Below are 60,948 nucleotides of genomic sequence, written 5' to 3'. Positions count from 1 at the left end.
ATCTGATAAAAGTTTTCATGAGGCCGGCAAACTTCTTCAGTGATTGTGATGGATGTTCATCATGTTGGCAACCTTCAGTCTCGAGAGACTATGGTATCGCGCTCTGAAAGGTGGTTCTGGAACAGCGTCTAGTGTGGCTGAAAAGGCCGATTTGGGAGTGACAATCCCTTCCACACCGGGAGCAAGTGCAGTCTGTCCCTGGTCTGTCTCCCTGGCTATGGGCCTTCCTTCTTTGCCTCTTAGCCTCAGACTGTTGGCCAAGTGTCTCTTCAAACTGGGAAAGGCCATGCTGCACAGCCTGCCTCCAAGCGGGTCGCTCAGAGGCCAGGGTTTCCCACCTGTTGAGGTCCACTTCTAAGGCCTTCAGATCCCTCTTGCAGATGTCCTTGTATCACAGCTGTGGTCTACCTGTAGGGCGCTTTCCTTGCACAAGTTCACCATAGAGGAGATCCTTTGGGATCCGGCCATCATCCATTCTCACGACATGACCGAGCCAACACAGGCGTCTCTGTTTCAGCAGTGCATACATGCTAGGGATTCCAGCTCGTTCCAGGACTGTGTTGTTTGGAACTGTGATGGATGAACTCCCCCAATCTTGACTTGGAATGAGCTCACGCATTCTGAGATATATCTGAACATTCCCAAGAAAAGCTTTGCCCAGGAAATCTTAGAAATATCCAACTCTTTCCAAATCTTTTCCAGCCAACTCTTCACTGCCACCACTTCCCTGCAACCACTTCCCACCGTCCTCTTTATGAGCCCCCAGTCCACCCCCTCTCCTTTTCTCAAAACATGATTTTCAGCAGCAGTGAGGGGGCGATGTGAAGGGAAAGCTGCCCTATAGGCCTTTGTCCAAGCCTGGTGGCCTCACCACCAGGAAATGCAGAGTTCTCAGGAAACTGTGGATTGCCAGGCTTCTGGTCCATCAGCAACAGTGTCCAAACCCAAAAACAGAGCTGGAACCAGTTCCGCCCCCCTGAAAGTCTTTCTCAATATGCTCCTCTGCTAACTTTGATGTTCAATATTCTCCAAACATGCTCTGTATGTCAAAGCATCCAGCATTTATTTGATATTCAGTGTCAGTTAAGGTTGCCGCTTGGTCAAAAATGTCACCCAGTGGCATAGCTAGAGATGATGCAAAGTACTAAGTTTTGCAGGTGCCTGAATGTGCCATGCATGCGGACCCTCCCCCTCCCCTTTGGAGTCATTCTGGGTGGTGGGAGAGTTGTACGCCTTCGTTTTGCTCCCATCACCCAGAATGGCTCCAAAGGGGAGGGGCTGCTTGCATGGCACATAGTTCTTTGCACCCCCTCTAGCTATGCCACTGACGGCACCATTTCTTCAACTTTTTCCTTTTTTTCTCTGGTGGGTGGTCAGCAAGGTGAATCTCCAGCCATTCTGGGGCTGTTCCTGGCCTCCCCCTTTTCTGCTGGACTCTGCCCTGGCATTAGATTTTTGCCCATTATTCAGGGCCTGGCAGGGTTCTGACTCTGCAGATCCTGCCTCAGAAACTTCAAGTTTTAGAGATGCACCCAGTCAAGCATCCTGGTCCATATCTGAGATCGGATGGAATTAGATGTTTGGCTCCACTGTCAAATGATTCCTGCTGTTTGATAGTTGATATCATGATGGTATTTAGCATTTAGCAGTTGAAATGGTGCATTGAAGATTGGAAAGCATTTGCTGTTTGGTCGCCAGTACAGTAAATGCCAAGTCTAGGTGCTGTTAGCATGCTGTGCATAACACATCTTCAGGACACATCAAAAATCTGGGAACATAAGATAACCGATGCAGCTGGAAGAGTTGTTAAAATTGGGGAAAGTGAAGGGAGTTGCTGTAGTTTATTCCCCAACTTGTTTATACAGTCTGTAAGTCTTGAGTGGCTTAAATACTGTGTGCTCTCGGCCTCAAAACCTGGTGATGACCAGTAGCTTATAAGAAATTTAAAAGGGTTGGATAAATTCATGGAAGACCTCTGCCCCAAACAGGACAGAGAGTTCTTTGGTTTGATCCAAGAAACCTTTTTCTTTTCTCTCTCTCTCTCTCTCTCTCTCTCTCTCTCTCTCTCTCTCAATTTTCAAAACCAGTTTCTTGTACAAGAGAAATCATATTTAATTTTTTAAATTTCTACTTCCCCAGTGCTAATTCTTTGCTTTTGAATTTGTGCCCTTTCCTATCACAAGCAATAAGAAAATACTGAATATACTATAACTATGTATGTTTGGTCCCTGGGGTGCTGGAGTGGCTGAGAAAAGGAAGTCCCCCTCCTCCTCTCCGCCTCTCCTTAGTGGAGTTCAAATGTACTCTGGTTTGGGCACCAAGACTATAATAATTCTACACATTTTTAGCATGGAAGTACGTTCGGTGGAAATCATCAGGAGTGTGGTTAGACTCCGGGACAAACAAGATGTGACATGGAGTTTTGTCTCCTGCCCCTGACAATTTGTTGGGTCTTTCTTCCCTATAATTGAAAAGCAGCTTCAGCTGCCGTAATTGAGAGCAGGAGAGGAGTGGAGAGACGTGGGCTCCTTTCCTATGTCCTCCTTTCCTGCCCCACCTCCCCTTTCTTTTTAAAGTCAGGGAGCCTGGTGAAGCAAATGGCAATGGCCACCTGGCCAAGTTGCCCCCCTTGGTACCCCCACTTCCAATTAGGGGAGCTCCTGCTTTTGATCACATTAAACAAAATATCTGAGCCATATAGTTGTCTGGGGTGTTCAAAGTGCTTCATGTACATTATCATCTTGTAATCCTTGTAAACCTGGGAAGGTAAATCAGAGTTGTCCTCTCATATTGCAGTTGGGGATGAAGCTCCTGCTGGCTTAATGGCCTGATCTATTAATGGCCAGTCTATTAATGCAGGCTGCAGCTGGAACTAGTGTTCTGGTGGCGCAATGCGCTTACTGGCTGTTGTAAATGGTAATCTGGAAGCACTCATAGCTGTGTGCTTCTGAACCACCGATGGAGATGCTGTGGCAGCCCTGCCTGTGATGGCTGAAAGCAGATGGATGGAACCGAGGAGGTGGTGGCACCTGACTCAGGTAGCTTGCGCCAGATGCTGTTCTCCCCAGTGGCAGCTGACCTGACCCCTTGATCTCCCTGGTACCAGCTGAAGAGCTGATGCAGGTCTGTGGAGACCCATTGGTGACTGAGAGGCTTATGGGGAGGTAAAGGAAAATATTTTTCCATCAGCCCCCACCACTACCACTAAAGCATGCAGTGCAGCTCCTTTTGGGGTGGCTACACGATATGGTGGGAACAACCATAGGACTGGGCTATAAGGCCTTCTAGCAAGGTCGTGTAAGATGGAAGATTCAAATGGGGGATTTCCTGATCTATAGTCCAAACAACACAGTCCTGGAACGTGCTGGAATCCCCAGCATGTATGCACTGCTGAAACAGAGACGCCTGCGTTGGCTCGGTCATGTCGTGAGAATGGATGATGGCCGGATCCCAAAGGATCTCCTCTATGGAGAACTCGTGCAAGGAAAGCGCCCTACAGGTAGACCACAGCTGCGATACAAGGACTTCTGCAAGAGGGATCTGAAGGCCTTAGGAGTGGACCTCAACAGGTGGGAAACCCTGGCCTCTGAGCGGCCCGCTTGGAGGCAGGCTGCGCAGCATGGCCTTTCCCAGTTTGAAGAGACACTTGGCCAACAGTCTGAGGCAAAGAGGCAAAGAAGGAAGGCCCATAGCCAGGGAGACAGACCAGGGACAGACTGCACTTGCTCCCAGCGTGGAAGGAATGGTCACTCCCGGATTGGCCTTTTCAGCCACACTAGACGCTGTTCCAGAACCACCATTCAGAGCGCGATACCAGAGTCTCTCGAGACTGAAGGTTGCCAACAACAAAGTTCATTCTCATAAGCCATACATCACACTTGTTCTTCTGGAACTCCAGGCCACACTGAATTTGGTTCTTTGGAGTAAGCCAATAAAATCAATCAACTTTAGGTTTATTTAAATCCAGTAAAAACTAATCTGCTACAGGTTTGCTTGTTTACTGGATTGTTGTGAGATTGGATGGTGGCCGGATCCCAAAAAGTCTCCTCTATGGAGAACTCGTGCAAGAAAAGCGCCCTACAGGTAGACCACAGCTGCGATACAAGGACATCTGCAAGAGGGATCTGAAGGCCTTAGGAGTGGACCTCAACAGGTGGGAAACCCTGGCCTCTGAGCGGCCCGTTTGGAGGCAGGCTGTGCAGCATGGCCTTTCCCAGTTTGAAGAGACACTTTGCCAGCAGTCTGAGGCAAAGAGGCAAAGAAGAAAGGCCCATAGCCAGGGAGACAGACCAGGGACAGACTGCACTTGCTCCCGGTGTGGAAGGGATTGTCACTCCCGAACCGGCCTTTTCAGCCACACTAGACGCTGTGCCAGAACCACCTTTCAGAGCGCGATACCATAGTCTCTCGAGACTGAAGGTTGCCAACAACAAAGTTCATTCTCATAAGCCATACATCACACTTGTTCTTCTGGAACTCCAGGCCACACTGAATTTGGTTCTTTGGAGTAAGCCAATAAAACCAATCAACTTTAGGTTTATTTAAATCCAGTAAAAACTAATCTGCTACAGGTTTGCTTGTTTACTGGATTGAGATACTTGGCCAACAGTCTGAGGCTAAGAGGCAAAGAAGGAAGGCCCATAGCCAGGGAGGCAGACCAGGGACAGACTGCACTTGCTCCCAGTGTGGAAGGGATTGTCACTCCCAAATCGGCCTTTTCAGCCACACTAGACGCTGTTCCAGAACCCCCTTTCAGAGCGCGATACCAGAGTCTTCCGAGACTGAAGGTTGCCAACAACAGCAGGATTGTTATCCAGCTTTTCTCCCCATCAGGGGATAATGTAGCTTAGTTTGTCTGGAGACTGGTGAGGGCTTTTGCCTAATTCCCCTGCAATCCTGCTTGAGCCTTGACAAGTTGATGGCCAGAGTGGATTTCCCCAGAGTGCTCTGCATTCCATTTGCCTGCAGAAAGCAGTCTTTATTTCTTCACCTGCCTGCATGGTCTGCTGAAAACAATTCACCTTGTACAAAGGTGACTAGCTTTGCAAACAGGTACCTTTGAAAGCCTCTTCCAGGAACATCGGTGTTGATGTTGAGGTCAGACGTGGAGGAGAAAGAGCGGTCCTCCAGATGCCACTTGAGTTCCTGTTCCTTTTTTCTCCCGCGTTGGAGGTGCATTAAAGAGATGCAGGTGCTGTCCGGGGCTAAGCTGTAGGCAGCTGTTAAGTTGGAAGTGGGAACCAGGAGCAATGCCAGAAGGCAGAGAGAGGAGTTTGAACCAGGAGTTGGTGCTGAGAGGGCTGAGCAACAGATTGCACCATGGCCAGGAAGACCACAGTGGCAAAGGCCTGTCTTTCCAGGCATTCCTGCTGAGGAGTTCCAAAGGCCTTTCTGAATGAGCAAAAATGGAGGGAGCATTTAAAGCTAACAGCGGGAAGGAAGCTTGCTCATTTTTTCAGAAGCGTATATTTATATTCCATTTGTGCATCTGGACAGTCTACCACAGTGATGGTTTTCACCATTTTTCTTCTCATGGCACACTGACTTCTATGGTCTTTGCCTTTTGCGATGTCACTTCCGGCTTCTGGGTTCTGTGGCTCTGTTTCCAGAGCAACTGTTTGTAGTCATGAATTGTCTGTCTCTCTTCCTCCATGGAGTACTTTGTGACTACAGACAGTTGCCCTAGAAACAGAGCCACAGAACCCAGAAGAGTTTTTTCAGTGATTTTCAACCGCTGTGCTCAAAAAACCTGTGGCTCACCTGCAGACCTTTCGTGGCACACTGTTTGAAAATCACTGTCTACTAAAACAGCTTACAATTTAAATAATAATTAAAAAGGAATGTATCTGAGGTTGAAGTGTTTCTGGGAATCTGGAAGGCCATGAGAAAAGTCCTTTGGATCAGGCCAGAGGTAACCTGCTTCCTACAGTGGTCCATCAGCTGCCTCAGGGAGAGAAGGCATCCTTCTCTCCTGCCATTGCCCCTCTGCAAGTGGTACTCAGAGCATTTGTACAGGGGCATTAGAGTGCAGGAAAACTGCAAAAATCTGGTGTTCGCTTGTCCAGCAATCCTCATTGTCTGGCCCCAAAATTCTGGGCCTGCAGTTGCACCTGTCAGTCCACAGGAGGTGTTCAGGGACAACCCAAACAGCTGGAAAGTGTAGTAAATATAGCAACAGAGTGAAAGGGATGCTTGATCGGGGATCAGTGAGGATGGCGGAGTACTGACTGATTGCCCAGCATTTATGACAATCCATCACCACCAAGGTTGTGATGGTGCCGGACTGTTGGAAGTCCATTCCATTAGCAGTCTGATTCTTGAACCCGTTCCGAATTGTGGCTACCAAGGAATCAATTTTCTTTACACCTGGGTTGAGGTTTTCATTGAACCGTTTGCCATAACTTCATCTCTCTCTCCTGGTTTCATCACCGGCCGCTCAGATCTCATCAGTGCACATGTGGGTCGTTTTGTTTTTGGACGCCCCATCACACATCATCTTACACTCATTGACACCGAACTGCCTTTGCTGTTTGGTTCTCCTTGTGCATTGACTCAGGGCTCAGCTGATGTTGAAGACTGCGGCTCACAGTCTTTGCTCTGCAGAGTCCTTGGGTCCCTGGTAATTGGTGATGCAGCCCATGGGGCAAAATCAAAGTGATCACAGTGCAGTTGCTTCTCTTTGGCTTGATGCAGCAAATACGATTTTGTTATTTGCCCCCCCCCCAGCGCCTAATAGACTGACATATTATAGTTCCCACTTCAAACTTGTCATTTTGGTAATGTGGTAAACTCCTACCCTTTCTCTGGAGTCTATTTTTTTAGCATATGCAATATGTGCCATTGATAACATTTAAAGAACTGATGGAACAGCTTGATCTTTGCTAAGTTGCAGGGGAGGTAGAGGCTTTACAGGCCAGGACAGGTGAATTGCCCTTCTTGTGTTACCCGACAAGTACAGAATTGTCAGCTGCAGAACTCCCTTCTGGCTCTTTGTTTTGGTGGCCCCCAAGTGCAGTGAAGAGCAGACCAGCACCTCCCCCTCCTGGCTGACTAATCTGATGGGGCAGGGGGCGAGACACTGGGATCTAGTCACTGGCCTCCAGCTTGACTGTCCTGATATCCGGGCCTGGGCATGTGCCAAGGGCAGTAGGTTCACCACTAATAGATTTTCCACCCTTGGGTCACCACTCGCACTGCCATTCAGATTCATTCGTTGGTGGTAGTTGTGGTTTTTGTAATGTGGCCACCCAATGGTGGCTTCACACATGGAGCTTATTTCAAAGAGACTGCCAAATTAGCAGTTCAGGTCTTTTTTTTTTTTTTTTTTTTTTTTTTTTTTTTTGACATTGTTGCCAGAAGCATTTGAATTCTAACTCTGTGACATTTTGGGAGAATTGCCATCAGGTTTGGATTCAGGCCCCGGCCTCATGCCTCCATCTGAGTCAAGTGCTACAGTCTGTTTGGATTGGAGGCCTGACACGGTAGCATAGCTATAGGGGGGCAGTGCAGGGAGGACAGTGCAGGCATCTCAACAAACTGTGTAAGCGGCCCCTCCTGATTACTCACTGCTGGAGCCATCTTAGGCACACCTTCCCCACATACATAGATGGAAAACGGAGGTGGCCAGTATCAGACGCAGAGAACAGGCTCGGTTTCTGGTATTAGGATTTTTTGTAAGAACCTTTCTATGTCAGGGAACATTCAACAACGGCTGTGGACTCTGTTCTTAGCCCTGAATGACCACCACCTCAGCCCCGATCCAGTTCCTGGCAGCATCTTCAGGTAGGGCTGAGCAATGAAACTCTGGAGAGCTTCTGCCAGTCAGTGTCAACAATTCTGGGCTGGATAGACTGAGGGTCTGGCTCAGCAGAAGGCCACTTCTATGTTCATCCACTTGGGGTGCAGTTACCATCTCCTTTTGGTGGCTGTTTGCTATATAAGCTTTACCTGGCATCTTTTTCATCCTCCACAGTCAATTTCACTGCCATTCCCCCCCCCCTCCCAGAACCTGCCTGGTTCTGGTTGATAGAGATGATTCTGGAAGTGATAAAGTTCTCATGCTTGGGAGCTTGTGATTGATGACATCACTCATTGATCATTTTGCAGCCTGGCACTGGCCCATCCAATCCTCCCGGAACAAGCAACTACAGAACATTTCCAGAGCCTCTTCGCTGTTCGGTGATTCAGAACATGCTCTCTAAGTGGGAAACTATGTTCCCCCTTCCACAAACCAACTGGCCATTATATAAGCCTCCGGGTGGTTTTATTGGCCACTTGGCTCTGGGGAAAGAGTAGGCAGGCACGGTGAGGAATTGCCTGGCAGTACCCAAGAGAAGCATCAAGGAACACTTTGTTTGTTACATAAGAAGGGAAGAAGAGCCCTGCAGGGCCAAACCAACGGTCTACCTCACCCAGCATCCTGTCTCCAGGAGTGGTCAACCAGATGCCACTATGAGTCTTACAAACAGAGTGCAAAGGAAAAAAACCAGCTTTGCAGGCGGATTTATCTCTGCCTTACCTGGAAAGGTTGAGGATTGAACATCAAACTTTCTGCAGACAAAGCAAATGCTTGGCACTGAGCTACAGTCCCTCTCTTGCTTTATGTTATGTTGTTTTAATGTCTCTTTGTAGGCTACCCTGAATAATGGGCGATTGAGAGGGGTCATCATGTACTCCTGCCTGCCAGGATGCAAGTGTCTTATTGTCTCTAGTGCTCCCTGAGGTGTCTGGTGGGCCACCGTGACATCTTGGAAGCTGGACTAGATAGGCCTTTGGTCTGATCCAGTGGGGCTCTTCTTGTGTTCATTTGTAAAATAAATAGACTAACTGCTGCCAATTTTTTCCAGATCCACACAGTATGATACTACATGTTGTGTGATGAGGAGAGTGTGAGGGATAAATTGTGGCCGCCAGGCACAGCACTAACTGGGTATAGTGATTTTTGGTGCATTCACCCCAATTCTGCACACTCTGCCTGCCCCCTAACAATGGAACAACCACCTCATTTTCACCAGCCTGTGACTGGGTGACGAAAATGAATGGGGTTTTTTGAGACAGAGATGTCAAATTTGTTCCAAACAGAGGGCCAAAGTTAGCTTTCATGTTGCCTGCTGAGGGCCAGAAGTGACATCATTAAGCAGACGATGGCCAAAAGTTAGCACTTTGTTCTCACACAGAAACTCATTAACTGCAAATGACAGAAGAGAACATATGCAAATCTTGTTCATATTTTTAAGATATGAGAGAGCCCAATTATCAAGCTGGGAGAGCCTGACTATAATGGGGACGGAATAAATTGCTCCTGGGGGCCACATTCGGCCCGTGGGCCTTCTGTTGGACACCCCTGCTCTAGACAACCCAGCTGTCCAGAATTGCTCCAGGGTCCACACACATGCACAGATCCACGCTGCCCTGCTGGTTCATTTTCCATGTTAACACACTGCTTTATGTTAGGACTTGATTTCACAGTGCAGCAAAGGAATTTGATCCAAGTCCCATTTCTTTCCAAAAATCCACCCGGGATATCATATGGCTTCATTAAATCCTGCTCTCTCCAAAACACTGGCTGTCAGCAAAAAATAAATATGTCTGGAATGCATTTAGATTGTGCCACATCAGGGCATGACTTAATTTAGGGAAATGAAGGAAAGGTGGGGGGGGGGAGAATGAATGAGACCATCGAAACCTGCTCAACACAATGTTGAGCGACTGAGTGCGATTGCTCGGAGGCACGTGTGAGTTTGTGATGTTTTAATTAAACCCAGCTGGTGCTATTTATACGTAGAACTCATTGTGATTGGGGGGGGGCATTCTTTTCAAAGCAAGTGCAATTGAAGGAAGGTTTCTAAATAAAGAAGTATGAGACTTTCTGTGCCGAGGAGTAATACAAAGGGAAAAGGGCCACCCAGGGTACAGACAGTTCCTTAAGCTCACCAGAATGCAAAGGTCACTTGGCTAGATCAGGCCAAAGCTCCGTCTTGTCCAGCATTCTGATTCCAGCAAGGGCAATCAAAGCCTCTAAACTGGCGGTGGGTAGAAAGGGGCCTGAGATCCACTGGTAGGTCTCTGGGTGTTTTGTGGTAAAACAGTAAGACCTTCTGACTACCAGTAGCTCAACAACAGCAAGAAAGATGGCAAGGAAAGGAACATTCTCCACCATCGTTGCCACCTGCAAATTTCTTCTCCCAGTCTTGTAAAACTGGAGTATCAGTTGGTGACCTTTGGCAACATCTTGTGGAGCTCTGCTGGTCAGTTTCATATACATATTTCTGTGCTTCTCTGTCCTGCCAGCCCTCTTCCTGCCCTATAGGAAACTGGAGGACATGGCTTTGTACCTAAAAAGTGCCCTACCCATTCTCCAATGGGAGAGGCATTCGTAGCTGCATTCAGTTGGGAAGTGGAATGGAAATTGGTAGAAAGGAGTGGACTGTACGAGAGTTTATATTTGAAGTTGGGGCTCGAACTCTGCTCCTCATGTGGTTTAAAATCCTGAATGTGAGGAACTTGTATCCCAAACTCCCCGTGTCTGAATCCTTCTCTATGAATCGTAGCTAATCCTTACCATGTCACAAATCTTTTGTGCGTTTGTGAGTGCCGTGCACTTTTTGATGAGGCGAGTCTTTGGTTCATTATTCTTCCCAACTCCCTGCATCTGCTCTCAAAAAATAAGGGAAAAAAAAATGATTTTTTGTTGTTGTTGTGGGGCCTCACTACAAAAAAAAATGGTAGAATTCGTTTTTTACCTGGCACATCTAGGACTCCAAATTTGGAAATGCAGCCTGGATCTGGGGATTTCACTGTGGATTTTTGGAAGCCGTGTAAATCTGCCAGAGGAAGCTAGAGATAGTATCTGTCCAGATTGGTCTTTAAGGCAGTGATCACCAACCCAGTTAATCCAGAATCCTCTGACTTAGGAAGGTTTTGTTCTGTTCCCTGGAGCAAGATGGAATTGGCTTCAGAGCACATTCCCGGACTTAGCTGGTGGATGGAGCAGGCTGCTTGCGGACAAGACTTCAGCTCATAAGCATTGTTCTAAGCTCTCGCTGGAATATTAGATTACCGCTCTCGAAAGTCTGCCTGGATTTCCCAGCCAGCCCTGGAATTCCACTGAATGCAAAAGGAAAGAGGGTGTATTTTGAGAAGTGGCATTACTGTACATGCATGACATCACGGGAGAAGATTCTGTCTCCGGGTGCCAAGCGCTGGTGGAAAGTTTCTCTTTAATAAGGCATCAAATGTGTCCATGCTGCCAGCTTGCACAACTGGCTGCAAAATAATGCGTTCATCGTGAATAAATGCTATGATAAGAAATGCTCCAGCGATTCAGTACATCATTGCTAAGAATAGAGCCTCCCTGTTTGGAGGCAGTGTACCTCTGAATGTCAGGTGCTGCTGAGAGCTGATATGGTGCTGATAGACACCGTAGGGGGTGTCTACCTCTAAGTGTATATAGGATTTAGCTGATTAAGATCATACCATTATAACATGTTTCTGATTAACATGTAGGCAGAAGGCTGAACCCTGCCATTCTCCCTACACACTAAAAGTGATTCCCTCCTGCTCACCCTGGGTGACCCTGAATGGATGATGGCCAGATCAAAGAGGAATAGGATCATAGAGGAAAGGATCTCCTCTATGGAGAACTTGTGCAAGGAAAGCGCCCTACAGGTAGACCACAGCTGCGATACAAGGACATCTGCAAGAGGGATCTGAAGGCCTTAGGAGTGGACCTCAACAGGTGGGAAACCCTGGCCTCTGAGCGGCCCGCTTGGAGGCAGGCTGTGCAGCATGGCCTTTCCCAGTCTGAAGAGACACTTGGCCAACAGTCTGAGGCTAAGAGGCAAAGAAGGAAGGCCCATAGCCAGGGAGACAGACCAGGGACAGACTGCACTTGCTCCCGGTGTGGAAGGGACTGTCACTCCCGAATCGGCCTTTTCAGCCACACTAGACGCTGTGCCAGAACCACCTTTCAGAGCGCGATACCAGAGTCTTTCGAGACTGAAGGTTGCCAACATTCACATTCCTGCTCACCCTTCAATTCCAGCAGATGCAGCCACTTCTCCATGTCTTGTGGCAAGATGATCTTTGATGGGGGCTTCCTTCCAATCCAGGGTCCATCTTCAAAGCATCCCTAGATGGCTTGTGAGCTCCCCTTATTGCAAATGATATCACTTTTGGCAGAGATGTGCTGCAATAGGATGTCATTTGAATGTGCCCTAGAGGGACTCACATCATTCTCAGATGAACTTTATATTATTTTTGGTCCAAGTTTTCCCAAGCCTTGTGCTGAAGGAACTTGCGATGGCGTAAATGGCTGGCACCCCCAGTATGTGCCAACAGAGAGTACAGATCCTATCGGAGCAGGTAAATCAGTGAAGGGGGCGTTTTGGGGGAGGGTTAGGGTGGGGATTGGTGCTGGCCAGTGATTTCAAGCATGGGCTGGGGCACATAGCAGTAGCAGCTCTGCCAACTTCCTATGCCCCTGGCCCGGCCTTGACATGCCCCACTGGAACTACTTAGGTTTTCTCCAGCCAAAGAGCTGCAGTTCCAAGTAGACCCATCGGGACTAGTGTGCAGCCAAATAGGTAAGTCAAAAACTAATTTTTTTACTTACCTCTTGGTCACTTCCTGGTTTTTGGCCAGTCCATACCTTGCAGTGGAGGCTGCACCAGCACCCCTGCCCACTCTGGGTCAGCTCAGGATTGAGTTGGGCTGTCAGCTTCAGATTGTACTGGAGCAGGTGCCTCTGTTTGTAGAAGCTCTGGCAGGAACAAACACAGAGAGGAAGACCTGAGATTCTGACCGGACATGTGTAGGCACTGGGCATGTGGCAGAAGTCACCTGAGCTGGCCATTAGTTTTGACAGTAGGAGCCAGTCTTCTGCATGAACAGAAAGAGTCCTGGGCAGTGGTGTAGCTGGGGGGGTGAGGAGCAGCCAGTCCGGTGGGGAGGCTCAGCAGGGCGGGCAAGCAGCCCCTCCATTCGGAGCCATTCCTGGCAGGGGGAGCAAAACGGAGCTGTACGTCCACCACACCCCACAGGCTGTCACTTATATGCTCCACATTTCAGTCTCCTGCAGGCACATTACAGTAGGCGTTCTCCAGTTATTGCTTGGATGTGGAAATGCTCTGCAAACATTCGACACCCTGAATTCTACATCTGAAAGATTTCACTGTCAATATTTGGCAGAGATAATAACAATCAACATTTAACTGTCTCCAAAAGCTGACATTTAGGAGTGGTCAATATTTGACAGTTCGCTGCCTGAACACTTGCAAAAGAATTCCGCGCATGTAGTATGAATGTCGCCCAGTTAAAGCAGTTACCTTTCAAATGTCAGGTTTGTAATCTGAAAGTCCAATTCTGAGGTCAAACTCTGAACTCTGAAAGTATAGTTCAAAAGTTCATCCAGTCCTAAAACAAAACCACTCCAAGTTCTCCATCCTATCAGCTCCTGCACTGCTCACAGTAAGAACTGAGAAGGAATGCACCTTCCAAAACGTGGATATGTGTTACTCATATGTAGAGCAGTGTCTTGCCAGCCACGCTGTTGATGCACGTGTTTTAAAAGGAGTTGGTCCAGCAGCTGGTGGGCAGTGGCGTCACTGGGGGGGGGTGGGCCGCACTGGTGATGTGCATGGGGGGGAGGAACATCACTGGCCAAAATAATGGCCAAACTTTTAAAAAGCTTGGTATTTTCAAAAAAAACCCATCATGTAGTATATCAATTGATGTGTAATTTCATGCAGAATGCAATGGAAGAAACCAGGTCAAAGTGTATCTATTCTATCAAAAGTTATAGCCCAAAAAGGCAGCATGGGCAGGACAATGGCACATCGCCACGCCCACTGCCCATGGTGTTGCCCCGCCCACAGCATGGGAGTAGGGGTGACATGCTGGCCTCCCACACTGGGTGACGCAAACCCTAGTGTCGCCACTGCCGGTGTGGGTTGGGGATGTGGAAAACCAGCCCACAGACTCAGAGCTCAGCTCTGGGCAACAGTGATCTGAAACCCACCTCAGCAAGTGGCTTAAAGTGGGGAATAGACTGGAAATGGCCCCTTCAAGTCCCCAATTGCCCACTGGGGAGGCAATTTGATGTGGAAGCGCTGATTTGGCAGTAATTTAACAATTTCCTCCTCCACTGTTACCCTGCACATGCCTGATCTTAAGAACATAATAACATAAGAACAGCCCCACTGGATCAGGCCATAGGCCCATCTAGTCCAGCTTCCTGTATCTCACAGCGGCCCACCAAATGCCCCAGGGAGCACACCAGATAACAAGAGACCTCATCCTGGTGCCCTCCCCTGCATCTGGCATTCTGACATAACGCATTTCTAAAATCAGGAGGTTGCGCATACACATCATGGCTTGTACCCCATAATGGATTTTTCCTCCAGAAACTTGTCCAATCCCCTTTTAAAGGCGTCTAGGCTAGACGCCAGCACCACATCCTGTGGCAAGGAGTTCCACAGACCGACCACACGCTGAGTAAAGAAATATTTTCTTTTGTCTGTCCTAACCCGCCCAACACTCAATCTTAGTGGATGTCCCCTGGTTCTGGTATTATGTGAGAGTGTAAAGAGCATCTCCCTATCCACTCTGTCCATTCCCTGCATAATTTTGTATGTCTAAATCATGTCCCCCCTCAGGCGTCTCTTTTCTAGGCTGAAGAGGCCCAAACGCCGTAGCCTTTCCTCATAAGGAAGGTGCCCCAGCCCCGTAATCATCTTAGTCGCTCTCTTTTGCACCTTTTCCACTTCCACTATGTCTTTTTTGAGATGCGGCGACCAGAACTGGACACAATACTCCAGATGTGGCCTTACCATAGATTTGTACAACGGCATTATAATACTAGCCGTTTTGTTCTCAATACCCTTCCTAATGATCCCAAGCATAGAATTGGCCTTCTTCACTGCCGCCGCACATTGGGTCGACACTTTCATCGACCTGTCCACCACCACCCCAAGATCTCTCTCCTGATCTGTCACAGACAGCTCAGAACCCATCAGCCTATATCTAAAGTTTTGATTTTTTGCCCCAATGTGCATGACTTTACACTTACTTACATTGAAGCGCATCTGCCATTTTGCTGCCCATTCTGCCAGTCTGGAGAGATCCTTCTGGAGCTCCTCACAATCACTTCTGGTCTTTACCACTCGGAAAAGTTTGGTGTCGTCTGCAAACTTAGCCACTTCACTGCTCAACCCTGTCTCCAGGTCATTTATGAAGAGGTTGAAAAGCACCGGTCCCAGGACAGATCCTTGGGGCACACCGCTTTTCACCTCTCTCCATTGTGAAAATTGCCCATTGACACCCACTCTCTGCTTCCTGGCCGCCAACCAGTTCTCAATCCATGAGAGGACCTGTCCTCTAATTCCCTGACTGTGGAGTTTTTTCAGTAGCCTTTGGTGAGGGACCGTGTCAAACGCCTTCTGAAAGTCCAGATATATAATGTCCACGGGTTCTCCCGCATCCACATGCCTGTTGACATTTTCAAAGAATTCTATAAGGTTCGTGAGGCAAGACTTACCCTTACAGAAGCCATGCTGACTCTCCCTCAGCAAGGCCTGTTCGTCTATGTGATTTGAGATCCTATCTTTGATGAGGCATTCCACCATCTTACCCGGTATGGATGTTAGGCTGACCGGCCTATAGTTTCCCGGGTCCCCCCTCTTTCCCTTTTTAAAAATAGGCGTGACATTTGCTATCCTCCAATCTTCTGGCACCATGGCCGTTTTGAGGGACAAGTTGCATACCTTAGTCAAGAGATCTGCAACTTCATTCTTCAATTCCTTAATAACCCTTGGGTGGATGCCATCAGGGCCCGGTGACTTATTGATCTTTAATTTATCAATGAGGTCTGAAACATCTTCTCTTTTAACCTCTATCTGACTTAACTCCTCGATCAGGAGGGGCCGTTCGGGCAGCGGTATCTGCCCGAGGTCTTCTGCCGTGAAGACAGATGCAAAGAACTCATTTAATTTCTCTGCCATCTCTAAGTGTCCTTTTATCTCCCCTTTCCCTCCTTCACCATCCAGAGGGCCAACCGCTTCTCTGGCGGGTTTCCTGCTTCTAACATATTTGAAGAAGCTTTTATTATTCCCCTTAATGTTGCCGGCCATGCGTTCCTCATAGTCTCGCTTGGCCTCCAGTATCACCTTCTTACATTTCTTTTGCCACAGTTTATGTTCCTTTTTATTCTCCTCATTAGGGCAAGACTTCCATTTACGGAAGGAAGCTTCCTTGCCCTTCACAGCCTCTCTAACTTGGCTGGTTAGCCATGCGGGCACCCTCCTGGATTTAGTGGAACCCTTCTTTCTTTGTGGTATACACCTCTGCTGGGCCTCTATTACTGTTGTTTTAAGCAGCCTCCACGCACTCTGGAGAGATTGGACTCTTTTTATCCTCCCTTTCAACCTCCTTCTAACCAGCCTCCTCATTTGAGGGAAGTCCGCCCGTCGGAAGTCAAGGGTTTTTGTTAGAGATTTGCCTGGTATTCTTCCCCCAACGTGCACGTCAAAACGGATCGCAGCATGATCACTGTTCCCCAATGGCTCAGTAATGTTTACATCTCTAACCAGGTCCTGCGTACCGCACAATATTAGATCCAGAGTCACCTGTCCTCTGGTGGGCTCCGTGACTAGCTGATCTAAGCCACAGTCATTTAGCACGTCAAGAAATCTGGTTTCCTTATCGTGACCAGAACACAAATTGACCCAGTCAATATGAGGATAATTGAAGTCCCCCATGATTACAACCCTGTCCCTCCTTGTCACCTCCCTGATCTGTTTCCTCATTTCAAGGTCCCCATCTGATTTCTGGTCTGGAGGACGATAGCACGCCCCCAGTATTACATCGCTGCACAAGCCTGGTAATTTAACCCACAGAGATTCTACGGTGGAGTCGGACCCACCTTCAATCTCTACTTTGCTGGATTCTATCCCTTCCTTAACATAAACGGCCACCCCACCTCCAACACGCCCCTGCCTGTCCCTCCTGTAGAGTTTTTAGTCCGGGATTGCGGTATCCCACTGATTCTCCACATTCCACCAGGTTTCCGTTATGCCCACTATGTCAATATTTTCCCTTGTCACCAGTCATTCCAGTTCTCCCACCTTTGCTCGTAGACTTCGGGCATTCGCATAAAAGCATTTATACACGGAATGCCCCAGGATGCGCTGCTTATTCGCTCCTTTGTCCCCGCATCCTCTCATTGTGCCAAACCGTCTATCACATCCCATCACCCTACCTTTCCCAATTTCTTCTCCTACTCTGCCTTTGTCTTGTTGTTCTCTAACCTCCCCATCTTCATCCCATAGGGATGAGGAGTCCCGAACCGGATGCCCCTCGGCTCCTGTCGGCCTTCCCCCAGGGATCAGTTTAAAAGCTGCTCTGCCACCTTTTTAATGTTATGCGCCAGCAGTCTGGTTCCATTCTGGTTCAAATGGAGCCCGTCCCTCTTGTACAGATCTTGTACAAGTTCAGATCTTGTCTGATCTCGGAAGCTAAGCAGGGTCAGGCCTGGTTAGTACTTGGATGGGAGACCACCTGGGAATACCGGGTGCTGTAGGCTTATACCATAGTCTTTCGAGACTGAAGGTTGCCAACCATCTCCCTATACTGAACACTATCTCCCAATCTCGTCTGATCTCGGAAGCTAAGCAGGGCCAGGCCTGGTTAGTACTTGGATGGGAGACCGCCTGGGAATACCGGGTGCCGTAGGCTTATACCATAGTCTTTTGAGACTGAAGGTTGCCAACCAACCTCCACTAGTTTTGCACTGAAAATAATCAATGGAGCCACTTTGGAGACATCAGTTTTAATCATGAAACATTGTTTTGAGGAAGTATTAACCCCCCTTCACTATGCACTGTGCTCCCATATGGAATCAGTCCCCACATGGTTGGTTGGCAGTTGAGAAAGTCCACATCTAGTCCACTTCCTGTTTCTGCTGATGCCGGGTGACATGCAGTTTGGCCCTAAGGAGCTCCTCAAGAACAGCTGAGCATCTCTTTGCCCAGCTTAGCTTTCTTAGTTGCAACCTTTGCTCTTTGGAGGCAGGGCAGGGTATAAATAATGTCCCCCCCCCACTTCCCACATCATAGGGTTGGGCAATACCCTCTTGAGATATGTCACATAAGTCACTGAGACTCTTATTGCCTCCTCTGAAAGTCCTCAATGGGATCTTGTGAGCAGGAAACTCCACAGCCACCTCAAAGGGGTTTAGACGTTCCAGGTCTTCTCAACAGCCACTCAAACCTGAGTCCCTCTTGCGCATGATTCATGAATAACCCAGAGCACAGGTTCTCTACTTGATACGATGACAAATACGAGCCTGGGACCTTTACATGGCAAAAGCACCTATGGGGGGGGAGGGTTAGTCCCCTGAAAAATCACATGCACACACACAATGTCCTCTCTGCCACTGAACTATGCTCATTCATTCGGATGGCTTCCTATCTGCCTGGGATCTTGTTTTTTACATGATGATCCCATCTGTCCTCCAAGGAGTGCAGTACATGATTCTCCATTAATATTTCATCCTCATAGCAGCCCTGGGAGGCAGGTTAAATTGAGAGTTAGCAGTGGCAAAGCTAGAGGGGGTGCAAAGCACTAAGTTTTGTAGGGAGGCACTCTGCATCATAGAAGGGGCCCTTCCCCCTCCCCTTCAAATCCATTCCAGGCGGGGGGGGGAGCAAAACGGAGGTGTTATGTCTCCATTTTGCTTGAGGGCAGCCCCTTCCATGCTGCTGTAAGACTTGCCTTGCATCCCCTTTAGCTATGCCACTGAGAAATAGTGACCGGCTGAAGGTGCTCAGATCTTCTCAGTCAAGGTCCATCATTCTGTTGACTACACTGCTGTAATGCCTCACTCTTTGAACACTTCCCACTCATTCCTTTCACAAAATGACTTCTCAAAAACTGACTTGCCATGAAACCTCTTCCCTCCCCCTGCCCCAGTCTCTCCGGTTCCAGTGCTCAGCTCCAGGTCCCATCAAGAAACCTCTTGGGGCAGGACAGAGATACATGACAGAGGCATGACCTCTGGGGCACGACAGAGCCTGCAGCTGGCTGTTCTCTCCCCCAAAGCAGACACATTTGACTTGCTTCCAGGCTCCATACCTGATATCCCCCTACCCTCTTTCTATTTCAGCCCCACTGCAGAACAAAGCCATAAGTGACCATTCCAAAATAGCTGGGCCAAATGTCTTCTCCTTTTATAGCCACAGCCCTATTGTGGGACATGGTATGTGAGGCTGAGGGGGAGGGGGAGGAGGCCAAATGACACAATATGTGACATTCAAGAACTGGGAGGTGGATAAAGACCTCGGTGAGAGGGACATCTCGTGCTCTCCTTCACTCTCCCCAGTGGTCAGCCTCTCATTGGCCTCACTGCAACCCAGCAAAAATGCCACCCAAGAAGCCAGAGCCCAAGAAAGCCGAACCAAAGAAGGATGACGCCAAGGCAGCCGCCAAGCCGGCCCCTGCAGCCGCCAAGCCGGCCCCCGCACCTGAGCCAGAGGCCCCAAAGGAAGTGGAGTTCAACCCAGCTAACATCAAAGTAGGTGTTTTTTTGCATCTCAAAGGAGGGTCAGGCCAGGGGAGGTGGGCTTTTCCTTTGCATGAATGGTGAGACATGAATGCATGAGCAGTGTTGGCTTCAGAATTTGGGGGGACCGCAAAGATGCACTCTTGGGGACTCGCTTCTGTTGGGTGAGCACGAAACCCAGGCATTCTCTCTTATACTGCCTCTGACTTTCTTTGGAGTAATCCTTGAGAAGCAAGAATGGTGGCGCAGTGGGCTTTTGGCTGCCATTCATCAGACCCCAAATACCCAACTTTGCTCCTCCCTGGCCTCAAATGTAAGTTTATCCCCTAAAGCAAATGTTTAGGTCCCTGCAACCCTCCCCATTGACTAAAAATTAAGCACTTCTGATCACCCTTTGAGCAGAAGTGCCTCTTAGCTGCAGCGTATAAGAGGAGTTCTCTAGGATCAGACTGAGGGATCATCTCACCCAGCATCCTTTTCCCAACCAGATGTCTTCTGAAAAACTCACGGGTAGGGCTTGAAGGTGACATCCATCCCATGGCCTATCCCTGACATCTGGTACTCAAAGACACACTACCTCTGAACGTTCAGAAGATTCAGACTGAAGTTCTAGCAATTCTTTCTTGGGAGTAAACCACGTTGACTATAATGGGACTGGCTTCTGAGTAGACGTCCATAGGATTGGGCTCTCACTTAGCTATCATGACTGATAGATATTGATGGGGCTGTCATTCTTGGAATAATGTGTGTTAGAGAGGGTAATAGTCCTGTTGTAACTGGAATATTCCATCCTTACAGGGCCAGACTAGACAAGAAATGGGAGTTCCAACATGAGGTCCTTTTGGTATAAGTTTCTCTGCACCAAAATGATTCATCTTTACACCTATATCTATTTTTAAAAAAAAATGTTTAGATTACTTTTCTGTTCTGTCAAAGGATCACCACTTACTAACCATGGTATAAAACAGTATTATAGAACTCTTTAAAACAAATCATAGTAAAAAGAATAAACTACAACAGAGAGCAACATATTCATGGAAAAGTTCAGCCAAAGCAAGAAGTCTTCACTGCTCATTTAAGAATGGACAGTGCTGGGGCTAGTTAGGACTCCCATGGGAGGGAATTCCAGCCAAGGGGAGTCCGTCCCTGAGAAGGCTCTTTACTGCACCCAGTGGCGTAGCTAGAGAGGGTGCAAAGCACTAAGTTTTGCAAGGAGCCTCACCACGGCGTGCAAGTGGCCCCTCCCCTTCGGAGCAAAATGGAGGCAAATGCCACCACTGGGAATGCTCCGAAGGAGAGGGGGAGGGGCCATTTGCACACCGCAGTGAGGCTCCTGCAAAACTTAGTGCTTTGCACCCCCTCTGGCTATGCCACTGCCAGCACCCCACCAGTCACAAACCAGATGCGCTTGCCTTTAGACTTTTTACAAGAGTCACCATTTTAATATTTCTGAAACTTTTTAACTTTAGACACCCAGATTTAAAGCAGCCTCTTCTAAAGAAAAAGAAAGCACCATGTAAGTTTTATCTCCTACTGTTGAACTAAAGAACAAGAATGTGAAGTATCAGCTCCAGAGTATTTAAATAATTATGGAATTAAAGAGTGAAGCCAAGTGAGGGATGTGCAGAAACCTCCTGAGAATTTCCACTGGTTTCATAAAATCTGCTGGGATTCCCTTGAAACGTCTCAGATGTTTCTCCTTAGAAGGAACCTTGAGATTCACTTTGAATTGCACTTTTTCAGAATGTTGCAGCCAACTCTATCAGAAGTGCAGCAGTGAAAGAATCCCAGACCCCCAACCAGTCAATGTGATCCCCACTCCCTCTTCTAAACTGCCCTGACAGAAAGGAGGGGGGAGGAAGGCCCTGCTGGCTTTCATTACTGGTGTTTGAGAGGCAGCAGCTAAATGGTTGTCTGCCTTGCCTGGACCATGTGGGTGAAATCAGGTTTGGAATGTGTGTTTTATCCTTCCCTCCCCTGATACCCCCACATGTTTTGCTCTATGCCTGGAGAGAGAGAGAGAGAGAGAACATCCTTGACATCACAGGCGCTTCTCACCTGCTCGGTTTTCCTTGCTTTTATTTATTGCAACTAACATAACTCCAGAGGGACAGTCTGTTCTTTGCCTGGGGCTGGAGACATGGGGAGGGGGTGTCAGGCTTTTAATAGCCACCAACTGTCTCCTCTACCTGGCTTCTGTGGAGTTCATCTCTACTGTCTTTGTCACTGTCCAAAATAGAATCACTCCAGTGTGAGTATTATGGGAAGGAAGGTCTCCACCTTTTGGCTTCCTGGCTCTGCTCCTGATTCTCTTCACGGCTGTTTGACATAATGGCAGTGAGTGACATTTTTTCCAGTCACCTCACCATCCTAGGGATAGTTGCATTTGCTTCATTTCTGCTTTTCACCTGCTGAGGAAGACACCAAATCAGGATCGGAGAAGAAGTGGAATTTGACCGTGCAAATGTTCAGAATGTGTCTGCATGGCTTAAGCGACTTAACTGCCATTACTCCCCAGTGGCGTAGCTAGAGGGGGTGCAAAGCACTAAGTTTGGCAGGGCAAGCGGCGTGCAAGCAGCCCCTCCCCTTTGGAGCCATTCAGGGCAGTGGGTGCATACGCCTCCGTTTTGCACCCACTGCCCTGAATGGCTCCAAAGGGGAGGGGCCGTTTGCACGCCGCGGTGAGGCTCCCTGCCAAACTTAGTGCTTTGCACCCCCTCTAGTGCAAAGGGGTGCTTTGCATACGCCTCCGTTTTGCACCCACTGCCCTGAATGGCTCCAAAGGGGAGGGATCACTTGCACGCTGCGGTGAGGCTCCCTGCCAAACTCAGTGCTTTGCACCCCTCTAGCTATGCTACTGATTGATTGTCCATGAGTTTTGGTTTGGACATGGCATAAGAACATAAGAACATAAGAACAGCCCCACTGGATCAGGCCATAGGCCCATCTAGTTCAGCTTCCTGTATCTCACAGCGGCCCACCAAATGCCCCAGGGAGCACACCAGATAACAAGAGACCTCATCCTGGTGCCATCCCCTGCATCTGGCATTCTGACATAACCCATTTCTAAAATCAGGAGGTTCCGCATACACATCATGGCTTGTACCCCATAATGGATTTTTCCTCCAGAAACTTGTCCAATCCCCTTTTAAAGGTGTCTAGGCTAGACGCCAGCACCACATCCTGTGGCAAGGAGTTCCACAGACCGACCACACGCTGAATAAAGAAATATTTTCTTTTGTCTGTCCTAACCCGCCCAACACTCAATTTTAGTGGATGTCCCCTGGTTCTGGTATTATGTGAGAGTGTAAAGAGCATCTCCCTATCCACTCTGTCCATCCCCTGCATAATTTTGTATGTCTCAAACCTCCACTTAAGTGTTTGATGCTAAGAGAACATGCCCGTTACAAGATGCCTTGTGCGATTTTGAGTGGTTTTTGGAGCACGAGCCGCTGAACCTGAAGACCCAGCATTCTTACATCGTAGCTCGACCGCAATCCATGTAGTTTTAATTATTTCCCCCTTAACCTTCTCCTGCCCCCCTCTGTGAGATTTAAATTCATGGCACAACAGAAGATGCACACCATGCTTAACCCTGCACTGCGCAGCTCAAGAAGACAAACTGCTCAGCTGGCATAATTCTGTTGCTTGTCAACCGGGGAGACTGTTGAAAGGGGCAGGAAAAGTACATTTAGGGGAGTCAATTTAGACTCTGGTTCTTGCATTGGCTGATGCCTGGCTACTTTCTACCAATATTTCAGGGCAGCTAAGGAAGCGGGGGGGGCGGGGAGCCAATTATGGGACTTTTAAAGACCTGGCAAAGACACTATGCAGATTGCATGACTAGGGCCTGCGTACTCGTTTTTGACAACGTAAAAGGTCACTGGGCAGCGCCCTGATCTAGACTGGGATTAAAGGGGAGAATATCATGGCCCTGGTCCAGATCAGTCTTACCATTGCTACTATTTGGCTCTGTAGGGAAGCTCCTGTTGGCTGGATGCTTCACCTCTCAGCCAGGTACAGTCAGAGGGGGACCAATCTGGTTTGGGATCATGTTAAAGGCAAAGGGCGAACCATCTTGTCATCACTGTGGTCCTGATCTAGCCTGGGCCCCGCTCAGCTGCTTAAGATCACCCCAAAACACTCTGCAACAGAATCACAGGATGGCAGAACAAATAAGTATCCACCTCTGTCCAAACTGCATAATTTCTACGGGTCACGGAATCAAATCTTTCTTGGCACAGGAATTTGTTTTTGTTTTAATACACTTAAACATAGCCCCAGGAAAGGCAAACCAGAAAGAGCTATTTGATGCTTTCTGGGCACAGTTCCACTTGCATGTTTAATTTCATCTCCCATTTCACCTGGGCAATTTAGAATGCATTATGGATCCAACTGCACTTCCCCTCCCCTCCCCCTGTACTTACAATGATATATTCAATTAGAGGGCTCTCCTGAGATAGTTCAGTGGACTGAAGTTTCCTGAGATAGTCTGACTGCAGGGCCAACCTGTCCATAAGGCCAGTTGGAGCAGGCTGAAAATTGGTGGTGGGGTACACACCTCCGTCCTCTTGCCTCCACTGCTGTTCTCTGTATTGGAAAAGAAAGAGGGGGATGGAACAGATGAGGAAGTGGGGAGAAGAGGAGAGTGTTGGGCTAGAGAGGTCCAGGTCCAACACCGGAACACCACTCTGTCCTCCACATTTCCTCTTCTCTCTCCCCCTCTTTCTTTCCCAATTCAGGGAGTGGAAGAAGTGGAGGCTGGCATACCAGGAGGTGGGGGGCAACATTGTGCATGTCTCCTCAGTGTCAAGAAATTTGGGGCCAGCCCCGTGTTGCTGTCTTTCCATGTTCCATATACGGGCAGCTGGACACCCCTTGAAATTCCTGCTAAGGAGATGAGCTTCAGCATTCTTGGTCAGACTCATCTGTGATCCCACCAGGGCAGCATCACTGGGGTTATGCCAAGAAAAGGAGGAAACTCCGGACAGGCACAGGGGGAAAAAATCCAGCAGTGTACTGCAAACTATTGTCGACAGTCCAAAGCAGTTTGGCTCAGTGCTTCTCTGGGGGCATTTACTACAACAGTGAATCCTCCAAGGTGGGGACTGTATTGACAGGCTGCTACTAGCAGTTCATATTCTCTTGCCCTGGTCCCAGCACCCTCCACCCTGGTACACTGGAGATAATCCCCACAGTGGCACGTTCAGACCATTCGAGCTGCTGTTTGAAGCGCTACTGATTCCAGGTGTAAAAGGGAGGCTAACCAATCCTCTCCCCCCCCCCCACAGAGCACCTGTTTTGCAGCAACAGTGGGACATCCCTTTGTTTCCGCACTGTCCAATGAACACTCGAGACAACAGATATGGGAGAAAGGGCCACTTTATTTCACATTAGCAAGAGAAGCAGAGGCTGAGACCTGCAGCATCTGAGGCAGCGAAAGCCCCTGTGGTGCGGGGAGGAACCTCTGGGCAGTACCAGAAACCTCTGCCCCCAGGCGGGCATGCACCTGACTCCAAGTCGCACTCCGCTGCTGGGCGGTGTGTCTCATCCATGTCTATCTCTTAAGGGGAAGGCAGCCGGACCGCGGACTGCGCCACCTTGAGCCGCTGAGCCTCTGAGGTGTGCCCCGCGGTCCCGGCCAGGGCCCCGTCCACTTCCTCGTGCCGCCAAGCCCCTGAGGACTGAAATAGGGTTCTGCCCTGCCTATGCCACCTGAAGGTGCATGCCAAAGTCCCATTCATGCCTCCTAACCCGCACCACCTGCCCTCTTAAAGTGACCAGTGGCAGCTTGCAAACAGGGGGAGTGTAACCCCCTGGCCCACAACAGTCTGGGGTAGGCGAAAAAACTGCCTGTCCTTCAGCCAATCTTGGCAGGCAGCAAAAAATTCCTACCCGGCCCCAAACGGCGGCCAGTTAAACTCAGACTGCCTCTAGGACGGGCGGGTGGGTATTCCCACAGTGCCCACGTGCAAAGGAGGAAGAGGGCTGGGTCTCGTGCCCTTTTAAAAGGTCTGCTATAGCTGCCAGACCCAGCTCCTTTCTCCTTCCCCTTGGGGAGGGACTCTCGTGCCCGGCCAGGCCAAACAAACTCCGATCACCTTTTAATTGGGCGATCGGGATTTTGGTTGCTGCCTTAATTCCCCCCACAGTTCCCCTCTGGAGATGCTACATCACCAAGATGCCTTGTTCCAAAAAGGCTTGATTGATTGATTACCTTTATTGGCATAGAGAAAAAGTCTTGTCCCTCCCCATTTCTGCCCCCCTAAAAATTGTTTCAGTGCCCCCTCAGTTTTACTACCTATGACTGGGCATTACAATGGGGGGGGTGTCCGTTCACCTGTACAGCAGGCATCAGTTCTGGGTGGTTGTTCTGTGAGATCTCAAGGACTTTTGGTACAACTCTTCATTTACTATGGAGGGGTGTAGTTCCTCCTTTCGGTGCAAAGGTAACCCTCTAGTGCCTGAATCAAAGACCAGTGAGTCTTTGGGTATGTACAACATGTTGGATTGTAAGCCCCTCGGAACAGGGACCTGTTTACTTCTAAAACATCATGTTCACTGTGATGATGCAGTGTAAATAAATAGATGAAATGTGATAAGTAAGTGCTAAGTGTCCTTTTATTGAACAAGGATAGATGAGCAAGCATCTGCTCCAAGGCCTTGTGAAGGAAACAGAGAGGTATGTGTGTGAGCCTGTGTGTGTAGAAGGACGGAGAAATAGGGTTGAGTTAAAATATTTTGCTAACATGGCAAGGCATCTGGGAGGATCCTTCTAGGTCCAGGTGCAAATCAGAACAGATCTGATGATGGAGCAAGCAGACCAAGAACAGCCATTTCTAGCAGGTAGGTGAACAGAGCCCAGATGAGGGGAAGGAGTCCTTTGGTTGCTGGTGGAGTACAATCCAAAAATTATCTGTTTGGCTCAGGTGTGCCGCATTTTTACACCAAAAGGGCCAAGAAGGAGAGAGAAAATGGTCTTTTCCTTCCCTTGCTCCCTGGCAACGCAACTCATCCAAAAGCAAACCAACTGGCCAACTGGCCAGGCTGTTGCTTGGCTAAGGGCACAATCCTATCTTGCTCTGGGACAGGCAAACCAGGAGACTTGTGCTGTATCCAGCATGAGATAGGGCTCCATAGTGGCTTCCCCTTCCCCCCGGGTAAACCGCTGCAGCCCCTATGGGTCTCCTCAGACTTGCGCCACCTCCTGAAGTGAAGAGTGGAGAGTTCGAGGAGAATGGAGTGACCTGAAGCCACTCCGTGCTGCTTGGGAACAGGGGTTGGGATCCAGCATAACAATTGGATCCCATCCCTGCCTCCCACTCCCCCCACCTGCCCCAGGACAGCCCTCCACCCGCTTTCTACCCACTCTCCACCCACCCTGGAACGCCTCCCTCCTGCCTTTTCCCTGTCCACCCCAGAGCCTTGCGTCGGCCGAGTTCGACTGACACAAGGTTTGCTATGTCAGAATGCCAGATGCAAGGGAGGGCACCAGGATGCAGGTCTCTTGTGATCTGGTGTGCTCCCTGGGGCATTTGGTGGGCCGCTGTGAGATACAGGAAGCTGGACTAGATGGGCCTGTGGCCTGATCCAGTGGGGCTGTTCTTATGTTCTTAACTACAATTCCCAGGAAGCCTTGCAGGTCTCTTGTTGTCTGGTGTGCTCCTTGGGGCATTTGGTGGGCCACTGTGAGATACAGGAAGCTGGACTAGATGGGCCTAGGGCCTGATCCAGTGGGGCTGTTCTTATGTTCTTAACTACAATTCCCAGGAAGCCTTGCAGGTCTCTTGTTATCTGGTGTGCTCCCTGGGGCATTTGGTGGGCCGCTGTGAGATACAGGAAGCTGGACTAGATGGGCCTATGGCCTGATCCAGTGGGGCTGTTCTCATGTTCTTATGAGCTGCCATGGAGGATGGATGCAGCCTCTATGTGCCAGCGCACCTCTGTGCACTGACGCAGCTTGCTCTAGAGGAGGTGCAAACATGCTTTACGGAATGCTTGCGACTTTCCTAGGCTGGTGCCGGCCTAACTCATAGTTAGAATTGCACTGTAAGATATCCTTGGAGATGATAGGCGCCCAGTGTGTTGAAGCCACAGTTAGTGCACCTGAGCTCATGTTTTTGATGTCGTAGCAGCGGAATCATACTGTGAAATGTTTAACATTTCTGGCAGCTGAGCTTGCCAGAGACCCAACTTGTTCCTCCAAAAAGTCAGTAATTCTCCTCTGCAGATGCTTTGGACCTGTTCCCCAAGGCTGTGGAACAGGATGGAGGCCTGTTCTTAATAAAAGGACAGAGGCGATCGTCTTTCAGACGAAAGCTTCGTGTCAGCTTGGTTTAGAGCTCAAAAGAACCACAGCGTACAACCACACACAAGAAGCCGGTCTGCATTAGACACCCGATGCCCAAAAGCAAAACAGAAATGGTAGAAGAAGTTGGGCTCCTACTCTTGTAGCCTGGAGTTGCTCGTCAGTCCGGGGAAAGGCTATAAACCCCTGGCAGAGACTGGCAAGCTTGCTGAGGTTGAGCTGAAGAGTCTCCTGGAAGAACTTAACATTTGAGGGGGTTGAGTGCAGTGGTTTAGCTAATGATCGTGTAGCCCGGTGCCAAGCTCAAAATGTTACCCCTGAAGTGATGTCACAACCGGAAGTGACATCACACCCAGGCTTTTTAAAAAGTGAAAATTGGGAGGAACCCACCTCCTCCCCCAGCAGCTCACCACCCACTTGCTCTGCTGCCTCCCCCCAGTCAGTGGCATAACTAAGGCATCTATCTACTACCTGGGGTCAAAGAAGAACTTGTAGCCCCCCCGGCATGACAAAATCAAATTTAATTAAGTAAATAAAAAAAAGTTATTGGTTCCACGCTGTATCATAATAACATCTCACTGGCACTCAGAACAATCAGTCTCATAGGTCAGTTTGGAGTTAGGCAAATCCACTTTTTGTTCCATAAGGCAGTTGTGTTTTCATTTTCCAGTTAATTGGCCATAACTTTTGATAGAATAAAGATATTCCAATGCAGCTTGTTTCATTACACTCTGCATTAAATTACCTTTCCAGTGATATATAACAGGGGTGTCCAAACCTTTTGGCAGGAGGGCCACATCATCTCTCTGACACTGTGCTGGGGGCTGGGGGAAAAAAGAATTAATTTACATTTCACATTTGAATAAATTTACATAAATAAATATATTAGAGATGGAACTTATATGAATGAATGAAGGTCTTGCAATAACTCAAGACCTATAAAAGGCCTTGCACAAAGCAAGGCTGGCCTTTCCTTTGCTGCTGCAGCTGCATCACAGATGTGAAACAGCAAGCAGTGGAGGGAGACCTCATCCCACAGCTCATGCAAGAGGTTGAACAGTTGGCCGTCATGCTAAGAGCAGTTGCATCAAGCCAGCATGGGCTCCAGCAAGTCTCCAGAGGTCCAGAGACTCATTGGAGACTGGGGGCTCCCTGAGGGCCGGATTGGGATTCCTCGAGGGTCCCAGGGCCAGGTTTTGGGCACCCCTGATATATAACATGGTGGTATTATTCATCCAAACCAAGATTTTCACAATTTTGGTCACTAGTGTCAAGCTCAGCTTGTTGCCCCCCCCCAAAGCTTGATGCCCGGTGCAACTGCTACCCCCTGCACCTCCTTAGCTACGCCACTGCCGAAGTCACACCTAGACAACAGATTTTGCCAATTCACCTTTTCTCTGTGGCCGCTATTAGTTTCCCACCAGTAGTTCCACTTCTCTAGGCATCAGCAGCTGCCACTTTGCCGCTAGACGTTCAGTGGACACCATGTTCCATTCTCACATCCTCTTTTTCATAATGGAATTATGGGGGTGGGGGGGCAAATGAAGGCTACCGAGTGTCGGGAAAAAAATACCACTGTTGCTGGTCAGGTTCCCATTTTGTGCCCCCCCCCCCGCAACTGTCAATATATCCCAACCAGTTTTTCCACCTGTGAATGTGATGGCAAAGTTGGGGGGGGGGGGCACCTGGTTTTTGGAAAGATCTCTGACTGAGGTTGCCCTTAGGCTGATCCAGCAATACACTTCTTACACATTTAAGCAAGGATGTCGACTTCAAATCATTTTCACACAGATCCACTTCACCCTCACTGTTAAAACTGTGGGCTGGTGGTTCCCAAATTGTGAGCCGCGTCTTCCAGATAAGCCATGAAAACCAACCAGAGGAGCTGTGGAATTCTCAGGAAAAACCTACCACCCTATATAATGTATAGGGTTGTAGCCATAATGGAAAGTCACAGTCAGTGCCCCAGTAGGTCAAGGGAACTTCCTGTTGAAAAGTTTGGGAACCATCGTTGTTGCCTCTTGCTTTGAAATTTTAGTAGCCTGTGACAAGAGACCAGGTGTGTCTGAAGCCAGCCTGAGCCTCAGCTCATTGGTTTGAGTTCTGGTGGTGGGCAGCTTCCGTAAGGTGACTGTGTTTAGTTGGTTGTTGTGACGAAAGTCCAATGAAAGATATAAAAGCAAAAACAGCACACTGAACTTTGTGCAACCTCATTGATTTTGTGGGCCTGCCCAGGACTTGAGGAGATTTGCCAAATGCCTCTCCTTCCCTCGTGATGCACCAGTCTCTGCTACTCCCACTCCTGGGTGGTGGACAGGAAGTGGAATAGGTCTTTCACTCTGCCTCTTTTTTCCTTTTACCATTCAGGATGCGGGGGGGAGGGGGGATGAGGAGAAGCAGTGGAGATGAGCAGGTGCACAGAGATATGCACCCCTCATCCTGCAACAGTCTCAGTTGGCCTCATGGATGGGCCAGCCCTGCTCTCATCACAGCTGTCACTTGCTAGTTCTCTTGGTCAACCATTAACCCTTTTTCTTTGTATTCTCTTTCAGCTTGAATTCACCAATGAGCAGATTGAAGGTAAGGAAGGCCTGCAATAACAGCAATACTTAGGAGGGTTGATTTAATGTTGGTGCTGAAAATGGGACTGAGTGCTGAACAAGATGGATTCCTGCCTACTGGTTTGCATGTGAACAAAGACATGAATGCTTGCCAAGGGAGGTGATGGATTCTCCTTCACTGGAGATCTTCAAGCAGAAGTTTGACAGGGACCTGCAGGGCATGCTCTAAGGAGGATTTCTTGCTACAGGCAGGGGGTTGGACTTGATGACCTTGTTGAGTCCTTCCAACACCAGCACAGGAAACAGAGGGGAGATAAGTCAAGGTCTGGCCAGAGTCTGAGCAGCAAGTGTTTATTTCAAGCAGGCTCACAAGGGACCAGTCAGGAGGGTCACATTCCAGCTTTTTGCTAACAAGTGGATTGCTGTAGTGGAATGAGCTGTTTGTATGTAGAAGGTCCAGGGTTGCACCTGAGGTGGAAGGACTGGGTGGCAGAACTGGGAAACAAAGTGAGTCTCTCTGAGACCTCAAAAGCTGCTGCCAGTCCTGTACTAGACGGGTTCACTGACTAGCTCACAAAAAGACTGTTTGAGATTGGCACGCAAGCCCTGCTGGGCAAGCAGGTGATTGCTGGCGGTTCCAGCCTAAGGCCTCTGCCTAGTCGAGGTCCTGGTGTGTATCTGGGAAAAGCAGCACTCAGTTTGGGTTGTGGAGGTCTCTGCTTCAGAGTTATTTGGATGCAATTAGCAAATCCAAGAAACCGACTGTATTTTCAGCACGACACGCTGTACATGTGTGGAGCACATTTGCCACATTAATGCATTGCCAGCCTACCCCCACTCCACACAGTTTCTCTCCCCAGAATTTGACAGCCACAATAAATGATGCTTTGCCATATGTCCTTTCCTATTGTTAAAAACCTTTGGCTTCAAAAACCTCTTTCCCCCCCAGAGTTGGGGCTAATGTGCTGCAGAGGCCCTGTTCCTCTGGGGACTCCGCCTGCTTCAGTATAAGCTCGGTGAAGGGCATTGGGGGCAGAAAAGGAAATTCTCCTCCCAGAGCTTTTTGGAAAAACAGCCAGGTAGATGGGTGGCAGCAGAGGCAGTCCCTTGCTCCTTCCTCCAGACCCACATCCCTGACTGCCTCCCCCCTGCTCTGCGACCTCAGTCAGCAAGGCAAGGGTCAGAAACACAGTGAGAAGCAGCAAAATCAGTGGTGGTTTGGGTGAGATGGAAGGCAGGCGTAGGCTGGAGGCACTTCCGCCCCTTCCCTACCATCCTCAAACTTGCTCAGGTCAACCAATCACCTGGCCTCCTGGGTGGACTGAGCCTGTTCTGAACAGAGAATACACAGTGGAGAAGACTTGGGTCCTTCTGGAAACAGTCTGGGAGCTTCTGATGCTTCTGTAGCACTAAAGTGGGCTCATTAGTGGTGGCGCCTACCTGTGAAATAAAGGGTTCAAAGTGGGCTTCCCCAATCTGGGAATCACCACCCCATTATAAGCTGAGTCAACATCTTCCAGAAATGTGGGCCAAGCTCATAATGGTTTGCTCTGGCCTGCTGCAGTTCCCTCAGTTCTCCGGAGAGTAGCAACCAGTTCTCTGGTCTACATACATTCATGACAAAAGTGCAGGAAAGAGGAAGATAGATTTTTTTTAGGGGGGAGGGGTTCTGCTTTGAAAGCCAAATATCATTTTTCTCAGCATCACCTTGGAAGTTTGAGAACATGCACTGGGACATGCCCTAAGTTGAGTAGCACTGAGAATGAAATTTATTTGAAGAGCAAATTTGGAAGTTTGTGATCAGAACAGAAGTCTGAGCCAGTGGCGTAGCTAGAGGGGGTGCAAAGCACTAAGTTTTGTAGGTGCCTGAACACGCCATGCAAGCAGTCTCTCCCCCTCCCCTAAGTAGCTACTCTGAGGCTGAGGTTGCTGAGAATGACTCCATAGGGAAAGGAAGGGGCCCCTTGCACAGCACGTTCAAATGCATGCAAAACTTAGTGCTTTACACTCCCTCTAGCTACGCTACTGGTCTGAGCCATTCTGAGGAAAGCAAAAGGAATATTTTGATGAAATGTATGAGTGTTTCCCAGGATAGGTTCTTCTGAATATCTCTACCTGGAACCCACAGATAATCTCTGATACTCAAGCTGAGCTGTAGGTGTTACCTGGTGACTTTGGGCAGCTGTTTGGACCCTGTGTTGGGACTCATGGCGAAAAAACCTTCCATTCAGTGAGAAGAATTGGCCCCAAATTTTATCTAACGTAGTGCGCAATCCTAACTAACTTTCCAGCACTGGCATAGCTGTGTCAGTGGGGCATGTGCTGCATCCTACAGTTGGGGGGGGGCATTCATGGAAGCCTCCTTAAGGTAAGGCAATGTTTGTTCTCATACCTCGGAGTTGCACTGCCCTTACATCAGTGCTGGAAAATTGGTTGGGATTGCGGCCGTAGGAGTTTAAGGGAAATTTGGAGGTTCCCTGTTGAGAAACCCCCAGAACATCTCAAGGAACGAAAAAATAATATCTGCAACATGTTCTCAGTAGGTGGTCCAAACACTCTGTGTTAGTTTGGTATCCTGCACCATCTGTGTACTGAACTGTGGAAAAGGAGTTGATAAAGTTGAAGGAAGGATGACATTTGAGACCAAGTTCCCTGATGCCGTTGCTTGCCTGGGCCTCAGCAGAATTCCACTGAGTCCAGCTGCCTTCATTGCTGGATAGATCCCTTTCCCCTCCTGTGTGCAAGCCACTCACCACAACATCAGCCCACAGTCTGCGGTGGCAGAAGGAAGCCAGGGCTTTCTCAGACAGCTGCCGTATGAATGCCAGTGACAAAGACGTGGCTCCTGCTGACAAGGACTTCAGATAATGAGGGCCCAGAAGAAAGCAAAAGATTCCATGTTTGTTCAGCTGCTGTTGAGTGGAAGCCGCTGCTCCCCTTCCCAGCACGTTCCAGTTCATTCCCAAATAACAGACCCTGAAGCTCCCTGTTCTACAGACAATGGAGGGAAAGCTTTGGTTGTGTAAACTCTGCAGGCAGAACTGGGCCAAAGAGTCTGTCGTTTCAAGGTGGGGGGGGGGGGGGTGAGCAAAAGCAGCCATTTCACTGGGGTGGAATTATTTCCCCCCTAAGATGCTTTGTGAATATTTGCCATGTTCAGTCCAAGAATTCAGTGCCACTGTTTCTTTTGGCAGTGGCTGCGAGTTCCCTGGGCTTCGGCTTCCTTTTCCTACCCATTTAAGTCACATGGGTAATATCAGCCCCTAAGGGATTTCATACAGAATGGGATGCCATCACAGTGCTGCACAATGATGTCATTGAAGACCGGTGGCATAGCTGGAGGGGGGCGGAGCACTGAGGCTGGCAGTGCAGCGGGCAAGCGGCCCCTCCCTTTGGAGTCATTTCCGGCGGGGGGAGCAAAACGGAGCCATACGGCTCCGTTTTGCTCCCCCCGCCGGGAATGGCTCCGAAGGGAGGGGTTGCTTGCCCGCCGCACTGAGGCTCCCCACCAGACTGGATGCTCTGCCCCCCCATCCAGCTACACCACCATTGAAGACAAATGAAGGCAACTGAGACCGAGGGTTGCGCCTCTTCTTGGGACAGTGGTACATGACTGTTGCCAACCAGTTAGTGGTTGCATGGTGAATGGGATGACTTTGTAACGCTACAGCCCAAGCGAAGGCTGCTGCATATTGAAATCACAAACGGCATGAGGTCCTAGTTACGAGTGAGAGTAAATAGGGCCAATGCGAAAGAGCATTGGGATTTGGTTGGGAAGGGAGGCATGTTTGAGGTGGTTGAAAATATTTGTAAACACCCCACCCCAGTCAATGGTTTCCCAGCCCATCTCTGAGCATCTGTTCCCTGTGAAATGGTTTCAGGAATTTCACCCCAGCTGAAGGGAGTTTTCAGTGTTGCAGGTGGGCTCCCATCTGCTGGAATGGCTTCTAGGCAGTGCCATAGCTAGAGGGGGTGCAAACACTAAGTTTTGCAAGGAACCTCAGCGTACAAGTGGGACTTCCTTCTCCCTTTTGGAGCCATTCCCAGTGGTGGGAGCAAAACAGAGGTGACCGCAGGGAGGAGAATGCCTCTGTTTTGCTCCCCCCCACTGGGACTGGCTCCCCCCACTGGGAAGGGGAGGGGGAGGGCCACTTGCATGCCATGCTGAGGCTCCCTGCAAAATTTAGTGCTTTCCACCCCCTCTAGCTATGCCACCACTTCTAGAACTGAGGGCATGTGATACAGTCACTCTGCTGACGCTAACCTGGTCTGCACCCATTCCTGGATCAATGGGTGTGCACTTGTAAAGCCAACAGATACTACCATGAGTCCCATCATGTCACTGCTGAATGTCTGGGTTGCCAAGCTCCCCCAAGTGGCTGTGCGAGGCTCAGCTTGGAAGGTGAAGCCTCCTGCCCAGGTTGTTGTGTGCTGGACAGGGCATGGCAGAGTTGCCTGCCAAGGCTTGCAGAGTCTGGGCAGGCGGCTCTGCTATGCTCACTTTGGCACATGGCAAACAGAGTGGGAGGTTTTGCCTCCCAAGATGAGCTCTGAGCAGTCTGAAGCAGCACAACACAGACTCAGATCAATGAGAACTTGGCCTGAGTCAGAGCATCCCAAATGCCAATGGCCTGAAAACCATGTCTTGGGAGGGCTGTGACAGGACTTTCCGTGGAGGGCTATTGAACTGTCTTGAGGCATCTCCAAGGTCAGTTACTGACATGGACTTTCTGGGAATTCCAGATATCGCTCAGTTGATCAAAACGAGGAGAGCCCCTTGACATACTGCAGTTCATCCAGGAAGTCCAGAGGAGGTGGAATGCAAACATGTCCCAAAACAAGATTGGCAGCAAAGTTCATGGGCCATTTCCAAGTCTGAAAAGCAAAAGAGAACAGGCGCCCCATGGCCGAGGGCTGTTCTGTCCCGAAAGGCTCAGCTTTGTGCTTGGTTTCTTCAGCAGCAGCACGTTTGCTCATGTTCACCCCTCTCCCCCTTGCTTCTTTCTTTCTCCCTCTCCTCTTTGCCATTTTAGACTGTAAGCTCTTTAGGGCAGATCAGTGGTATCGTAACAATGCCACTCCTTGCAGTGGCGTAGCTCCATTTTGGTCCCTCTGCCGGGAGGGGCTGCTTGCCCACCTCGCTGAGCCTCCCTGCCAGCCTGAGTGCTCCACCCCCCTCCAGCTATGCCACCAACTTCTTGCACGGTGATGCCACAGTATCAGTGTAGCACCAACTGCATCCCGTGGGGGAGTTTCAGCCTCTGGAGGCTTCCTTGGGGCAAGGGAACATTTGTTCCATTGCCCTGGGTTAAGCTCATGCTGGCTGGTCCAGTGAGTCTGCTCAGAGCTGCACCAGTGTTATTGAGGGCTGGTCCTTTCCTGGATTGAGACCTGGTTGAAGACCAGGAAGCAGAGAGTGGGTGTCAATGGGCAATTTTCACAATGGAGAGAGGTGAAAAGCGGTGTGCCCCAAGGTTCTGTCCTGGGACCAGTGCTTTTCAACCTCTTCATAAATGACCTGGAGACAGGGGTGAGCAGTGAGGTGGCTAAGTTTGCAGACGACACCAAACTTTTCCGAGTGGTGAAGACCAGAAGTGATTGTGAGGAGCTCCAGAAGGATCTCTCCAGACTGGCAGAATGGGCAGCAAAATGGCAGATGCGCTTCAATGTCAGTAACTGTAAAGTCATGCACATTGGGGCAAAGAATCAAAACTTTAGATATAGGCTGATGGGTTCTGAGCTGTCTGTGACAGATCAGGAGAGAGATCTTGGGGTGGTGGTGGACAGGTCGAGGAAAGTGTCGATCCAATGTGCGGCGGCAGTAAAGAAGGCCAATTCTATGCTTGGGATCATTAGGAAGGGTATTGAGAACAAAATGGCTAATGCTGTTGTACAAATCTATGGTAAGGCCACACCTGGAGTATTGTGTCCAGTTCTGGTCGCCACATCTCAAAAAAGACATATTGGAAATGGAAAATGTGCAAAAGAGAGCGACTAAGATGATTACGGGGCTGGGACACCTTCCTTATGAGGAAAGGCTACGGCGTTTGGGCCTCTTCAGCCTAGAAAAGAGACACCTGAGGGGGGACATGATTGAGACATACAAAATTATGCAGGGGATGGACAGAGTGGATAGGGAGATGCTCTTTACACTCTCACATAATACCAGAACCAGGGGACATCCACTAAAATTGAGTGTTGGGCGGGTTAGGACAGACAAAAGAAAATATTTCTTTACTCAGTGTGTGGTCGGTCTGTGGAACTCCTTGCCACAGGATGTGGTGCTGGCGTCTAGCCTAGACGCCTTTAAAAGGGGATTGGACAAGTTTCTGGTGGAAAAATCCATTATGGGGTACAAGCCATGATGTGTACGCGCAACCTCCTGATTTTAGAAATGGGCTACGTCAGAATGCCAGATGCAAGGGAGGGCACCAGGATGAGGTTTCTTGTTATCTGGTGTGCTCCCTAGGGCATTTGGTGGGCCGCTGTGAGATACAGGAAGCTGGACTAGATGGGCCTACGGCCTGATCTAGTGGGCTGTTCTTATGCTCTTAAGTCCACATGGACCCATGAAGGTAGATTGAGCCCAGGCAGAGGGTTTGGATTCAGCAAAAATAGTGCTTCCTTATGTGACTGGGTCATTGCAACGACTAGCATGAAGAGCTTAGAATGTTTGCAGACGTTAAATTTAATTTTCCCTCTCATGTTGTTTAGTGAACTGTTACATGCACTGAGGATGCTGCAATATAAATCATCAGACTCACGGTGGTTTTCTCTCCATGCCCCTTCCTCTTGTCCCCGTCCCAGAGTTTAAAGAAGTCTTCCAAATCTTTGACAGAACTCTGAAGTCTGAGATGAAAATCACATATGCGCAGTGCGGGGATGTCTTGCGTTCTTGTGGACAGAATCCGACTCAGGCGGAAGTTCTCAAGGTCCTCGGCCGGCCCAAACCAGATGGTGAGAACCTTCTCATGCTGTTTTCATGATGATAACTTCACAAAACAGGTTTTGCTTCTATATAAACCTTCCCCCCCCGCCCATTTTGATAGGCAAGTTCATAGGCAGTGAAAATTAGCAATGAACTCCTGCTAATTGGGTAAGAGGCACTTTTTCAAGTGGGTGCTCCTTTTTTTTAGCAGGGGGAGAGTAACTGGCCCACCTCACCCCAGCAGTGTCTGTTCTGGTAGCTGTCTGCTGGTATTCTTTTGCATCTTTTTAGATTGTGAGCCCTTTTGGGACAGGGAGCCATTTAGTTATTTGATTTTTCTCTGTAAACCGCTTTGTGAACTTTTAGTTGAAAAGCAGTATATAAATACTGTTAATAAATAATAAATATAAAAGGGAAATCATTTCATTGATTTTTTGGGGCGACAACAACAGAATGGGGTGGAAGGGCTAACCAGTGACAGTTTCTAGAAATGAGGACACCCCAAGACATGGTCTTCTTGAGAGACCATTTCAAACAGCTGTGCCATCTCTGTGCCTCTCTGCTGTCATGTCCAAAAGCTTCGTATCCAGGATCTCGATCCCCCCCCCCCGCAAGTCTAGGTCATTGGACTCTTGCTTGCTTGTCCAGAATATTGCTTATGTTGCTAACAGAAAGCTCCCAAGTTCTGGACACTCCATACAGGAGAATAAATGTAGATAAATGTTCCCAGTGTGACTCCTGGACCTCTAGGCCTGGGTTAAGTGTGCCCTTCCCCACTCCACATGAATGAGCTTCCCTTGTTCTGGGTTTCCATTGCTTAGGGGTCCCAACTGTCCTCCTGAACTTGGTCAGAACCATCTAGCACACATTTTCTTTATTCATTTAGAAGCAGCCATTCACCAGGCTTCAAAATGTTACCATTTTATCCATAAGAATTTTATGGCAGTCTTGCAATGGTCTTACAAGGGTTTGCTCCAGGGGCAATGCCTTGGCTGGTGGGTGTGGTGATGAACCATTGTCCTGCCCCCTGGATTTTTTTGGTTATAATGTTTGATAGAATAGAGCTATTTCAACACGGTTTGTTTCATTGCATTCCGCATGAAATTGCACATTGCCTGATGTGTAACATTATGATATCATTCAAAAGTACAAAGATTTTAAAAAATTTGGCCACTAGTGATGTCATTACCCCCCTCCATGCACATCACTCAGTGCACACCCCAGTGGCACCACTGCGACTTGGTCAAATGCTTTGCTGAAGCAGTAGTAGTAAGTAGTAGTAGTAGTAACTTTATTGTCATTGTGCTACAGCACAATGAAATTTATGCAAATTTATGCAATTTGAGATACAAGCATAAATATATACCACAATTCCAACAATCAGACTCTACACACTCACCCACACATTCTATACAACATGCATCATAATATTAAAACAGTATAACAGACCATAATGCCCAGGAGCATGGTAACCACTATATCGCCTTATTCAACGAAATTATGGCTGTGGGATAAAAACCCTAGTTTTTACCCTGTCCACAGCATTCCCATCGTCTACCAGACTAGTCAGTCTAGCTGAGGAGAAGAGGTTTCCCTGGCATGGCTTGTTTTTGACAAACTGCTTGCAAGGTTCTTACCAATGTGTTTGGCAGGAACCTTACAAGTGACAAAGACTTTCTGCCCTGCTGTCCTTTATACCTGGAACACACATTTCAGAATCCCTTTGGACCCCATCTCCATTTTCCTCCCTTTTCCTTTGTCTAGATTGTAAACCCCTTGGGGCAGGGCCCTTTCAAAGGTGCCGTGGACATGGATGATATAATTAGTGCATTCTTTACATGCATTCAGAGCAAGCATTTGGGGCATTTGGTGGGCCACTGTGAGATACAGGATGCTGGACTAGATGGGCCTCTGGACTGATCCAGCGGGGCTGTTCTTATGTTCTTAGCATGTCAGGGTTCGTCAAAGGCTATTTAAGAATTTTATTCCTGACATGAAGTTTTCCTTATGCAAAGATGACTTTTGAATCGCTCACCACGTCAGCCTGCAGTTGTACAGTCTAGCAAGAGACAGGTCATGTTGGACTTCCACTTGATCTGCTTTAGTTCCATCTCAGGTGCTCAAGGAGGTTTGTAGTCATCTGTGAAGACGGGAAGGGGAGAGGACAGCTCTGAGAGAGGTGCTAAACCTCTTCCTTGGTCAGTCACCCATACGTACAACAGGTTGCTTACTCTGCTCCTCACTTTCTGCTTTTGCCTTGACAGAAATGAACCACAAAATGCTGGACTTTGACACTTTCCTGCCTATCCTCCAGCACATAGCCAAAACCAAAGACACTGGTACCTTTGAGGACTTTGTGGAGGGCCTGCGGGTGTTTGACAAGGAAGGAAATGGCACCGTCATGGGGGCCGAGCTCCGGCATGTTTTAGCTACTCTCGGTAAGCGGCCCACACAGGCGCGCCCTTGCGCTCCATCTGCTCATTTTGTGGGGCTTTGCTCTGATGTTTCCTCTCCTCATCTCCACTGCAAGTTGACTGCAGAGACCAGAAGGGAGCATTGTGCACTAGCAAAAGCAGCTCAGTACCAGTCAGTCGCTTTTTATGGCCTGATTCTGCTAAAACTCATAATTGCCTGGCTCAAAGTACAAAAAGTGCTTTGCTAATGATCAGTGTAATTCAACAGGATTTCCTCAAAGTTCTTGCACAGCTTGGAATGGGAAGCCTCCATTCTGCCTATGCACAGAATAAGGGGGGCACAAAACCCCTCTGAAATGAGAGAGGAGGTGCTCAGCCACTGGTTTTGGAACCTGCTGCCACCCTGGATCCATTTTGACTGGCTCTTCCTTGGCCAGCGCAAAGTATGTGTGTGGGGGTGACAGCCACAGAGTCTTATACTCAAAGGCTGCTAAAATGTCTTGGCCTGTAGGAGACATACAAAATTATGCAGGGGATGGACAGAGTGGATAGGGAGATGCTCTTTACACTCTCACATAATACCAGAACCAGGGGACATCCACTAAAATTGAGTGTTGGGCAGGTTAGGACAGACAAAAGAAAATATTTCTTTACTCAGCGCGTGGTCGGTCTGTGGAACTCCTTGCCACAGGATGTGGTGCTGGCGTCTAGCCTAGACGCCTTTAAAAGGGGATTGGACGAGTTTCTGGAGGAAAAATCCATTACGGGGTACAAGCCATGATGTGTATGCGCAACCTCCTGATTTTAGGAATGGGTTAAGTCAGAATGCCAGATGTAGGGGAGGACCTTGCAGGTCTCTTGTTATCTGGTGTGCTCCCTGGGCATTTGGTGGGCCGCTGTGAGATACAGGAAGCTGGACTAGATGGGCCTGTGGCCTGATCCAGTGGGGCTGTTCTTATGTTCTTAACTACAATTCCCAGGAGGCCTTGCAGGTCTCTTGTTATCTGGTGTGCTCCCTGGGCATTTGGTGGGCCGCTGTGAGATACAGGAAGCTGGACTAGATGGGCCTATGGCCTGATCCAGTGGAGCTGTTCTTATGTTCTTATCCGATGCGCAGCAGTGACTTCGTGGTTGCTGAATGGACAGCTTCCATTCATGGAATGCTTCTTCACCTATATGCTGCCTGAGGCAACTGCCCCCCACAGTCAGCCAGGGGCGAAGCTAGAGGGGGTGCAAAGCACTAAGTTTTGCAGGGAACTTCACCACAGCAAGCTGGCAGCCCCCCCCCTCCCCTTTGGAGCCATTCCATGTGGTGGAAGCAAAACAGAAGCATATGCCTGGCTCTGACGGGGAGTGGGAGGGATCATCTGTAGGCTGCTGTGAGGCTCCCTGCAAAACTTAGTGCTTTGCACCCTCTCTAGCGATGCCACTGCAGCCAGCCCTGCTTGATATCTTCTGAAAATTAATCTGGCTGATCGGAATTATTTCCTGATGAAGGTGGAGGCACTGATTTCTGGCCATCTTTGTTCACCACCCAGTACTCACATCCTTTCAAGTTTCCCTTTGGAGACTTGATGGCGAGCACTTGTTTTATTTATGAGAACTGACATTTGGGGAGGTGGACATCTGCGCTGCAGATTAATTACTGCAGTTGTGCGATATGATCATGAAAAGGCAGAAGCCCTTTAGAGCGGAGTGCGAGTTCCTTTGATTCAGTGCAGTTGATGATGGGCAGAGTTCATAACTCCTCAGAGACACTCAATCAGCCATGTGTGTTTGAGGCAACATTACATTAACACCCTGATGCTTCTTTCAAGGACAAGGGGGACTGCCTCTTCCCGTGCCATGGTGAGAACCTTGATAATGGCACCTGAGTCTTGGTTGTGCAAACGAGACTGCCCTAGTTTGCCATTTTGGCTACAGCAACTTGATTTCTTGCTTCAAATGGGAAATTTGAGTTATCTCATGTTCCTACTTTTTATGGTCCAGGGGAGAGGCTGACTGAGGAAGAGGTGGATAAGTTAATGGCTGGCCAAGAAGACTCCAATGGTTGCATAAATTATGAAGGTAAGATGGAATTTGAGAATCTGGTTCTGATTGATCAGGACCATGCGTGTCCTGTCCTGTGTCAGCCAAGCTGAGAGTTTGTGGGGTCCTGGGAAAGGTCTGGGCAGACCTGGCCTGAGGTAGAGGACAACAAGCAGCAGATAATTATCAGTCAAGGGCAGGTGGCCAGACTCAGGAGTCACTGGACTGATAAACCTTTCAAAGTTCAGCTGAGGCCTTATATCTCCAAACAAATCTTGATGTCAGCCAGATCATCACATGAAACTTAATTAAGCTGTAATTAAATTAATTAAATGCATTTGCCTCCGTTTTGTTCCCACCACCGGGAATGACTCTGAAGGGGAGGGGCTGCTTGCATACCACAGTGAGGCTCCCTGCAAAACCTAGTGCTTTGCACCCCCTCTGGCTACACCACTGGATTACAGTCCGCCCACTCTGCCCCCTCGCCCCCACATGCCTTAGACTGTGTTCCAGACACTTGGGATTTGCATGCGGGTCAAAATCAGCTGCACTTTCTGCACGGAAGTCAGACTGTCCAGTTCCAGTGACTTCTCCTTCTCCCTTTATTCCAGCATTTGTGAAGCACATCATGGCGAACTGAGTACCTGGTAAGCTGACTGCATCTGCCTTTTTCTTAGAACTGCAACAAAGGAATCCATTGGCTGTCTGGCCTTCAACCAACCGATCGATTGCCAAGTCAATGGGCTGCTTTTTGATAACTTCGCATATCACAAAACTTCAGTGAAATTGCCTTGTTGAGTACATATCTAAAGTAAAGGAATTTATAATTTAATAAATTAAAAACTCAGAATAAAAGACAAACTGAACTATTTGCTGCAGATTAGAGAATATGAAAGAATTCCTTTTGTTGCAGCGCACCAGAACTAAAGTGGGGACCGAACTAAACAGTATTGTGAAAGATCCAGATTTAACAATGCAATAATACCTGTTTCAGTTGAGCTTTGGGTGTCTGGCATTTTTATTTTTATTTTTTTTTACTGCTAGAAGAAAGTTCCAACCTGTGATTTCACCCTGTGTTGGTCATAGAAGCTACTCACATTGGGGAACTAAATAGTGAGTCTTGGTAGGATTGGTACTGCAGCCAGATGGAGAGATTCATAGAAGAGTCACTTTGGAGGCAAAGTCAAGGCCAGTCAAGAGTACGGATGGAGGCTGGAAGTATGTAGAAAGCAGAAGAACCCTCTGGTGATGTTGACCAGTGTGCACATGGAGGAGGAAAACTGACAGGCTGAGAGACCAATAGCAAATTAGGGAGTCGCACAGCCTGGTTATTCGATAGGCAAGGGCCCAGTTTTGACCTGAAAGCATCCATATCTAGGCAGGTGAGATGGAATCACTGGGCTGTGGTGGGGATGAGTGGAGTTATGAAAGGACCTGGAAGGACATTCCAGACCATTCTTCCATCCTCAAGTGGCTTCTCCACCAGGGTCCATGCTTTAGTCATTCCAATACCAGGGCATCCTCAATAACTGTACTCAGTTATGTGCCCAGGACGCCCTGTTAACTGCTTGTCGTACACACAGTTTATGCTCCAAGCCAGTGAAGAGCTTCTTGGGGAAACGACGCTCAATATGTAATGCAGCCAAGCTGGAAAAGTGCTATATTCTGAACCAGGTCACACAAACTTGGGTGACCTCCATGCTCCCAGTGCTGTTGTCAGCACCTTCTTCCATTTGCTACCCGTGCTTGCCACAACTTGACAACAGGGATTAGTGGACCCTAACCAAGTCTCACCATTAGGAACGGACTTTGCTTGGGTTTTCTGCAGTCACTGCTAATCATCTTATTCCTGGAAGCAGCAGCAATACGGCCAACCACTATCTGAATTTATCTCTTCGGGTTTTTGGGAAAAGCTTAACCCAGAAGCCAACCAGTCCATCACTCTACTTTTTGTGCCAAAAAAAGAGGTCTTAGATAAGTTAAGAAAAACAATTTGAACTGGCCTGTATCAGTTCCTGTTTTCGTCTACTCTGGTTTATTTATCTGCTGTGGCGTCCTGATCTTGTTTGCTTAGTGAGATCCGAAATTATCGCAGCTTTTGGCTACAGTCCTGCGGGACAGTGGCTTTTTCTTGTTATAGTGGTTCACCAAAGCCCCAGGGAACGAGTAAACAAAAGCAGGAGATAAACCCAGACTGTCAAGAACTTTGCCCCCAAATATCTAACCCATGGCAACTATGTAAGCTGTCTTTCAGTAACGGCTCCCAGCCCCTTGTCATGATCTGTTTCCATGCCTTTCTGGTTTCTCTTTCTCCTCTCTAAATACATGAGCATAGCCAGTGAGGAAACCTGGGTGGTCCATGTCCATACTGGGGGCCTTTTCCTTCTGGGTTTGACCACCAGACTTGGCCATCTCATTCCACAGTACCAATTAATTTTAGGGACAGGTCTAATTTATGCACAAAGAGTAATGCGCAACTACATAGTGAGTCTGAACAGTTTGCATAGTTTGTTCAGAAGTACAAGAAACCATGCAGGGCACCCACTCTCTCAGTCCCTAAATTTTGGAGGCCCTGCTCAACCTTCTCCTACTCCTGCCCTGAGAGTTCTCAAGGTGCCAAGTTGTCTCTGAGATTGATCTGCAGCCATGAGGATTCCCAAACTTTCTTTTTCAAAACTGATCTCCTTTGGAAAATAGTTTGAGGGAGGCCCAAGAGCAACGTCTTGACCATCCTGCCTCCATTTTGGGGAGAAGATTCAAATATGCATTTGTTGGCTTATACTGTTTATTTTTCTAACTTTGTTGCAGGATATGACAACAGAAACCAGTTGCTGAGCTTGGCTTTTATCAGAGTGGGGTTTATCTGCCATTTCCAGTTGGGATTGAAGCTCATATTTTCTCAAATGTGTTTGTTTCTGTCATTCCATAATGGACATTTTTCCCTCTGTCTCTCTTCCTCTCACACTGGTTCCTGTGCCTTCTGTAATGCTGCTCCCTCTGCCTGAAGCAGCCATCTCCCTATCTGCCTTTCCTCAACCACTCTCAGCTCACCTTACAGCCTCCACAATGGTCACCTGACAGTACTCCATCCTCATTCATGTCCTCTGTTTTCTCCCCAGTCTTGCCCCTGGATTGTAATTCCCCCTAAAATGGAATCCATTATAACTTCTGTGCAGAACATTGTTGGCTTCATTCATAATAGTTAACTACTATTAATAGTATTATAGCAGTAGTTCACTATTCTTAATAGTAATAATAATTACTAACTGTTGCTATTAAGTATTATTAGCTATCTTGGCCAGCCTTGTAGAAATGCATATCCATGAGATATTCCATTATGTTCTCATGTGAGCATAAGAACGTAAGAGTTCCACAGACCAACCACATGCTGAGTAAAGAAATATGGCTCTATGTTTGCTCTTCACCCATCTATCAATTCACTGTTCATGAAGCTGAGGATATAAGAACACATGAGTGTGTGTCCTGGAGTACTGTGTCCAGTTCTGGTCGCCGCATCTCAAAAAAGACATAGTGGAAATGGAAAAGGTGCAAAAGAGAGCGACTAAGATGATTACGGGGCTGGGGCGCCTTCCTTATGAGGAAAGGCTACGGCGTTTGGGCCTCTTCAGCCTAGAAAAGAGACGCCTGAGGGGGGACATGATTGAGACATACAAAATTATGCAGGGGATGGACAGAGTGGATAGGGAGATGCTCTTTACACTCTCACATAACACCAGAACCAGGGGACATCCACTAAAATTGAGTGTTGGGAGAGTTAGAACAGACAAAAGAAAATATTTCTTTACTCAGCGTGTGGTTGGTCTGTGGAACTCCTTGCCACAGGATGTGGTGATGGCGACTGGCCTGGATGCCTTTAAAAGGGGATTGGACAAGTTTCTGGAGGAAAAATGCATTACAGGTTACAAGCCATGATGTGTATGCGCAACCTCCTGATTTTAGAAATGGGTTATGTCAGAATGCCAGATGCAAGGGAGGGCACCAGGATGAGGTCTCTTGTTATCTGATGTGCTCCCTGGGGCATTTGGTGCTGTGAGATACAGGAAGCTGGACTAGATGGGCCTATGGCCTGATCCAGTGGGGCTGTTCTTATGTTCTTGTAGTTGGCATCCTTCAGTCTCGGAAGACTATGGTGTCACACTCTGAATGGTGGTTCTGGAACAGAGTGTCCTCTCCAGTGCGCGAAGCCTGGGTAAAGTAGGTATGGAGGATAGGCTGTTACCCATGCAGCAAATCCCCCCTCTCCACGTCACTGAAATTGTCCAATGGAAAGGCAGAGGCCAATACGGTTGGTTCCAGCCGCGTCGCAGCGGTTGCCAGAACGTGACTGTGTTCAGCCATGAACTGCCTCAGGGACTCCGGCTCCGGATTTTGCCTCGAGGTTGACTCCTGAAGCCTTTTCCTTAACTGGATGTAGCCACAAGGCAGTGGAGGTTTGGGATCAGAGTTTTCCTTCTCTCAGATGAGCTGCCTTCCCAGGCTGACAAGTCCCATCTACCCGGTGGCTGTTTAGTCGCCTATGTTTTTATGAGCTTAGATTTTGAATTCAATCAATGCTTAGAATTGCTCCAACATGGCCAGCTTGTACATTTGGGGTATATGTGGGCAAGAACCCTCACTGGATCTGTTTAGCTTGTAGTAACACTGTGTACAATTTAGGAATTATCTCATGCTGCTACCAATCTCCTTGAGATCCAGAATCACAATGGGAACCATGTCCTTGTTGGGTCATTGGACCCTTTGCCCAACCATGTTGACCTCTGAAGCCACCCATGTCCTCAACAAGAACACAGAAGATTCTGGCCTGAAACCTAAAAACATAGGAGTATAAGGAAAGCCTTGCAGAATCCGGCCAAAGCCCTAATTTAGGATCCTACTTTACAAGAGTGGCCACCAGCTGCCTCTGGGAAGTCTGCAATCAGGAAGCAAGGGGTATGTGCCCTTGATGAAATCAAGGCATATCCAACAATGGTTTGCACAGAAATGGAAGGCACTAGCTTAATTTTGCAGGAAAGAACAGAGGGAAAGGAAGAAAAGAAGCACACACACCTCAGTTTCTTCTTGTTGGTCTGGGAAGCAGGGATTGGAAGGAGAGAGAGTGCAACTATCTATTGATGACTAATGTTTTCCACATCTTGCTGACTGACACCCCCATGCTAAATACTTATGCCAGATATATTTGATCGCAACATTTCTCTGGAGCTACACATTACAGCCAAAGCCACCTAAAGCACTACCCTTGTGTCTCTTTCTCCTCTTTAGCAGGGATGTGCAGTGGGTGGGGAAGCAGGTGAGCAGAGCCTCCCCACCAGAGTCCTTGTTTTTCAAAGGATTCAGTTGGGGAGGCTGTGCCTCACCTACCTCCCCATCCACCACACGTAACTAATATTTAGCAACATGCTAGGTCATCATCACATTGCAATTTTCAGCAACACAGACAATACAGACCCATGATCCTCTTTAGAGGTGGCTGCTAGTGGAAGGCCAGGGGCCTTGCGATGCTGTGACATCATTGCGTGGCTCTATGGGAAGAGGAGATACAGCGTGGCTGCTTTCACTTGGCACCAGCCCATATTTTTGTTCTGCTATTCTAGCATAACTCTTCCTGTGCATTTTCTTCCTGAGCAAAAACAAGCCTTTAGAGCAAGATAAAAAGGTATCCCCAAAAAACACCAGATCATGTCCCTGTATTCCCAGCACAGACAAGAATGAAGGATGAAGCCATATTTATTGTAGAATTTCTCAATAAACCAATCCTTTTCGCAACTAGTAAGTTCTTGACTTTCCTCTGCTGCACATGTTTTAATTTCATGTGACTCTAAAAGCACAGTTGTGCTGCCATCTTCCTCTTTAATGGAAGGCCCAGGGCATGGGGTGGAGGGCATCAAAATCTCCGTGAATCACTCCTTCAAAGGCTGCTGTTTCCCCAGGAGGGGAGCTCCGCCCCCCCCCCCGCCTCCAAGAACATCATTCCTCCTGGGGCAGATAGTGACAGGGGGATGCTTTTCATCATCAGGACTGTGACACAGCAGGAAGGGATTAACTGCTGCAGTGGTCTCAATCTACGTAGGGAAGATTTCATAATTACATTTTCATAATTAGGGAAGATTTCACAATCTAGGGAAGATTTTCATAATTACAATGATGAAAGCACGATGCTTTGTGCATGATGTGCAGACAGGCATTTTGAATGTGGGTGTTTGCATTCAATGGTTCTATTACAGCTTACTCTGGACTGAAAACTATATTCTGAACTGTTAGAATCACTATCACTTTCTAGGTTCTTGCTTCTGTTTCTTCCTAAACAGGATGGGAAATCACATGCACAGATAGAAGTGACATGTATGACACACCAAGGCTGCATACATGTTGTAGAGCAGGGTGTCCATACTTTTTGAAAGAGGGCTACATCATCTCTCTGACACTGCGTTGGGGGTCCAGAAAAAAAAAGAATTTATTTACATTTCAAATTTACATAAATTTACATAAACGAATATATTAGAGATGGAACTTGTATGAATGAATGAAGGTCTTGCAATAGCTCAAGGCCTATCAAAGGCCTTGCACAAAGCAAGGCTGGCCTTTCCTTTGCTGCAACTGCTGCATCACAGATGTGAAACAGCAAGCAGTGGAGGGAGCTCTTGTCCCACAGCTCACATCGCCCTCTTGCTGAGAGCAGTTGTGTCGGGCCAGCACAGGCTCCAGCAAGTCTCCAGAGGGCCAGAGGCTCACTGGAGACTGGGGGCTCCACATGGGTCAGATTGGGAGTCCCCGAGGGCTGCAAATGGCCCCTTGGGCCGGGGTTTGTGCATCCCTGTTGTAGACTAAGGACGACACTCAATTAAAGAAGCAGAGTATTACACTGCAATCCTATACACCTCTAGTCAGAAGTAAGCCCCATTCAGTTTTATGGGACTTACTGCTAGGTAAGGGTGCATAAGATTGCAGCCTTTGTCAATTAATTGTATGCATTTTAATTAAACAGGTAATTCATGCAATCCTATGCATGTCCACTCAGAAGTAAGACCCATTGTATACTCCCAGGAAAGTGTGTATAGGACTGCCACCTAAATTTGCAGATAAGGACAAATTATAATTATGAAGCAAAAAGTAAACTTCCTGTTTTGTCTGTAGCAAGCACCCTCTTGGAAGAGGTATTCCTTCCTGCAAGAGGGAAAAGACCACTTTTTGGACAGTACTTCAGTTTTTATAAGTGCATCAAATTATTATTATTATTATTATTATTATTATTATTATTATTATTAAAGTAGGCTTCTCAAGGAACTGGTACCTTTTAAGTTGACAAAACATTGTAAAACAATTAATTGACTAAATGTTGGTATATATTGTACTGCAGACATCTTTAAGTGTAGAAGTAAAATCCCTCTGAATACTAATATATATTTTTAAAGCTAGAATTCTACCAGTTTGGGAAGCAGAGGAGTGGAATGAATGCTCCCTTCCCTGTTAAACCGCTTGGATTGGGGTCACAATATTTGCACGTTTCATTGTCTTCTAAAAGCACATTTGCAGGCTGAATTTCTGCCTACAGATTCAGAGCTGAAGAAATTCATAAGCAATCCTCCCTCTCCATGTGTTTCAAGCTCCTCTAGACAAGCTCAGGCTGCATTCTTGTACCTTTCACAAATCCTATGTGCATCCTTGACCTTTCGGGGCCAGTAACCTGAGAAGACAGACAGTTGTGTCCACAATTCATCGCTGGAGAGCAGGACAGGTGGCAACAGTTCCTTAGCCCAAAGAGCTATTTAGAGCTCCTTTGTTTCAGGGCTGGGGCGGGGCAGTGCGGGTGGGGGGAGCCGGCAGCCCCAGTTCTGCCTTTTGATCTCTGTGCTTTCGAACTCAGCACAGCACCTGCTCAGCTGTCCAAAAAAGAGCCACAAGCATATGCAGAGCCCTCTGGCAGAAACAAAGCCCATCACTTAAGATGTGCCGAGCTGCCAAGTTGCGCAGGTGTTTTGAATCAACGAATGAAGGCACAGGAGCAGGGTCTGCTGGTGTGAAAGGCCAGGAGCCACGACTGTCCCAGGCAGTCACATCTTGCTTCTTTCAGAACAAAGTGTTCTGCAGAAGAGATGTTTCTGCGCTGGACTTGGCCAAGACTCTTGGAAATGCTTTGGTGTTGGTGGAAGTCTCCTTTAAGAATTGAAGGCAATGGAGGCTGTCAGGGGCCCTGAGGATGGGTGCCTTGGGCTCCTGCCGAGCATTGGGGTCCCTGTTAGTATAGGTCAGTACCCTGCACAGAGCTTCCAAGACTACCTCCACCTGGCTTGCCTCCTCACGGCTGCCTGCCTCTTCCTTCCCTGGGACTCAACATCAAGCCTGGGAAGGGGTTTACAGCTTCTTTCTCCAGGCCTTCTCCAGCCTGCGTTGGCTCGGTCATGTCGTGAGACTGGATGATGGCCAGATTCCAAAGGATCTCCTCTATGGAGAACTTGTGTGGGGAAAGCACCCTACAGGTAGACCACAGCTGTGATACAAGGACATCTGCAAGAGGGATCTGAAGGCCTTAGGAATGGACCTCAAAGGGAAACCCTGGCCTCTGAGCGACCCGCTTAGAGGCAGGCTGTGCAGCATGGCCTCTCCCAGTTTGAAGGGGCACTTGCCCAACAGACTGAGGCAAAGAGGCAAAGAAGGAAGGCCCACAGCCAGGGAGACAGACCAGGGACACACTACGCGTATATTTGCTCCCAGTGTGGAAGGGATTGTCACTCCCGAATTGGCCTCTTCAGCCACACTAGACGCTGTTCCAGAACCACTTTTCAGAGCACGATACCAGAGTCTCCTGAAACTGAAGGATGCCAATGATGATGATCTCCAGTCTCCCAGGGCTCTGGCATCTCTATTCCAGTCAGCCTCCAGCCCTCCAGTTGAAAATTGCTGAGTTAGATCTTCTACCCCACATGATCATGCAGAGAGGGAAGACTCATGAATAAACAAAGATGGTTGTCCCCATTACACTTAGCCTTAGTGTAACTAAGTAAGTAACTAAGTACTAACTAAGTAACTAACTAACTTAGTTAACTAAGTAAGTAACTAAGTACTAACTAAGTAACTAACTTAACTAACTAACTAACTAACTAAGTAACTAACTTAACTAACTAACTAACTAAGTAACTAACTAACTAAGTAGCTAAGTATAACTAAGTACTAACTAAGTTACTTAGTGTAACTTATCTTACACTTAGATAAGTGGTTCCCAAACGTTTTCAACTGGGGGCTCCCTTAACCTACTGGACCATTGGATGTGGCTCCTCATTAGGGCTACAATCATATAGTTTGTATAGGATGGTGGCTTCCCTGGTTGGTTTCCACGGCCCCTCTGGGAGCCACGGCTCACAATTTGTGAACCACTGATGTAGATGTAAATTTTAAGGAAGCCTCCAATAAGTCCACAGAACCTCCTACATTCAGTTGCAATAGTCAACTCAAGGATGATACAGGTAAGAAGAGTGAAGGTCAACTGGACTGTGGAACTGGGCATGGGGAGAGATCTTCCATAGGATTGGGCAACTCCTAGGAGGTTGGGATGGAGGTCAATCTCTTTCTGTGGTGGAACAGACTGCATCTTAGCTTGTTCCCAGCCCAGTTCTGTCTCTTTGCTGAAAGACTAGAGATTCCTGGAATGGTGCTGGCATGAGGAGGCCAGACCCAGAGGTTATGAAAACAGCTTTGAAAGGGTTTATGGGACAAATCTCTTGGCACTGACGGTTCCCATCTGTTCCTTTGGAAGGCCTTTCCAGCTTGTCTCCTCCCACTGAACGAATGACAGAGAGGCCCTGGAAAAATTGTCTGTAATGGCTGCTCTGACTATCTTTCTGGCACACTTCAAAGCACTGGCTTTTCATGTGTAATGAAATAAACAGCAATGTTCAGAGTGAGGGCATTGCTAAGAGACCACCCTCTCTGTCCACCACTGCTGTCGGAACCAGGCACATGCTCAGTCATTCAAAGAAGGAGCTCGCCGTTCGGCTTGGACATGCTGATAGCATATGGGGAGGACATGGTCTTCCACAACCACCATCTTATTCCCCCGCCCACTTTGCACAGGTGAAAATTGGGGCAATGTTGTAAAAATGTCCAGTTCTGTTTCTCACACTGCCTGCTTGCCACAACTCTGACAACCTACATAGAGAACATTTTTTTTGGGGGGGGGGAGGGGACTCAAAGGATTAACAGCCCAATCCTGAGCTGCCCAGTTGCTGTGGCATCCTGAGCGTATGGGGCAGCCATTGGCGGCTCCTCGGGAGAAGGGGACATTCCCATTCTCTTGAGTAAGGGAAACAGCCCCACAATGGGTTTGCTTGACTCTGTATCGGTTATTTAGCCGGCGCAGAGTAAGAACGCCTCGTGCCAGGCCGCGAGGCCAGACGCAAGGCTCTGGATCTGGCAGAACTAAGCTCTGCTGGTCCTGCCCCCCTCCCACTCTGCTCCCTCTCCCCACCATGCCTTCCTGCTGCCCTCCATCCACTCTGGAAGTCTCCTCCCTGCCCTGACATCTCTCCATCGTCCGGTGCTCCAAGCAACCACTGGGTGGTGAACCACCAGCCTCTGACCAGCACTGTCCCAGTACAGGATCGCACTGGGCCAGCTCCAGTGTTGGGCTGCAACTAATGCCCACAAATGTGCCTTACGGCATGTTTGCCACAGTATGCGCCAGCGGTGAGCCGATGTGCACTGCTCTGGATTGGGCCCTTAATCAGGAACAAGTACTAGAAACAAAGCAACCCTCCATAGTAAAATAAGGAGTAATGGTGCATGCCACTTGCACATTGTAAGTGAGTAATTGTAAGGGAGTAAGACCAATTGCAATTATACTCAACAGATTTACTCTGGAACAGCCATGCATTGGGTCACCCTGGAAGTGTGCTGGGCTAGAGATGCTTACTGTTTTCTAGATCAGTTCCATCCCCCAAACTGCTGCTCCAAATGCTAATAGGAAATGAACTTGCATTTGAGTCCTCACCCCAAGATCACTCCAAGCATCTGGAAGTGTGATGAATATTCCTAATCTTCTCTGATTGCTCATCAGTTTTCACATGTTTGGGACCTCCCTGTAATGCCCCCACCTCCCAAGGGCCTGCCAGGTTACTCCAATTTAGTAGCGAAGTGTTCAGTTGCTGTTGCTTATTGTTTGGGCATCTCCTTCCCCAACTGACCAGTAAACAAAGCTTTGAGCCATGAACTCCACCTTGTTTCTAGGCTCAAGTGACCACCCAGTAGCCAATCACAGAAATTGTAGCACAGTAGCACAGAAATTAAAGTGGCTCAAGTGACCACCCAGTAGCCAATCCCACAGGTGAAACTGAGTTTATGCCCACAAGTGATAGAAAGAGGGCTCACTAACTCCCCCTTTGAGGCTTTGCCCAGGTCTGTCATCAAGAACTCCAAAGGGGCTCATTCATCCATCCCGCTAAAGGGTGGGCAGAAGGACCTGCAACCTGAGACAGCATGAAATATGTTATACGATGTTGCGTGTTATACGATGATGCAATCCTAGGACAGTCTTACCTTTTAAAACTGAATGTACTTCAAGCTGAATGGACATATCCTTTGTTCATGGGAGCTCCCCTACAAGACCATGCTATGTCCTTATTTCTCTGATTATTCTTGTAATTTTTAAACTCACCTTTTTTTGTTATAAAAGGAACAATTGAGAGTGTGCTTCCATCACCACCCTTCTTCAGTTTCATTAAATTATGGATGATATTCAAGAATCACATCAGATCTCTGCTAAAGCAGTATATTAGCTGTTCGTATTATGCATAGGTGGACAGCCTTTAAAAATAGATTGAGGAGTTCACTTTTTAAGAATAAATATGATGAAGATGAGTTGCCTAAAGTGTTATCTTGTATTACTTTGCAAAGCAATATCAATCTTTATGAGATATCTGCTCCTCTTGATCTTTTGAGCACGTATTAAACTAGAAGTATCACAAATCTGCTTCTGTAGGTATGTTTCAGTTTCTGTTCCTCAAGTATGTTTTCCCCTGTTCTGCCTTCCAATCTTGTTTTTTTCATATCTAAGAATGTTCTTATGTTGGGTAGGGAAAGTACCCCAAGAGGTTGCAGCAGGTTTCTGTTTTATTTGCCACTGGCATTTTAACATCCTTGCAACCTTTGCTGCCCCCCTCTTCCACTTTCCTTAATGCATCTGTGCCTTGTGTTTTAATCCTAGCATCTTTCCTGCCATTGTTTTTATCTTTTACAACCTTTCCACTAATGTTGATTGTTTTACCTACCTGGTCCCAGTTCACTGAAACACATCTGGTTGGTTTTAAGGTGACCCCTAGATTTGGGGATGATGGCCGGATCCCAAAGGATCTCCTCTATGGAGAACTCGTGCAAGGAAAGCGCCCTACAGGTAGACCACAGCTGCGATACAAGGACATCTGCAAGAGGGATCTGAAGGCCTTAGGGATGGACCTCAACAAGTGGGAGACCCTGGCCTCTGAGCGGCCCGCTTGGAGGCAGGCTGTGCAGCATGGCCTTTCCCAGTTTGAAGAGACACTTTGCCAACAGTCTGAGGCTAAGAGGCAAAGAAGGAAGGCCCATAGCCAGGGAGACAGACCAGGGACAGACTGCACTTGCTCCCGGTGTGGAAGGGATTGTCACTCCCGGATTGGCCTTTTCAGCCACACTAGACGCTGTTCCAGAACCACCTTTCAGAGCGCGATACCATAGTCTTTCAAGACTGAAGGTTGCCAACAAGCAAGATTTGGGGGCTCCCTGTTAACCTAGGAGAGAGGCTTCCCAAAGGTGACCTCCTTCTCCCTGGGCTCTCTAGCTGTGGGTAGTGACAGCAAACTACCAGTTCAATTCCAGTTTACTCAGTTAAGTGGGGAATAAGGAGGTGGGTGCAGGTTGGTAACTGCTGGGCCCTGTGCTCATCTTGGCTTCTGTCTCCCCGTACAAGTGGCCTGCTCATATATCTCCTTTTGGCTCAGTGTCTGATGCATCCAGTGGCGTAGCTGGAGGGGGGTGGAGCACTTAGTCTGGCAGGGAGCCTCAGCAAGGCGGGCAAGCGGCCCCTCCCTTCAGAGCCATATGGCTCCGCTTTGCTCCCCCCCCCCGCCAGGAATGGCTGAGTGCTCCACCCCTCTCCAGTCATGCCACTGGTCCCATCTAAGTCACAGCAGGAAACTGCGGAGTTAATTGGGATGTTAATCAATTACTTCCCGGCTGCATAATTATTTCAACCAGAGGTTTTGATGCAGAGCTTGGGACTCATGAATCTGCCAGTTTACTTCATGTAGGATTGTTCCATGTGCTGATACTACTTATTACTCCTCATGTTTCTCTTCTGCAAAAGTGAGTTTCTGATTTTTGATCCCCAAACAAAAAAGAATTGCACCAGTGCACAGAGGGAGGAAGATATCAAAGGGAGCGACAGAATTCTGACTGCTTTAATTTCTGAAAAGACAGTGTAGTTTGATCATTGTTTCTCTTTGTCAAGGATCCAACAACAATAGACAGACATGATGATGGAGCAATTACTCCCATTATCAGCCTTTACAATGTATCCAGTATTACGTAGACTGAGTCACCACAAGAGACTTTATACATGCTGTGACTGTAAAAAAAAACTATTCCTGTTGGCTATTATTATTTTTGATTAATATTCTATAAATTTTTTCGATACAAGCCAGAGTATATAGAAGGTGTATCTTTCACGCTGTTTTCATTGGCACAATAATTCCAGCACCTAATTTGAAAAGACTTTCTTCCAACAACTTTTCAATAAAAGAGAAAGAAATTGCTTGGCAAAAAAGATAATTGACTCACTTTTTTTTTCTCAACATTTTCCAAAAAAAGAGGTTCTCTTTAAGAACATAAGAAGAGCCCCGCTGGATCAGGCCAAAGGCCCATCTAGTCCAGCTTCCTGTATCTCACAGCGGCCCACCAAATGCCCCAGGGAGCAGACAAGACAACAGACACAACTTGCGTTCTGGTGCCCTCCCCTGCGTCTGGTAATCAGTGACAGCCTACCTCTACCTTGCACATATCTACCATGACTTGTAACCCGTGATGAACTTTTCCTCCAGAAATTTGTCCAATCCCCTCTTAAAGGCATCTTTCTTTCTCTACCAACTTGCACCTCACACCAGGAGCTCTTTTGCAGCGTAGCAGTTAGATTACTTTAAACAAAGAACAGGCAAATTCATGGAGAAGAAGTTATTAGTCAGTGACTCTTGGACAGGTTGGCTCTCTGGAACATGCTGGCTCAGGCCAGGGGCAGTTGTGCCATTCACCACTTCTTGCTGGGGGAGGCCAAGCAACAAGGAAGGCTGCTGCCCAGCCCATCAGGTTGGAGTTCCAGAAGTATGGATGGATGCTTGGCTAGAGGTGTCTTTAGCAGGGCCAGCCCAGCCATGAAGTGATCTGATGTGGCTTGCATCATGACGGGTGGTGAAGAGAGCAGTGGAATTGGGGTGCCTCTTATCCCGAGTCTACCATCTACCACTGCAGATGCAGGCTGCATTGATTCACCCCCATGGACGAAACACAATCAGGTATTGGATCATCCACTTTCCGCTCTGCACTCCAACTTTGCACAGAGTTTGAAGGATGCCAAGGGCGCCAAGGGGGTCTTGGGCTCCTACCTATCACCAGGGTCCCCACCTGTATAGGGACAGAAGCCCATGTAGAGCCTCCAGAGACACACCCACCTAACTTTTCTCCCCTGGGCCTCAGAGCGGAGGCAGGGAGGCTGCTCCCTTCCCTATGGCTTACTTGTGGCCTGCAGCTCCCTTAGTGCTGCCTGGGAACCTGCCTGCACCACTTCAGTTTGTATCAAAGAGAGTGTGGGCCAGGGAGACTTCACACCGTGTGGTTCCTAGTAAGTAAAAGGACAGGCGGGGGTGGGGGGGGTGGGAGTGTGTCCATTTATCTGAGTCCTAACTGAAGCCTGAGTGACAAAATATCTCATGAGAAGCAGCTCTTAGTCCACATTCCGAAGTGAATGCTCAGATCATTGGTTCATTAGGACTCAAAGCATAAGAAATCCATCCCTGTCTCTACAGCTGAACTCTATGGCAGCCCTTGCACAAGGGGAGGGATTTCATCATCATTTCAGCACTGCGGCGTTCACAATCCTTGGAGCCTCACATGATGAAACACACTGATCAGTTCCTGATATTCCTACTTTCCTGCCATCATCTGTTTCAACGGTTTCCAGAGGCTTGTGTGGGCAGTGATGATGTTCTGACTCTTGCTCTCAGGATGGTGAAAGCACAAACATTTCCGGCAGTACCTAGAAGAGGGGGGTAAAGGGGGTAATTTGTACCTGGGTCCAGAACCAAAAAGGGGGCCCAGAAATTTCCTGGGATCTTACATTTTCCTACCTATTCAGACTTGTTGCCTGCACGGGATGCTGGGGACATTACCATGAGCGTGGGGCTGCAGGTACTGGCAAGCCATAGATGCTGGGCCATACATGACACCCCTTAACACAGTGTCAAATCTGGGAGGAAACAGGCCTACTACAGTAGCTCTTTGGCTTGTCGATCTGCTTGGTATGAAGGAGTGTTCCCCAACCTCATTTTGCCCCTCCCTGCCTCCATTCTGCGCGCCCATCACTACCCCCTCCCACTCTCTCTTTGCAAAGGGGCCCAAAAGAAACCTTGTACCCCCTGATAAAATTCCTCCCAGAGGCCCTGATCTCTGGCTAAATGTTAGATGACCTCCTCTTCTAACCACACATTGCTTCTTGGGAATTTTCAATTGGTCTTAGCAAGATAGCCAAGTCGCCCTTGATGCGGCTGACCTGTAAGAGACAACAGACAGTAAGCCATACTGTTTCTGGAAGGCCTGGAATATGGCCAGCATCTGTTTCCTTGGTCATGGCTTTAAGCATTACTAGACACGATGCAAATACCTAAACTGTGTTGCTTGGATATGAGTTAAGGTTTTCCTGCCTCTGTGTGTTGGTGGTTGGCGGGTGGTGAGAGTTCCCCGTGGGAGAAGGACAAATAACAGGAAAGGGACAAGAAAAAGGTTTTGTTATATTCTTCAACTGACATGATATGCAAGATGGTTTTTTATGAATGTCTATCAATGTAGTTTTATGATACAAATTAAGCAGATCAACTCTGAAAGTTAGATTTTGGAAATCAAACTTTGGCAGAAGGTGGAAAGATGACATTTGCCCCTACATTGTCTTGGTGAAGGGCTGTAGGTCAATGCCAACCACATGCCTTGCAGTGGAAGTGGCCCAGGTTCAGCCTTCAGCTGCTCCTTACTGGTTCTTGGATAGAAAGCTGGGAAATAGCACCCTGCTGCCTGAGAACCCTGGAACAAAACCGCCAACCAGAGTACTGAACTCAATGAACTGCTGATACAACACATGGTGAGACATCTTCCTGTGAAGAATGACAAGGAGGCCAGACATGTGTCGTCTGGTGGTCTCAGCCATTTCAGGAGAAGAAGAGAAGTAATTTTGTTTTGCGTATTTTCATGGAAGTCATGAAAACATATTTATGAACTTGGATGCTCATATAAATTGTCTAAACCACTACACTATATCTCCTGGGAGGGCTGCTTGAGTTAGAGCAGTAATTATCAAACTGTGGGTTGTGACACAATTTTAGGTTGTGATACAATTTTAGGTGGTTTGTGAAACTGACAGGGTAGCTTAGGCTATGTGCATCAGGGGTGAAACAGACTAAAGGCAGAGCCAGTATCTGGCATTAACTCCCCCCCCCCCCCCACTAAGTCCATGTTTGGGGACTGAGCTGTGGGTCATGTTCACCCAAGTTTCCAAACACTTTTCAGATCCAGGAAGAACTGCCCACAATTGGCAGGCAGTACGAAGCTTCTGGATTGACCAGGCCTGGTATACAAGTCTGGCCTCCTGTCCTTGACTGGTTGACCAAGATATATCCTCTGCTCCTGCACTCCTGAAACTGTGAACGGAAGACATGCCTTCCTGTTCTACGTGTGGGTGATGCGTCCATAGTCTCAGTCTGAGGTCCACTGGTATGCAGAACTGTTCAGTGTGCATGACTGTTTCAATATTCTTTCACACAAAATCACACGCATATTTTTTAAAGTGAGTTTTGTCTTAGCCCTCGCTCAAGTCAGTGTTTCAAGGTTTCTTTTTGACGTTGAAATCAAAGATACGAAGAACCTTAAACCCTACCCCAAGTCTTTATTCTACATTTTTCAAGGTTTGCTAGAGTTCACAGCCTGTGTTTCTCCCTTTGCTGTTGCTTTGGTGTCTGTGTTTAATTTCTATGTGTTTAATTTCTTTGCAAATGATCCCAACCAATCAGTGTGCACATAATGGACATGAAGTGGGCCAATGTTAGGTAACCAATCAAATTGGGCTATTTGCTTATGTTACTAACAGCCCAGTCTTATTGGGCTTCACTGTTGCTGGAACTAGCGTTTGGGCAGCCGGTCCTGCCTTACAGCAGTCACGAAAAGAGCTTCGGTAGCTCACAAAGTCACATGGTTCTGGAATGCCGATGGAGAGGTCCTATGAGTGGACGCTATGAGTGGCTGCAGGTCCAGGAATGCCCACCAACTCAGGTAGCTTGGAAAATGGTGGTGGAATGGGGGGGTGAGGGTGGGTGGAGTGGGGTAGAACTGAGGGAGGGCTGGAGGCAGGAGGCATGATGGAGGTGGGAGGGGTGGCACCTGCTGTGGATGCTGGGCAGTGGAATAGGGTAAGTAGAACTTTGCCTCACTTCCTTCTCTATCGCATCATGGCATCCCCACCCCACCCCCGCAGGATATAGCACAAGTCTCTTTGGTGCAGCTGCATCAGCCGGGGGGGGGGGGAACAGGACGGGACAAAGGGATAGGATTGGGCCCTAAGTGAAAAATGAAGCTCACTTACACTATGGTCACCTTATTTCCCAAACCTAGGGGCCACTGACGACAATGGATCCATCAGCCTGCCCTTGTCGAAGGCCCTGTGTTGATGTAAATGTCTCACTGCTGTTGCACGAAACAGAACCACTAGTGGAAATGGCCAGACTCATCTGGACGTTCCGCTGGTGCAGAAAAGGTGTGTGTGTGGGGGGTCATTTGTGGGCAATTTGGGGAAGATTTGGGGTGGGGAGAGCAGGGGTGGATACTCCAGTACTGGAGGTTTCCTTTTCAATTTTGGAGATGATTCTGAAGATGATGAAGGTGTTCAGAAAATGCCCTCCTTTTCTGAATCACATGATCACTAGTCTCTCTCTTGTGCTCAGTTACTCTTGGTGCCCCTTTTATGCCTCAAAGGGGAGATAACCTTCCCCCCTTATTTGTCATTATCAACAGATGTGGTGTGGTGTCTCATTCAAAAGTTCCAAGGATACCTCAGGAAGTTTTGACAGGGTAAAATACAGCTGCTTTTGAACATGACTGACTATGAGCAGGTGCCATTCAGGAACGAAGAACGCATGGGGTGACTGGGGAGTGAAGTGACAGATGACATCGCCTTGCATGATTAGGTAATTGTCTGTGTTTTCATTGATTGCCTTCCTAGACTGATGGCTGAGAATTTTCTTTTTTTAATGTAGATGTGCTTGACTTTATAAGAAATTGTGAGAAACACTGAACTTGAAATCTGGGATAACCACTGCTCATTTTCGCAGGCACTATATATCTGGACACTATATCTTCCTTTATAGTAACAAGAGCTGACCATGACTTGCTGTCATACATAGACCTGCATGTGTATGTGAAAAGGGTGAGAGGGTCTATAAAAAGACTGTGAACGCAAGGCACTGAAGGATGGGGGCAGTGGCGTAGCTAGAAGGGGTTCAAAGCGCTAAGCTTTGCAGGGAGCCCCACTGCAGCATGCAAGCGTCCCCTCTCCCTCCCCTTTGGGGCCATTCCAGGTGTGGGGAGCAAAACAGAGGTGAATTCATGGAGGCAGGAAGGCAAATGCCTCCTTTTTGCTCCCCCCCACCCAGAATGACTCCAAAGGGGAGGGAGGGGCTGCTTGCAAACTGCAGTGAGACTCCCTGCAAAACTTAGTGCTTTGCACCCCCTTTAGCTACACCACTGGATGGGGGTTTGTTTTGTGATAATGTTTGAGAGTACTGAAAGAGGCCCTCCTTAAGGTAATTATTGTAGATCATTGCAATGGCATGAGAAATTGCTTGACTCTTAGAATGGTGCCC

General features: G+C 48.1%; 1 protein-coding gene and 1 pseudogene across 1 annotated transcript; both read left to right on the top strand.

Moving 5' to 3' along the window:
• The first annotated feature begins 17,607 nt into the window (after positions 1–17,607).
• On the top strand, positions 17,608–17,730 carry LOC136654566 (5S ribosomal RNA; annotated as a pseudogene).
• A 1,598-nt stretch (positions 17,731–19,328) lies between these two features.
• On the top strand, positions 19,329–45,471 carry MYL3 (myosin light chain 3). Its single transcript, XM_066631443.1, has 7 exons — positions 19,329–19,567; positions 30,416–30,443; positions 37,232–37,381; positions 39,617–39,790; positions 41,756–41,833; positions 42,406–42,441; positions 44,603–45,471. The coding sequence occupies exons 1-6, from the start codon at positions 19,415–19,417 to the stop codon at positions 42,432–42,434; spliced, it is 612 nt and encodes a 203-aa protein (XP_066487540.1). The 5' UTR covers positions 19,329–19,414; the 3' UTR covers positions 42,435–42,441; positions 44,603–45,471.
• The last annotated feature ends 15,477 nt before the right edge of the window (positions 45,472–60,948 follow it).

The sequence above is a fragment of the Tiliqua scincoides genome, chromosome 5, assembly GCF_035046505.1.
Source record: "Tiliqua scincoides isolate rTilSci1 chromosome 5, rTilSci1.hap2, whole genome shotgun sequence".
In the NCBI taxonomy this organism is placed as follows: Eukaryota; Metazoa; Chordata; class Lepidosauria; order Squamata; family Scincidae; genus Tiliqua; species Tiliqua scincoides.
Note: the sequence above shows the minus strand (reverse complement) of the source record. Positions and strands in the feature narration are given on the sequence as shown.

Bases quoted from the DNA above. Each gene is read 5' to 3' on its own strand.
- MYL3 (XM_066631443.1), top strand. From the start codon at position 19,415: ATGCCACCCAAGAAGCCAGAGCCCAAGAAAGCCGAACCAAAGAAGGAT. The intron at 19,568-30,415 runs GTAGGTGTTTTT...ATTCTCTTTCAG, and splicing joins TCAACCCAGCTAACATCAAA to CTTGAATTCACCAATGAGCA. The intron at 30,444-37,231 runs GTAAGGAAGGCC...TCCCCGTCCCAG, and splicing joins CACCAATGAGCAGATTGAAG to AGTTTAAAGAAGTCTTCCAA.